This window comes from Coregonus lavaretus, assembly GCF_964263955.1.
Source record: "Coregonus lavaretus genome assembly, chromosome: 17".
In the NCBI taxonomy this organism is placed as follows: domain Eukaryota; kingdom Metazoa; phylum Chordata; class Actinopteri; order Salmoniformes; family Salmonidae; genus Coregonus; species Coregonus lavaretus.
The window spans coordinates 15,984,301-16,038,459 of NC_140004.1; the positions used below are offsets into that span (position 1 = coordinate 15,984,301).

At 43.6% G+C, this 54,159-nt stretch overlaps 1 protein-coding gene across 1 annotated transcript; it reads left to right on the plus strand.

The window, feature by feature from the left end:
• Positions 1 to 2,353: 2,353 nt before the first annotated feature.
• LOC311144722 (olfactomedin-like protein 2A) lies at positions 2,354 to 33,025 on the plus strand. The gene is made up of 8 exons (XM_084180817.1): positions 2,354 to 2,617; positions 20,221 to 20,484; positions 21,232 to 21,339; positions 21,819 to 21,995; positions 22,171 to 22,426; positions 28,147 to 28,452; positions 28,703 to 28,888; positions 31,368 to 33,025. Exons 1-8 carry the CDS (start codon positions 2,549 to 2,551, stop codon positions 31,970 to 31,972), a joined length of 1,971 nt encoding a protein of 656 aa, XP_084036943.1. The 5' UTR covers positions 2,354 to 2,548; the 3' UTR covers positions 31,973 to 33,025.
• Positions 33,026 to 54,159: the final 21,134 nt, after the last annotated feature.

Below are 54,159 nucleotides of genomic sequence, written 5' to 3' on the forward strand. Positions count from 1 at the left end.
TACAATTGGCCTCATGGTGAAATCAATGAGCAGTTTCCTTCCTCTCCAGCAACTGAGTTAGGAAGGACACCTGTATCTTTGCAGTGACTGGGTGTATTGATACACCATCCAAAGCCTAATCAATCATTTTTATCTATCTAACAATCGGTGCCAGTATTTGCAAGGCATTGGAAAACCTCCTTGGTCTTTGTGCTTGAATATGTGCTTGAAGTTCACTACCTGACTGAGGGACCTTACAGATAACTGTACTGTATGTGTGGGGTACAGAGATGGGGCAGTCATTAAAAAATCATGTTAACCACAAGTATTGCACATAGAGTGAGTCCATGCAACGTATTATGTGATTTGTTAAGCAAATGTGTATTCCTGAACTTATTTAGGCTTGCCATAACAAAGGGGTTGAATACTTATTGACTCACAACTTTTCAGCTTTTCATTTTTAATTAATTTGTAAAAATGTCTAAAAACAAAATTACACTTTGACATTATGGGATATTGTGTGTAGATTAGTGACACAAAATCTAAATGTAATTTTAAATTCATTCTGTATCACAACAAAATGTTGAATACTTTCTGAAGGCACTGTAGATATGTATAAGCTACCTAGGGAGTAGATATGTATAAGCTACCTAGGGAGTAGAGGTCTTCTCCAACTTTTTGGACACGGATCGGAACGGACCTGAAGACGATCAGACCCAGACCCGATTGGACCCGGAGTTGTTTTTTTCATTTTTTTGTATTTTTTTCTTCCCAATTTCAATCTTGTCTCATTGCTGCAACTCCCCAACAGGCTCGGGAGGCGAAGGTCGAGTCATCCGAAACATGACCCGCAAAACCAGGCTTCTTAACACCCGCCCGCTTAACCCAGAAGCCAGCCGCACCAATGTGTCGGAGGAAACACTGTTCAACTGATGACCGAGGTCAGCCTGCAGGCGCCCGGCCCGCCACAAGAAGTTGCTAGTGCGTAAAGCCCCCCCCGTCCAAACCATCCCCTAACCTGGACGACGCTGGGCCAATTGTGCGCCGCCCTATGGGACTCCCGATCACCGCCGGTTGTGATACAGCCAGGGATCTAACCCGGGTCTGTAGTGACGCCTCTAGCACTGCAAATGCAGTGCCTTAGATCGCTGCGCCACTCGGGAGTCCCCCCAGAGTTTTTTTTATGGGGACCCGCACCCGAACAGACCTGAGAACAATCGGACCCAATCCCGACTGGAACCGAGGACAGTCGGACCTAGACCCGACCCGAACCTGAATGGACCCGAGAACAACTGGACCTAGACCCGACCCGTAACCTAACAGGTCCGATTGGACCAGACTGACAAAAAAAATATGTTTATCAGTCAAGTTGCTCTTCTGGTTAAGAATAGGTATTTATATGTTGGCTAGGCCTTCTATACGTCAATAAATTTACCTTAATTAGCGTAAAATGAATATTCTATAGGCTATGCAGAGCCATGGTCGGGTCCATTCGGGTCCACTCAGGTCTATCAGCTGTAGTTAGATAGACCCGAGACATTGACATTCAAACAGAACCCGACCTGGACCCGAGGCACAAGTTAGAATTTTGGACCCGGACCCTCTCTGGTCCCAATGTCGGCTCTCAGGTATTCGGGTTCGGGTGGACCCGTGAAGACCTCTACTAGGGAGTCTATGTAGGACTAGTAGGTTTATAGTAACCTTTTTTACCCCAAACCATGCTGTGATTTTATTTGATCACAGAGACAAGATCTAACCTTCTACTGCGTAATTTATGCAATGGGGGTTTTATTGAGTCGAACCCTCTTGTACAAGAAGACCTCAAAGAATACAGTGACTGTATGTTTTACAGATAGCCAGGAGATGGTGCTGCTACTCTTTTACATTCCACTGCATCTGTGTCCTGTCTCACCTGATCTTGTTGCGAGCTAGCCCTACTGCCGCCAGATGGCGCTATAGTGCCGTCTGGCAGCAGTAGGGCGAGTTGCTAGCAGCAGTGTGACAAGTCTGAAACTTGAGCATACATTTGATATGTGCCACTAATTTATGAAATTGAATGCTAAAATGGTATAGAAAAAGTGCAGCTTTTACGTGTAATTCATATCCCTGTGCGCCATACGTAAATGCTAATTGTCAGATTTGTCGCAATAAAGGTTGAAAAAAGTGTTATTGAATATTAGAAAACTATTAAACTATCATGAAATACGTTTGAAATGACTCTAAAGATAAGATTCGACAATAAATATAATGTTCAAGTTCATGTCAAGTGTGTGTGCAAATTGCCCCTCCCATGTGTGGAGAAGATAAGATTGGTGGATGATGATTTACCGCTGATGTGCAGAGTTGAGGACTAGTGTGTGGACAGCGCCTTATCAGCTTTGAAAACGGATTGTTGCGCATATTACAGCAACAACATATTCGACGTGGGTCTGTGGCAATGGAGCCCTAATATCTCGTGCGGATGTCCTACTTTATGGATTTAGTAATACTGTAACCGATCTTCTTGTCATTCGACATCAACAGTTGTGCTGAGGGATTATTTATCTGTTATCAAGCACCTAGGAGAAAAATGTGGAGATTTACGAATTTATTAGCTTGCCTACTGGTGGTGTGTAAAGATGTCACTGCGCAGAGTAAGGTAAGTTATGGGCATGAGTTTGGTATGACTTGGTTATAGACTAATAACACCTGTATAATGCTGCAATGGCACAAGTAAGTAAGGAACTCCCCCATGTTTAATGGATCTGATTCCTTATGATAAAACGTTAATACGAATGTTTCATCCCTGTCCTGCAGCTCTTCTACAGTACATGTATTATTGTTATCTTAATATCTGAACATCAATGTTTTATGCACTCTTAAAAAAACATATTATCCCACTTTAAAGTCAACGTATTTCAACAAAATGATTGCACAATTTGCGCAAAATAGCCTAGTTAATTCGTTCACGTGCGCGAAGACGCGATCGATGCTCTTGTGACACGAGGTTGTTGAAAGTGGGGAGCAGTTTGCATAACAAACAGTACATATTATGCTATTCCAATAGTCCATTTGATTTCCAAATTAGAATGCCCAGTCCGAATAGATGTCCTTACTGAACATGACATCAGCCTTCTTGGTTTATAAGTATAGGCTTTGAATCACCTTATTACACATCAGACTAAGTAACCATTACATTAGGTTTCCCCATTAAGTATCCAACTCCCCAAGGTTGTCTCGGAGACTGGGGTAACAGACAGGGATCAGCCATTATTGAGGCAACCCTGGAGCAATTAAGGTTAAGTTTCTTGCTCAAGGGCAGAGCGACATATTTTTCACCTAGTTGGCTCAGGGATTCAAACTAGCAACCTTTCGGTTACTGGCCCAATGCTCTAACCCCCTCAAATTCGACTCTGGACCTAGAAGCCAGTTCCACTGCATTTTTTCATTGTTCCCTTCTAAACAGGGACTGATTTAGACCTGGAACACCAGGTGAGTGCAGTGAATTATCAGATAGAACAGAAAACCAGCAGGCTCCTGACCTCGTAGGGAAAGAGTTGAATACCCCTGCGAGTCTGACCACTAGGCTACCTGGCGACCTCTATGGGGGTGCCACAGGGTTCAATTCTCGGGCCGACTTTATTCTCTGTGTATATCAATGATGTCGCTCTTGCTGCTGGTGACGCTCGGATCCAGCTCTATGCGGACGACACCGTTTTGTATACATCTGGCCCTTCATTGGACACTGTTAACAAACCTCCAAACGAGCTTCAACGCCATACAACACTCCTTCCGTAGCCTCCAACTGCTCTTAAACACTACTAAAACTAAATGCATGCTCTTCAACCGAACGCTGCTTGCACCCGCCCACCAGACTAGAATCACTACTCTCGGCGGGTCTGACCTAGAGTATGTGGACAACTACAAATACCTAGGTGTCTGGTTAAACTGTAAACTCTCCTTCCAGATTCACATTAAGCTTCTCCAATCAAAAGTTAGATCTAGAATCGGCTTCCTATTTCGCAACAAAGCCTCCTTCACTCATGCTGCCAAACATGCTCTCATAAAACTGGCTCCAGGTCATCTATAAATCACTGCTAGGCAAATCCCAGTCTTATCTTAACTCACTGGTCACCATAGCAACACCCACCCGTAGTATGCGTTCCAGCAGGTATATCTCACTGGTCATCCCCAAAGCCAACACCTCCTTTGGCCACCATTCCTTCCAGTTCTCTGCTGCCAATGACTGGAACGAACTGCAAAAATCTCTGAAGCTGGAGACTCTTATCTCCCTCACTAACTTTAAGCGTCAGTTGTCAGAGCAGCTTACCGATCACTGCACCTGTACACAGCCATTCTGAAATTAGCCCACCCAACTACCTCATCCCCATATTGTTATTTATTTTGCTAATTTGCACCCCAGTATCTCTATTTGCAATCATCTTTTGCACATCTATCATTCCAGTGTTAATACGAAATTTTAACTATTTTGCACTATGGCCTATTTATTGCCTTACCTCCATAACTTACTACATTCGCACACACTGTATATATATTTTCTGTTGTATTTTTGACTTTATGTTTTGTTTACCCCATATGTAACTCTGTGTTGTTGTTTTTATCGCACTGCTGTGCTTTATAATAATAATAATAATAATATGCCATTTAGTAGACGCTTTTATCCAAAGCGACTTACAGTCATGCGTGCATACATTTTTGTTTATCTTGGCCAGGTCGCAGTTGTAAATGAGAACTTGTTCTCAACTGGCTTACCTGGTTAAATAAAGGTTAAATAAATAAAACCATTTTTTTTTTAAAGTACGGCCTGATGCCAGATTAAATGTGGGAAGAGATGGCAGCCAGTGGGGTAACAGTTATGTCTGCCCTGCCTTGTTTGCACAGATGCTGACTTCAGTAACCCCTCTCTCATAGAACTGCATTCCCCTGAGGAGAGTCTAATCCCTGCTCCCCACATGGTTCTGAGTGAATGACTACTTCCCCCTGCTGTAGAAAAAAACATGGGCACAAGACAAGACGCACACAACCACATGAAGGTTGTCTAGCAGATTTTATTCTTTGTGCATGAGAGGACGTGTGCTACATTTAGAACAATGAGCACAGGTGTCATGCGTTCGCATCATGGTATTTGTGTCCTCTCAAGAACAGTGGAGTGTAAAATTGCTCATAACAATGATAATCCCTTATTATTACAATGATCATCAAATGTATTGAGGGCAACAACTTAGACAACTTATAACTCAGGATTCAAGTGGGCTGTACAATAGCCAAGGCCTTCTGTCAAAGGATAAAAAAAAATGGATGAGAGCTGCCCACCACTAATATGCATGTCAATCTCTCATGGCTCAAAGTGGAGAGATTGACTTCATCACTACTTGTTTTTGTAAGAAGTGTTGGCATGCTGAATGCACAGAGGAGTCTGTTTAAACTACTAGCACACAGCATACCCCACAAGACATGCCACCAAAGGTTTCTTCACGTTCCCCAAGTCAAGAACAGACTATGGGAGGCGCACAGTACTACATAGAGCCATGGCTACATGGAACTCTATTCCACATCAGGTAACTGATGCAAGCAGTAGAATCTGATATTTTTTTAAATATAAAAATACACCTTATGGAACAGCGGGGACTGTGAAAAGACACACACACAGGCACAGACACACATACACATGGATTTTGTATTGTAGATATGTGGTAGTAGAGTAGTGGCCTGAGGGCACACACTTAATGTGTTGTGAAAAGTGTTATGAAATGTAATGTCATGTAATATTTTTAATTGTATATAACTGCCTTAATGTTGCTGGACCCCAGGAAGAGTATCTGCTGCCTTGGCAGCAGCCAATGGGGTTCCTTAATAAATACAAATATATACAAATACAAAAGCACAGTATAGGATCACTAACAAACTTGTGATTGATTTTAGCATGGCTATGGTTCTCTCTGTTCTCTGTGAGACATCTCATGTGCCTGTCTTATGTGCTGCCTGGATGCCCTCTGTCCCCTGCCCGTCCCATTGGACATGTCCTGCCAAGCCTACAGTGTCATGGCCCACTGGAGGCACTGAGATGATTGTGAGACAAAGCCATCTCAGAGGAGGACACAGAGGGCGTGATGGTGTGGGAACAGGCGTGTGCACCTGCCCCTTGTTTTGGTTGTAAACAAACCCAGGAATATCGCCGAGAGGTCCTTGAGAGGGCGGAGAGAGAGACGGACACAGAGACGTAGGGAGGAGAACCACAGAACGCCCCTCTGTCAGAGTAATTAACTAACGAGACCTGGTGTGTCACTGGGACTTAATGAGTTCATGAAACTCGATGTGTCAGTCTGTCTGTCTGTCTGGGGGACTCAGTGGCCCCAGGCCTCAGTGCAGCTGGGAGAGGGCTCTCATTCTGAACAGCAGGAAATGAAGGAGAAAGTGACACAGACCACAACAGCAAACAAAAAGCAATCTCCCTTTCCCTCTGAGCGATGTAATGTAGGAGAAAACTAACACAAAGAGAGCTGAAATTGTAATTACAAGCCCTATTTGTCTGAACCCTTCATCTAAGGATGCTCCATACAGAACATGGCTGCCAGAGGACCACATGGCCAAAGGGAAGTATGTTTCACCCATTCTCTGCACCATCTGCCTTCCACCTGTTTTCACAGTCTGCATTAACTGTATGTCTCCTTGGCTGTGTTTACACAGGCAGCCCAATTCTGATCTTTTGACCAATCAGATCAGCTCTGAAAAAGATCTGATGTGAATAGATCTGATGTGATTGGTCAAAATACCAATTAGTGGGGGGGGGGGGGGGGGGGGGTGGGGGGGGGGGGGGGGGGGGAGGCTGCCTGTGTAAACGCAGCCTATGTGCCTGACTGCTATGATGTGAGTTTGTGCCTAATGAGGAGCAAGCTGGGTCTTCCTGTTAGTTCCACACAGGAGAGAAAGGATATCCCCACTGGGCACACACTTGTTGAATCAATGTTGTTTCCATGTCATTTCAAGGAATAGACATTGAATTGACGCCTGTGCCCAGTGGGTCTCCTTCAGCTGGCATTTTCTCACAAGCAGCATCTATCACGTCCATGGTCCTTCACTGTGTTTTATGGTGGAAAAAAAAGTCAAGGTAAAGGTTTGATACAATTGTACAATCATGTGGAATACTAGACACTGATCTATGTTTTTCCCTAAGAGCAATCTATCCGTTCCATCAATCTATCCAGTGGGCCCTTTCAAACATCTGGCTCCCAAAACAACAGCATCTGGGGAGGAAAGCAATGGCAACCAGCTAATTCCATTCATGACTGAGGTTCCAGACATGCGCTGATAATTAAGAGATAACTGTTTACAGATAAATCATCTTAACTGTTACACAGATTAGCTGATTCTCTCTCTCTTACATCGCCTTTTTTATCCACCACTCTTTCTCTCTACCTCACTCTTCTCTCATTAGGATCAATCAGTAGTAGCCACTGAGGTTAACCAAAAGGTTCTGAGTGTGCTCGGTCGGACACATTATGGCTACGTTTACACAGCCAATTATTGGCAAAAGATCTGATCTGATTGGTCAAAAGACCAATTAGTGGCAAAAGATCAGAAATGGGCTGCCTGTGTACACGCAGCAAGCCCTAGATGGAATGTGGATGTGTACCCCCAAAAGCAGCAAGTGCTCAGTAAGCTTGTGTCCAGCTAATTAACGTCCCAGTGCTAATGCCCGTTTCTGTTCAGGTTAGGGACTGCAATCTCATGGTTCATCTCCAGGCTGAAAGCTTAAGTTTCCTTTTGCAGTCCAGGTTCAGATTTACAGTGGCAGTAAGACTGTTTATCATAAGCAATACTAATTAGATTAGGAATCAGGTGGACTTTCTGGACAAGAATTTGGACTCCAGATTTGTCTGTAATGTTTAGACTGGAGAGCAAGGTGAGACATCAGGGAATTTAAATGAATAGTTCAGATATCTTCATAGGTCAAAAGTTATCTTAAAGTCAAGCTGAGTCAATATTCCAGTATCTGTTGTGTAAACCCAGATTTATGGATTAGGGCCATCGAATTCCAATTTATTAGATGATGATTCTGAAATGAGCTTTCTCTTTAACATTTTTCTACCCTGAAATATTATTGCTTTGATTTATTCATCAGAAAAACCCTTTCCAAGCGTGAATACTGTGTGGATTCATTCCCATCACTGTAATAGTCATACTAAGTAGTTTTTATCTACCAGTTTACCTCAGAAACAGCTTACTGAGTTGATTGTCTTTGAAGTGGACAACACCTGGAACAGGGTCTGTTCTTGATCTATTTATATTAATAAACGTTTCTGGAAAGTATCCTACATTAATTATCTCGTTTGTGAAAGCTACAGTGCCATTGTTAAGTCCACATGCCATAGGCCTATTAACAGCATGCAGATGGCCTGAACAATTATACAAAACCTACGGTCTGAAACGGACATCCTTGTTTATATGGACCAAGGTTAGTGTTTCAGTAACACTTAAGGCCATCATAGAATAACATTGGTTTTCTGTGTTTAAAAATAATCCTAACAAGCACCTGGAATATGCCAGCCATTGTGTGCAATGAATCTTGTTTTTAGCAGTTGTGGACACAATTGATATTTCACTTAGTCACTGTAAGAGTGGGTGCTGCCTTCAGTGAGTGAGTGATCTAATCATGTACTGTGGTCTGTGGAGTGTGTGAATGTGAAACTGTGCAGTTGGGTCCCTTCCACCTATTGTGCAGACCAAAGTTTGTGTTTGGGTCCTATTCTTTTGACCTGAAACCTGACCGCTCTCAGAGGTCAAAGCCTACGGCTCCAAACTCAAAGCATGCGTTAAGCTCTTAACAGTCTTAATTACGAACGCTCTGAGGTCTGTTGTCTGCTCTCATACTGGAAGTTCACTTGGCATGGGATGCTAAATGAACAGAGCGAGGACAATAACGGTTCTCATAGCCAATATCATTTAGCTTTCTTTATAATTAGGACAGCTGACGTCCAACTTGCTCCAGTCTGTGTACAGTAAAGAGGGTTGATAGGGACGAGGCTGCAAATGAATGGTGTGTTCTAACTCTTCCCTGTTTATCAATACACAAATGCACACTATCACAAATACAGGTGACGAGGAGGCAACCAAACCCGATCAAGCTGGCAAGAATTCCACTAGGTTTGCCATACTTAGTTGGTACTAAAAGCATCTTAAGCTGATGTTGCTAAGGAGCAGGCTGGGTTCGCCTGGTTCTGTGGTGGAACAATAAGGCGCAGCAGGGCTGTGGGCACAACCCCTCCAAGGGAACTTTAATCTGCTAATCCACTCTGTTTTCATGTGGTTGTAGCATTTGTCAACCCACTGCCTTTTTCACTTGACATGGGTCAGGAATGGCCGGCCACTATGCACACAGGGGTCCTGCCCCATAATCAAAGACCCCTCTTAGTGTAAGTCTACAGTAATAGAGGGTACTGCCACCCACTCCTGTCACTCAGGCTGCATTCCTCAACTAATGAGCCCACCCACCCCCTCCCTCCTCTCCCTCCCCTCACCAGCCTGCAGGGTCTGGCCTCCATAAACATCTTCACCTCCAGAGACCACTCAGTCACTGGATATTTGTGCACAGTTGTGTTGATGCTCTAAACTTGGGTTTACTCTTTACTGACATTGGCAAGAAGACTTTCTCTCCATATATATTTGCCCAGATCTACAGTTTACGTGCCCAGTGTGGATTTGGTGAAGGACAGGACTGACGATTCTCCCAGAAATACCTTGATTAAGTGCACAGTTGAGATGTTTATCCTGTCTTGATACAATGTGGCAGAGTAAGGGCTCAGATAGATGGACAGACAGAGACACATTTCATTTCAAAGAGATAGGACAGAGACAGACAGAGATAATTATTTAATGAAGAATCTCATGCTGCATTCTTGTGCTGCTGTAAGGGAGATTGGGGTAAGTTGAGCCAAATGGGTACGATGAGTCACCCTTTTTTCTAGGAAACCATACACTAAATTAATAATTTGACCAAATATTTAGGAAGAGGTCATCATTTCATGGAGTCTGTGAAGGAAGAAAGCACATGGAAAAAGTGGTAAGCAAGTTAGGTCCAAAATACAGATTTTCACCAAGTCAAATGAATTTATTGTGTTAGATGTTTCATGATGCTTGTATCTTAACCAAAGTGGATACTTTTAAGATTGTTCTATACATCATTTGGGTTTCTCTATAAGCTTCAATATGAGGTCCTAAACCTAGCATGAAAGTGCATCCTTGTAGCTGTGTGGGCTAATATAATAAAAATGTTTTCCTTGGGGTAAATTGAGCCAATGGTTGCGCCAATGGGAAGTTGAGCAAATTGAAGTGTTTTCTTCTCAGGCTTAATGCAAGGCATTATCCCTGGGATATGAGGCAACAACATGACCTTGCCTATGTTAAAAGTGTTTAAAAAAAAGTACAAAGTGTGTTTAGTTGTTAAAATATGCTTAAAATTATTAAAATACAAAAAAGTGTTTACGCTTGTGTTGAATTGTGTTTGGGAAATAAAGATAGACATGGTTTTAAAAAGCTATTGGTAATACTTCATTCAGTACAGAAATTTGTAGGCGGCTTATTTGATCCTGTACAGTGGCTCAATTTACCCCATACCCGGGGTAAGTTGTGCCAAGAGACCACTTTATTTGGACAAGCTATGTTTTCAAAACTGTCATGTTTTCATGAATTCAGATTATTGTTAGGGATACACACCATGCTGAAATATATTTGAAGTTTTGGAATGGCCTAGTCGAAGTCCAGACCTAATCCCAATTGAGATGTTGTGGCAGGACTTGAAACGAGCAGTTCATGCTTGAAAACCCACAAATGTTGCTGAGTTAAAGCAGTTCTGCATGCAAGTGTGGGCCAAGTGAGAGATTGATTAACAACTACAGGAAGCATTTAGTTGCAGTCATTGCAGCTAAAGGTGGCACAACCAGTTATTGAGTGCAAGGGGGCAATTACTTTTTCACACAGGGGAATTGAGTGTTGCATAACTTTGTTAATTAAATAAGTATAAATTGTTTTGTTATTTGTAAACGCAGGTTCCCTTTATCTAATATTAGGTTTTGGTTGAAGATCTGATAACATGAGTTGTAAAAAAATATGCAAAAGTAGAGAAAATCAGAAAGGGGGCAAATACTTTTTTCACGGCACTGTATGTAGATATCTTTGTCAGAAATAATGCTATATTTCCCTTGACGGAGTGATGTTGAATGTAAAAAATGGTTGAACTTACCCCACTCTCCCCTAAGTGGTACCACATGTGGGCCTGCCTCAGGGTTTATAGAGATCCCTAAATCTCATTGGAGGAAGATGACAGGTTAACCCTGGACAGAGGGTCTGAGAGGGAGCTGGGCCCCAGAAGGTACTGGAAGACGAGCTTAGCATCAGTAGAGTTTAGCGACCCCCTGGCCCTCTACATCAAATCAAATCAAAGTTTATTTGTCACAGTGAAATGCTTACTTATAGGCCCTTCACAACAATGCAGAGAGAAAAAAAAGTTAAATAATAGAAAAATAATAACTTGAGAAATAAATACACAATGAGAAATGATAACTTGGCTGTCCAAAACACCTGCTCTTTCCATGACATAGAATGAGCAGGTGAATCCAGGTGAAAGCTATGATCCCTTATTGATGTCACCTGTTATGTCCACTGCAATCAGTGTAGATGAAGGGGAGGAGACAGATTAAAGAAGGATTTGAGACAATTGAGACATGGATTGTGTATGTGTGCCATTCAGAGGGTGAATGGGCAAAACAAAATATTTAAGTGTCTTTGAACGGGGTATGGTAGTAGGTGCCAGGTGCACCGGTTTGAGTGTGTCAAGAACTGAAACTCTGCTCGGTTTTTCATGCTCAACAGTTTCCTGTGTGTGTCAAGAATGGTCCACCACCCAAAGACATCCAGCCAACTTGACACAACTATGGGAAGCATTGGAGACAATATGGGCCAGGATCCCTGTGGAACGCTTTTGACACATTGTAGAGTCCATGCCCCGTCTAATTGAGGTGTTGATGGCAAACACGACTGTGTTGGTGTGTGTGGACCATGATAATTCCTTAGTGATGTGGACAACGAGGAACTTGAAGCTCTCTATCTGCTCCACTACAGCCCCATTACTGTGGAAGGGGGCGCTCTCGACCTTCCATTTCCTGTAGTCCACGATCAGCTCCTTTGTCTTGCTGACGTTGAGGGAGAGGTTGTTGTCCTGGCACCACACTGCCAGGTCCCTGACCTCCTCCCTGTAGACGTCTCATCGTCGTCAGTGATCAGGCCTACCACCATCGTGTCGTCGGCAAGCTTAATGATGGTGTTGGAGTTCTGCGCGGCCATTCAGTCGTGGGTGAACAGGGACTACAGGAGGGGACTAAGCACGCACCCCTGAGGGGCCCCCGTGTTGTGGGTCAGCGTGGCGGATGTGTTGTTGCCTACCCTCACCACCTGGAAGCTGCCTATCAGGAAGTCCAGGATCCAGTTGCAGAGAGAAGTGTTTACTCCCAATGTCTTTAGCTTAGTGATGAGCTTGGCAGGCACTATGGTGTTGAATGCTGAGCTGTAGTCAATGCACACTATTCTCATGTAGGTGTTGCTTTTGTCCAGGTGGGAAAGGGCAGTGTGGAGTGCAATAGAGATTGCGTCATCTGTGGATTCTTTGGGGCGGTATGCGAATTGGAGTGGGTCCAGGGTGTCTGGGATAATGGTGTTGATGTGAGCCATGACCAGCCTTTCAAAGCTTTTCATGGCTACAGATGTGAGTGCTGCAGGGGGCTAATCATTTACACAGGTTATCTTGGCATTCTTGGGCACAGCGACTATGGTGGTCTGCTTGAATAATGTAGGTATTACAGACTGGGTCAGGGAGAGGTTGAAAATGTCAGTGAAGACACTTGCCAGCTGGTCAGCGCATGCTCTGAGTACGCGTCCTGGTTATCCGTCTGGCCCTGCGGCCTTGTGAATGTTAACCTGTTTAAGGTCTTACTCACATCGGCTATGGAGATCGTGAACAGCTGGTGCACTCATGCATGATTCAGTGTTGCTAGCCTCGAGGCGAGCATAGAAGGTATTTAGCTTGTCTGGTAGGCTTGCATCACTGGACAGCTCGCGGCTGGGTTTCCCTTTGTAATCCCTAATAGTTTGCAAGCCCTGCCACATCCGACAAGCGTCAGAGCCAGTGTAGTAGGATTCAGTCTTGGTCCTGTATTGACGCTTTGCCTGTTTGAAGGTTTCTTCGGAGGACATAGCGTGATTTCTTATAAGCGTCCGGATTAGTGTCCCGCTCCTTGAAAGTCGGCAGCTCTAGCCTTTAGCTAAATGCGGATGTTTTCTGTAATCCATGGCTTCTGGCTGGGGTATGTACGTACGGTCACTGTGGGGACGACGTTATCGATGCACTTATTAATGACGATGGTGACTGATGTGGTAAACTCCTCAATGCCATCGGATGAATCCTGGAACATATTCCAGTCTGTGCTAGCGAAACAGTCCTGTAACTCTTCATCGGACCACTTCCGTATTGAGCGCATCACTGGTACTTCCTGTTTAAGTTTTTGCTTGTAAGCAGGAATCAGGAGGATAGAGTTATGGTCAGATTTGCCAAATGGAGGTCGAGGGAGAGCTTTGTATGCGTCTATGTGTGTGAAGTAAAGTTGATCTAGAGTTTTCTCGCCTCTAGTTGCACAGGTGACATGCTGGTAGAAATGAGGTAAGGCCGATTTCAGTTTTCCTGCATTAAAGTCACCGGCCACCACGACCGGGAGACCGATGAGGCGGTGCACAATTGGCCCAGCGTCATCCGGTGACACATTGGTGCGGTTGGCTTCCGGGTTAAGCGAGCAGTGTGTCAAGAAGCAGTGTGGCTTGGCAGGGTCGTGTTTCGGAGGACGCATGGTTCTCGACCTTCGCCTCTCCCGAGTCCGTACGGGAGATGCAGCGATGGGACCAGACTGTAACTACTAATTGGATATCACGAAATTGGGGAGAAAAAGGGTAAAAAGTACAAACAATTAAAATAAATAAATACCGGCCACTAGGAGCGCCGCCTCTGGGTGAGCATTTTCTTGTTTACTTATGACACTATACAGCTCATTGAGTGTGGTCTTAGTGCTAGTGGTAAATAGACAGCTACGAAAAATATAGACGAAAACTCTCTTGGTAAATAGTATGGTCTACAGCTTATCATGAGGTATTCTAACTCAGGCGAGCAGAACCTTGAGACTTCCTTAATATTAGAGATTGCGCACCAGCTGTTTTTATCAAAGAGACACACACCCCCTCCCCTGAGCCTCCCTGACACCACCATTCTGTCCTGCTGATGTATAGAAAAACCAGCTAGATTTATATTTACCATGTCCTTGTTCAACCACGACTCTGAGAAACATAGGATATTACAGTTCTTTAGATCACGTTGATAGGATTGTCTCGAACGGAGCTCATGCAGTTTATTCTCTAGTGATTGCACGTTCGCCAATAGAACGGAGGGTACAGGCGGTTTATCCACTCTCCGATGTAGACTCATCAGGTGTCCCGCATGCCGGCCTCTATAACGCAATCTCCTCCTTCTTCAAGTGTCAGGGATTTGGGCCTTGTCCGGGATAATCAATATGTCTTTCGCCTCGTCCAAATCGAGGTTAGTGATAGCTGTTCTGATGTCCAGAAGCTCTTTTCGACCATAGGAAACGATGGCGGAAACATTATGTAAAAAAATAAATTACGATCATCACAAGAAAATACACAAAATAGCACAATTGGTCAGGAGCCCGCAAAACGGCCGCTATTCCCTCCAGTGGCATTCATGAGGCGCTAGGGGAGATAACCAGACATGGGGAGATGACCAGACATGGGTAGATGACCAGACATGGGGAGATGACCAGACATGGGGAGATGACCAGACATGGGGAGATGACCAGACATGGGGAGATGACCAGGCATGGGGAGATGACCAGGCATGGGGAGATAACCAGACAACAGGCAGAGAGACAGACAACAGGCAGAGAGACAGACACTTGAGAACTACTGTGACACCTTAAGCTCTCTGTGGAATGAAGGTTTGGCACTCATTGACCTCTTACCAACAACAACAGAACGTTAAATAAGATATGCAATAAATCTATGGTATATCAAATGTCTGACTGGGCCTAGTATGAAACCTATAAACACATCACTTTGATGATTGTCTATAATAACAAATGTATTGTTTATGCAATGTTTGGCTTTTGTTATGTACTGTATCTGGAGTGATTATGAGAATAATGTCAGTGAGTGGGGACTGCTAGTGTCCAACACAGCTGGTGATAAGAGTATTAATTGCATTACATTGGTCTCAATTGCTTTCATGTGCTTCAAAGGAGAGGAAGCATGTGGTAAATGTCCCAGGATCACTTTCATTTCCCTGCTTTTGTTTCTCTCCTAAGAAAATTGATTTATTATTCATAGTATGTCCACCAGGGAGGGAGTCATTCAGAACATTGGAACAACTCTCCTTAGACTGCTGTGAGAAGAAAAACCAAGCTCAGCATATATACAGTGCCATGCAAAATTATTCATCCCACTTGGCGTTTTTCCTATTTTGTTGCATTACAACCTGTAATTTTTATTTGGATTTCATGTAATGGACATACACAAAATAGTCCAAATTGGTGAAGTGAAATGAAAAAAATAACTTGTTTAAAAAGATTATACAAAATAAATAACGGAAAAGTGGTGCGTGCATACAGTGGGGAGAACAAGTATTTGATACACTGCCGATTTTGCAGGTTTTCCTACTTACAAAGCATGTAGAGGTCTGTAATTTTTATCATAGGTACACTTCAACTGTGAGAGACTGAATCTAAAACAAAAATCCAGAAAATCACATTGTATGATTTTTAAGTAATTAATTTGCATTTTATTGCATGACATAAGTATTTGATCACCTACCAACCAGTAAGAATTCCGGCTCTCACAGACCTGTTAGTTTTTCTTTAAGAAGCCCTCCTGTTCTCCACTCATTACCTGTATTAACTGCACCTGTTTGAACTCGTTACCTGTATAAAAGACACCTGTCCACACACTCAATCAAACAGACTCCAACCTCTCCACAATGGCCAAGACCAGAGAGCTGTGTAAGGACATCAGGGATAAAATTGTAGACCTGCACAAGGCTGGGATGGGCTACAGGACAATAGGCAAGCAGCTTGGTGAGAAGGCAACAACTGTTGGCGCAGTTATTAGAAAATGGAAGAAGATCAAGATGACGGTCAATCACCCTCGGTCTGGGGCTCCATGCAAGATCTCACCTTGTGGGGCATCAATGATCATGAGGAAGGTGAGGGATCAGCCCAGAACTACACGGCAGGACCTGGTCAATGACCTGAAGAGAGCTGGGACCACAGTCTCAAAGAAAACCATTAGTAACACACTACGCCGTCATGGATTAAAATCCTGCAGCGCACGCAAGGGCCCCCTTCTCAAGCCAGCGCATGTCCAGGCCCGTCTGAAGTTTGCCAATGACCATCTGGATGATTCAGAGGAGGAATGGGAGAAGGTCATGTGGTCTGATGAGACAAAAATAGAGCTTTTTGGTCTAAACTCCACTCGCCGTGTTTGGAGGAAGAAGAAGAATGAGTACAACCCCAAGAACACCATCCCAACCGTGAAGCATGGTGGTGGAAACATCATTCTTTGGGGATGCTTTTCTGCAAAGGGGACAGGACGACTGCACCGTATTGAGGGGAGGATGGATGGGGCTATGTATCGCGAGATCTTGGCCAACAACCTTCCCTCAGTAAGAGCATTGAAGATGGGTCATGGCTGGGTCTTCCAGCATGACAACGACCCGAAACACACAGCCAGGCTAACTAAGGAGTGGCTCCGTAAGAAGCATCTCAAGGTCCTGGAGTGGCCTAGCCAGTCTCCAGACCTGAACCCAATAGAACATCTTTGGAGGGAGCTGAAAGTCCGTATTGCCCAGCGACAGCCCCGAAACCTGAAGGATCTGGAGAAGGTCTGTATGGAGGAGTGGGCCAAAATCCCTGCTGCAGTGTGTGCAAACCTGGTCAAGACCTACAGGAAACGTATGATCTCTGTAATTGCAAATGAAGGTTTCTGTACCAAATATTAAGTTCTGCTTTTCTGATGTATCAAATACTTATGTCATGCAATAAAATGCAAATTAATTACTTAAAAATCATACAATGTGATTTTCTGGATTTTTCTTTTAGATTCCATCTCTCACAGTTGAAGTGTACCTATGATAAAAATTACAGACCTCTGCATGCTTTGTAAGTAGGAAAACCTGCAAAATCGGCAGTGTATCAAATACTTGTTCTCCCAACTGTATGTATTCACCCCCTTTGCTATGAAGCCCCTAAATAAGATCTGGTGCAACCAATTACCTTCAGAAGTCACATAATTAGTTAAATAAAGTCCACCTGTGTGCAATCTAAGTGTCACATGATCTGTCACATGATCTAATTATTTATTTCAGCTTTTATTTCTTTCATCACATTCACAGTGGGTCAGAAGTTTACATACACTCAATTAGTATTTGGTAGCATTGCCTTTAAATTGTTTAACTTGGGTCAAACGTTTTGGGTAGCCTTCCACAAGCTTCCCACAATAAGTTGGGTGAATTTTGGCCCATTCCTCCTGACAGAGCTGGTGTAACTGAGTCAGGTTTGTAGGCCTCCAGTTCTGCCCACAAACTTTCTATAGGATTGAGGTCAGGGCTTTGTGAAGGCCACTCCAATATCTTGACTTTGTTGTCCTTAAGCCATTTTGCCACAACTTTGGAAGTATGCTTGACCCATTTGCGACCAAGCTTTAACTTCCTGACTGATGTCTTGAGATGTTGCTTCAATATATCCACATAATTTTCCTTCCTCATGATGCCATCTATTTTGTGAAGTGCACCAGTCCCTCCTGCAGCAAAGCACCCCCACAGCATGATGCTGCCACCCCCGTGCTTCACGGTTGGGATGGTGTTCTTCGGCTTGCAAGTACCCCCTTTTTCCTCCAAACATAACGATGGTCATTATGGCCAAACAGTTCTATTTTGGTTTCATCAGACCAGAGGACATTTCTCCAAAAAGTACGATCTTTGTCCCCATGTGCAGTTGCAAACAGTAGTCTGACTTTTTTATGGCGGTTTTGGAGCAGTGACTTCTTCCTTGCTGAGCGGCCTTTCAGGTTATGTCGATATAGGACTCATTTTACTGTGGATATAGATACTTTTGTACATGTTTCCTCCAGTATCTTCACAAGGTCCTTTGCTGTTGTTCTGGGATTGATTTGCACTTTTTGCACCAAAGTACGTTCATCTCTAGGAGACAGAACGCGTATCCTTACATCCACAGGTACTGTACACCTCCAATTGACTCAAATGATGTCAATTAGCCTATCAGAAGCTTCTAAAGTCATGACATCATTTTCTGGAATTTTCCAAGCTGTTTAAAGGCACAGTTAACTTAGTGTATGTAAACTTCTGACCCACTGGAATTGTGAGACAGTGAATTATAAGTGAAATAATCTGTCTGTAAACAATTGTTGGAAAAATTGTGTCATGCACAAAGTAGATGTCCTAACCGACTTGCCAAAACTATAGTTTGTTAACAAGACATTTGTGCAGTGGTTGAAAAATGAGTTTTAATGACTCCAACCTAAATGTATGTAAACTTCTGACTTCAACTGTACACCTGTTCTGAAAGGCCCCAGAGTCTGCAACACCACTCAGCAAGGGGCACCACCAAGCAAGTGGCACCATGAAGACCAAGGTACAGATCAGGGTTGGGTTATAAAAAATTATCAGAAACTTTTAACATCCCACGGAGCACCATTAAATCCATTATAAAAAAAATGGAAAGAATATGTCACCACAACAAACCTACCAAGAGAGGGCCGCCCACCAAAACTCACGGACCAGGCAAGGAGGGCATTAATCAGAGAGGCAACAACGAGACCAAAGATATCCCTGAAGGAGCTGCAAAGCTCCACAGCGGAGATTGGAGTATCTGTCCATAGGACCACTTTAAGCCGTACACAGAGCTGGGCTTTACGGAAGAGTGGCCAGAAAAAATCCATTGCATAAAGAAAAAAATAAGCAAACACGTTTGGTGTTCGCCAAAAGCCATGTGGGAGACTCCCCAAACATATGGAAGAAGGTACTCTGGTCAGATGAGACTAAAATTGAGCTTTTTGGCACTATGTCTGGCGCAAACCCAACACCTCTCATCACCCCGAGAACACCATCCCCACAGTGAAGCATGGTGGTGGCAGCATCATGCTGTGGGGATGTTTTTCATCGGCAGGGACTGGGAAACTGGTCAGAATTGAAGGTTTGATGGATGGCGCTAAATACAGGGAAATTCTTGAGGGAAACCTGTTTCAGTCTTCCAGAGATTTGAGACTGGGACGGAGGTTCACCTTCCAGCCGGACAATGACCCTAAGCATACTGCTAAAGCAACACTCAAGTGGTTTAAGGGGAAACATTGAAATGTCTTGGAATGGCCTAGTCAAAGCCCAGACCTCAATCCAATTGAGAATCTGTGGTATGACTTAAAGATTGCTGTACACCAGGGGAACCCATCCAACTTGAAGGAGCTGGAGCAGTTTTGCCTTGAAGAATGGGTAAAAACCCCAGAGGCTAGATGTGCCAAGCTTATAGAGACATACCCCAAGAGACTTGTAGCTGAAATTGCTGCAAAAGGTGGCTCTATAAAGTATTGACATTGGGGGGGGGGGTGGGGGTGAATAGTTATGCACGCTTCTGCATGTTCTGTTTTTTTGTCTTATTTCTTTTTTGTTTCACACAGAAAAATTTACATGTTGTGTAAATCAAATGATACAAACCCTCCAAAAATCAATTTTAATTCCAGGTTGTAAGGCAACAAAATAGGAAAAATGCCAAGGGGGGAGAATACTTTCGCAAGCCACTGTATTTATGAATCATAATGTTCATGGATATAAAGTTAAATCCTGACCATATACTGTATCACTATGGGTCAGATAGAGTTGCTTTCTCAGAATGTCTCTGTTTGAATGTGAAAGCTGCTCAGCCTCCTGACTGGCCCTCTCACATTCAACCCCACGTTTGGACATCATTCCAGACTGTGATTGCCTCCTGTAGCTGAGGGACAGGAACCATGTCCAGTTCATGCATGTCAGGAATACTTTAGTCAACCACTCCTACACCTCTCCATTTAAAACCAGTGTAATCAGTTCATTTCACCCCTTCTCTTCAACTCTATCTCTCTTGTCAGATCTTTGGGGAGACGGAGCCGGTGCGGATGACGTCGGAGGGCTCAGACTGTCGATGTAAGTGCATCATGAGGCCACTGAGCAAGGATGCGTGCCAGCATCTGAGGAGCGGCAGAGCACGCGTGGAGGACTTCTACACGGTGGAGACTGTCAGCTCTGGATCGGACTGCAAGTGTTCCTGCACAGCCCCTCCCTCCTCCCTCAACCCGTGCGAGAACGAGTGGAAGATGGAGAAGCTGAAGAAACAGGCCCCAGAGCTGCTCAAGGTGAATGGAGGTGCAGCAGTAACAGACACTAACTGTAACTTGGTGGCACAATAACCTTTTAACTGTAAATGTTGGTAGTAAGATCTGGTAATTGACTGTGTAAAGACAGTGACAGAGACCCTGATTACATGTGTATGGTTTGGTCCTAACCATGGGAGAAGCAGAAACAGGATATCCCTATAATTGTTCAAATGAAAGCTTCAAAGTATCCCAGGTTGTTACACAGACAGTTCACTATGACCTCACTGGATTGTCTATCTGATATCCATCTGTTAATAACATCTCAGCACCTCTGAGGATGTACATATCTGAAGCACACATTCATTTTTCACTGGCAGTGAGAGGAGAGGAGGCACGCTATGCACCATATGAACAGAACAACGAGAACCAGATGTATGATCTGACTGGGTTTAACCTTAAATTATAAAGTATGCATTTTTTTAAGGTCCTTACTGCTGAATAGTGTCTGTTCCAGGTGCATCGGAGTCAAAATAAGAATACTGGAAGAGATGGAGACCCGCACACTGTCTAAAAAAAAAGATACATCCAAAACTGAGGCTTGAATGCAAAATAAAGATGTTTATTAGAACATCATTGTGCCCAACAAATTATAAAGGAAAGGTGAAAACAAAACACAAATGTTTCGGCCCCAGGCCATCCTCAGTGGATTTAGACTTAGCCATAGATTAAGCCTGGTTGTTGTTTCGTGTTAATACTCTCCTCTGTCCTGTGTGTGTGGGTGTACAGCTCCATTCCATGGTGGACCTACTGGAGGGCACGCTGTACAGTCTGGACCTCATGAAGGTCCACTCCTACATCAATAAGGTGGTCTCCCAGATGAACACACTAGAGGAGGTAAGCACAGAAAACCAACGTTCTAGTATAGTGGAACAAGTGCCACAATAACAAGGACATAAAACAAAAACCAGGGTACGCTAGGTTTGCATGCCTTCCTATATACTGTATTTGAGTGTATTTGGGATCTTTCCAAGGGTTCTAAGCTGTTAAAGCTGTCTACGGTCCTTTATGGAGACAGAGAGCTGATTAAATGGTTTGTGATTGGATACTAGTAATCCCCACCCCCCCCCCCCAAACTGCATGGTTACAGTATCCACAGAGGTTTCTTTAACCCCACAGTTATTCACTTCTCTAACAGGGAAATATGTACTAGAATGGGGAGAGAGATTTGTGTGACTGGTTCCGCCAGAGTACCAGTCACACAAAGTAACGTTTTTATAATCTATTTACGAAAGGGTTCCTTTTTGGTTAGAGTTACTTGCACATGGGTCGTACAATGGACTGGTCTGATTCTTAGAACACATCTGATTCTCCAGACAATCAAGACCAACCTGACTCGGGACAATGAGTTTGTAAGGGACAGCATGATCACTCTGACAAACCAGTTTAAGAGGTATGAGAACTACTCCAACATCATGATGAGCATCAAGAAGGAGATCTCCAGCCTGGGGCTGCAGCTACTGCAGAAAGACCAAACAGAGACCAAAGCTCAGGTAAGTGTGTCTCAAACACACACACACACACATACCTACACACGTGCACACGCACACACGCATAGGTCTACACAAAAGCTTGCTCACAAATTACACATCAAACACACACACAAATCAACGTTCACATGCCCACAGACGCATCGTAAATCACAGGCTTGAATGTCAATGTTTACAGGACAACAATGATGAGAAAACCAAGGAGGCCGTAAAAAAAACGAACAAAAAGCCCCCTGCATCCAAGCCCCCTCCCAAGCCGCCCAAGGAAAAGGTTGTAAAACCCAAGAAAGAGAGCACCAAACCTGGGAAGCCCATCAAGCCTGACCCCACAGCCAAGGCCAAGGTGGTAGGGCACCAGCCGGGGGTAGTAAGGGGCATCACATACTACAAAGCAGCCAAGGTGGATGGGGACGAGCATAGCGCAGGCAGTAAAGGTGAGAGAAAAGGGGCCGATACAGGGGGAGAGTTTGACCACTCTCTCTCCCAGCCCAGTGTGTGCATGTGTATGGAGCCCCCTCACCCCTAAAGACAACATTGGGATGTGACTTCAGCTGAGTTAGCAGCACTCAGCTAGCCTGCATGAGATCATCTATATGCTGTTCTAATTTGCTCAGACCCTATTGTGATTGTTATAAACTAAACCAATTAAAATATAAGTTATACTCTTGGATTTGATCTTCATTACATAATGCGTTGCACTGTTATTTCAGAATCCCAACAGAGACAGATATTGTACATCTCTATTGTATATTATTTTTCTGTATAGAGCAAGCCATTTAGATTTGAATGAAAGATGATGTTCTAACACAAAATTGGTTCTGTGAAAGTTCCCAGGACGTTGGTTAGGTTGTGGCTAGCCTCTGCCGAGTCCCCAACGACCGGATGTTCTGGTTTTCAGGGGAAATGGAAAGAGAGCCTGTGACACGACTTCCGCTTTTGGACGTTAACAAGGCGACACGCCATCTTAAAACCTTTTACTGCAGTGGGTTAAATCAGGGTCACACAGAGTGTTTCTTGATAGTCTTAAACAAATCTACTTTGAAACAAAAGTATACACCTCACACACATGGTTATGGGCTTAAAAAAAGAAGGCGCCTGTACCATGTCAGATATACAGTTGAAATGTATTCAATTTTGAGTTTGCATCCCAATATTACACATTCTATACATCACGGAAGACTGAAATATAACAAAACCGTTTGACATAGAAACACCGGATTTTGGCAGGTTTTTTTAAATAATGTTTATTAATGATAAAATGATTAAATACAGTTGAAGTCAGAAGTTTACATACACCTTAGCCAAATACATTTAAACTCAGTTTTTCACAATACCTGACATTTAATCCTAGTAAAAATTAACTTGGGTCAAATGTTTCGGGGAGCCTTCCACAAGCTTCCCACAATAAGTTGGATGAATTTTGGCCCATTCCTCCTGACAGAGCTGGTGTAACTGAGTCAGGTTTGTAGGCCTCCTTGCTCGCCCACACATTTTCTATAGGATTGAGGTCAGGGCTTTGTGAAGGCCACTCCAATACCTTGACTTTGTTGTCCTTAAGCCATTTTGCCACAACTTTGGAAGTATGCTTGGGATCATTGTCCATTTGGAAGACCCATTTGTGACCAAGCTTTAACTTCCTGACTGATGTCTTGAGATGTTGCTTCAATATATCCATATAATTTTCCTTCCTCATGATGCCATCTATTTTGTGAAGTGCACCAGTCCCTCCTGCAGCAATGCACCCCCACAGCATGATGCTGCCACCCCCGTGCTTCACGGTTGGGATGGTGTTCTTCGGCTTGCAAGCCCCCCCTTTTTCCTCCAAACATAACGATGGTCATTATGGCCAAACAGTTCTATCCAAAAAGTACGATCTTTGTCCCCATGTGCAGTTGTAAACCGTAGTCTGGCTTTTTTATGGCGGTTTTGGAGCAGTGGCTTCTTCCTTGCTGAGCAGCCTTTCAGGTTATGTCGATATAGGACTCGTTTTACTGTGGATATAGATACTTTTGTACCTGTTTCCTCCAGCATCTTCACAAGGTCCTTTGCTGTTATTCTGGGATTGATTTGCACTTTTCGCAACAAGGTACGTTCATCTCTAGGAGACAGAACGCATCTCCTTCCTGAGCGGTATGATGGCTGCGTGGTCCCATGGTGTTTATACTTGCGTACTATTGTTTGTACATATGAATGTGGTACTTTCAGGTGTTTGGAAATTGCTCCCAAGGATGAACCAGACTTGTGGAGGTCTACAATTTTTTCCTGAGGTCTTGGCTGATTTCTTTTGATTTTCCCATGATGTCAAGCAAAGAGGCACTGAGTTTGAAGGTAGGCCTTGAAATACATCCACAGGTACACCTCCAATTGACTCAAATTATGTCAATTAGCCTATCGGAAGCTTCTAAAGCCATGACATCATTTTCTGGAATTTTCCAAGATGTTTAAAGGCACAGTCAACTTAGTGTATGTAAACTTCTGACCCACTGGAATTGTGATACAGTGAATTATAAGTGAAATAATCTGTCTGTAAACAATTGTTGGAAAAATTACTTGTGTCATGCACAAAGTAGATTTCCTAACCGACTTGCCAAAACTATAGTTTGTTAACAAGAAATGTGTGGAGTGGTTGAAAAACTAGTTTTAATGACTCCAACCTAAGTGTATGTAAACTTCCGACTTCAACTGTATATTAAAAACATTCCACCTATGAGGCCACTAGGTCATTTGACTGCAGGAAAGGGCTACCTCCACCTCCACATTTACTGGATTGGTTGAACAGTGCAGAAGAGAATCTCCGCCGACAGTTGTTTTCTTCTTGTCAAGACCAATATGTAGGGGATCTAGTTTCAGATGTTTATTTTATGCCTGCTACGTTAGGTTAGATTGCGGCAAATGTTCTCATAACACAAAAACTGTCCAGTCATGCTGATGATTATACAATGTTTGTATAAAACATTCACCTAATGTTGCAAGAAAGTTCAGAGAACACATTTTGTCTGTTCTTTAAAGGTTCCCAGAATGTTTCATTATAGGTTGTGGGAACAATCTGGTGGGAACATTGTGTAGACATCACAAAATATATGTTCCCAAAACACAAAAACTGTCCAGTTGTGCAGATGATTCTATAATGTTTATTTTAGGGTGAAAAAAACATTCACCAGATGTCGCAAGAACGTTCCTAGAACACATTGATTCTGTTCTTTAAAGGTTCCAATAATGTTTCATTAGGTTGTGGGAACATTGTGGAGATATGACAAGAGATAGGTTCCCAAAACACTAAAACTATCCAGTTGTGTTGACATTCAGATAATGTTTGTATCAGGGTGACCAAAACATTCCTTTGATGTTGCAAGAATGGGGATCAGAACAGCCTTTCTGAGTTCTTTAAAGGTTCCCATAACATTTAATTAGGGTGTGGAAACAGTGTGGATACATTACAAGAGATAGGTTGCCAAAACACAAAATATGCTCAGTTGTGATGACATTCATACAATGTTTAAGTTAGGTTGCACAGGACATTCCCTTAATGTTGCAAGCATATTCTTGTGATATTCACGAAGGTTGCATAGAACATTCCCACAATGTTGCACAATGTTCCACAATTTCCAAATAAGTTTGTTTTTATGACATTCATAGCATATTTGTTTTAAGTTTAACATAACATTCCATTGATGTTCACACAATATACTGCCTTTAAAAAGCAACAAATCCCTTTGAAAATAGCCTATGTGGCATCGATTAAAGTCTGAAACAGTTATTCTAGTTTCAAAATTGACCACCAAGTGTAAAAAGGATCATTTTGGTCATAAAGTCTGATGTGTAACATCTGTGTGTCACAACGGGGTAAATTAATGTTGGGTTTTGATTTGACAATGTCAATTTGCCCACTAACATAGGGTGAACAGCTGCGGTGATTGCTCTCTATACAATAGCAGAGACAGTGAGATAGACCTGCCCAGCAGCTCCGACTTTGTTTACATAAGACAACACGTCTTATGTAAACACTGTTCAACCAATCCAGTAAACCTCCAAGACAAGGTCAAATGTATATTGCGTGAACATCAATGGAATATTATGTTAAACCTAAAACAAATATGCTATGAACGTCATAAAAACAGACTTATTTGGAAATTGTGGAACACTGTACAACATTGTGGGAATGTTCTGTGCAACCTATGTGAATATCACAAGATTATTCTTGCAACAACCCAAACAACTGCCATAACTTAATAAAATGTTCTGGGAATCTTTGAAGAACTTAGACCAGGTGTTCTGTCAACATTCTTACAACATTATAGGAATGTCTTGTGCAACCTAACGTAAACATTGAATGAATTTCATCACAATTTTGTGTTTTGGGAACCTATCTCTTGTAATGTACCCACACTATTCCCACAACCTAATTAAATGTTCTGGGAACCTATAAAGAACTCAGAAAGGCTGTTCTGTTAACATTCTTGCAACATCAAAGGAATGTTTTGTGCAATGTCCTGATACAAACATTATCTGAATGTCAGCATAACTGGACCGTTTTAGTGTTTTTTGGAACCTATCTCTTGTTATATGCCCACAATGTTCTTACAACCTAAAGAAACATTGGACAGTTTTTGTGTTATGAGAACATTTGCTGCGACCTAACGAATGTTCTGGGAACTTTCACAGAACCAATTGTGGTTTGCTGGGTAACTCTAGTTGAATGGATAGGTATGCTAGGTTTGCTCAGGGCTCAGACGCACATATGCTGTTAGATCATGTGTTCTGCCGTGCCTAGCCGTTTAGCCATACTTTGGTGAGTACAGCCACACTTGTCAACCCAGTGAAGCGAATCAGCTTACTTTCCATAATCTCTCACAAAGAACAGAAGGGCCTTTTTTTCAAAGGTAAATTGCATCTATTAGATAAAGGACAATGTGGCTTTTGAAGTAACAAGTTACGCTGCTTTTCTTTCACCACATACAGTACTTGTGATTTTTGACTCTAGAGACCCACAGCACATTCACCTATCTATGCCTACCTCCTAACTCCTAACGTTTTCCCTGACTCCCTATCTTGTTGTTAAGCCTTTAACAGATACATGTGGTCAGGTAGTGTGCACGGCTGGCACCCTGAGGCTCAGAGTGCAAGTGTCATGCAGATGCGCTGCGTATGTAGCAGGGAGAGGCGTTTTATATCACACATGTCTAGCAGCACAGGAAGTGAGAGTAGGCTAGGCTAGGATAGGATTAACTTTAATGTCCCAAGGGGAAAATTGTCTTAGACACAACAGTACTGCTGTATACAAAATAGACACTGTACATTACACACTCAACATAACACATTGCCCTTATCATCATATACTTCTTATATAGCCACATACATAATACTTTGCATATTCCCTTATTCTGTCAGTGGCATACTAACACAGCTCAGCTTTACTTATTGCTGTTTAGGTATTTGATGGACATGGGAATGAAGGAGTGCTTATATCTGCTCAGCTTACACATGAGGACTCTATAGCGTCTGCCTGAGGGGAAGAGCTGATATTCAGAGTATACTACATGGGAGGGATCTGAAATAATTTTCTGCGCTTGTCTGATAACGGTTTGTTCAAAAATAGTCTGCAGGGAGGGATGTTGTCTCACACCCATGACCTTCATGGCAGTTTGTATCAGGCGGGCAATTTGGGATTTCAGTTGGACTGATAAATTGCCAGTAATATGAGTAACAGAGGGGAGCAGCCTCAGCCAGGCCCACTTCTCCTGGCACTGTCCTCTGTTCTGCTATTCTCTCTCTATGGCCAAGGATAAGAAAATGTCATGTGAGGGCTGTGGAATTCTGAATCCAAACAGACAGAGGCAGAGACAGCGGGACAGACTTGGTTACAGAGGAGGGGACAGAGAAAGTGAGAGGAAGCTGGCATGCTCTGTGTGCTGCATAACTAATGCATTCCCCTTTGATGTGGCCCCGGGAAATCTGTGGTACTGTACAGTGTTTGTCTCTCTGACAGAGGTCTCAAAAGCAGCTCATACAGGGCCTGTGGCTCTGAGGCTCTATTTGACTAATTTAGCCAGCTAATTCTAATGAAAGCTAGTGAAGACAAGGCCCCTCCAGAGTTTGAGTTTGAGTAACTAAATTCTATGGCCTGCTTTCCAACACTTCATCCCTTTATCCTCAGACAACGCTGCCAAGACTCACACCGTCCAACATGTCAAAGAGACACACTCGGAGGACGGAGGCGCTGAAATCGTCCTGGAAACCATAGAGGGAACCACAGCTGAGTCGACAACTACCACAGAAACTGCTGTCACTACCACGACAACAATGGCAGCAACAACAACAGCCAGTACCACAATGCCATCTACTACCACTACCACCACCACCAGTGCAGCAGGAGTAGAGAGGCTAGACAGACCAGCTCCCACCATCATGCTCTTCCTGGACAACTCAGACAACAACAGCCGGCCAATCTTACACAGAGCAGGTAGCCTGACCTACACGAAAGCCTACTGTACACTACACTACACCCTATATCAACTGAATGTGCTCATTTACAGCAATACTGACAGTCAGTGCTATGACTCTGTCCAGTTCAGTAACGGATAAGCATGTAACGTTTAGCTGCCAGAATATGTGTGACTGTGAAATTGGATGATTGGAGACTCATGCAGGCCATTCTTTATCCAGTTTTTCTGGTAGTTTTTGTGTTGATTGTTTTGTGCTGTACTTGGCAGGGAAGATCCTGGACTGTGAGGGGACCTTGGCCTCTATCGAGCTCCCAGAGAAGCAGCACAGCTACGGGCGGAATGAGGGAGCCTGGATGAAGGATCCTCTGGCAAAGGACTCCAAGATCTACGTCACTAACTATTACTATGGCAACAACCTGGTGGAGTTCCGAAACCTGGACAACTTCAAGCAAGGTGGGCGTGGCATAGAGAGATACATATATTATAGACCAGGGTTCCCCAACTGGCGGCCTGCGTATTTATTTGAATTGTTGGACCAAGAATATATAATATTTGACTAAAACATAATATTTTCAAACCTTGCTTACATTTGTATATGATCACATACATCTCTCTATTTTGCGTGGGAATACTTTGGAACAGATATCAAAAATTAAAATCACTTGGAGCGATTTGCTGGTGTTTGGAAATCTGTTCCAAAGTATTCCCATGCAAAAATCACATTTACATTACATTTTAGTCATTTAGCAGACGCTCTTATCCAGAGCGACTTACATGAGCAATTAGGGTTAAGTGCCTTGCTCAAGGGCACATCGACAGATTTTTCACCTAGTCAGCGCGGGGATTAGTTACTGGCACAACGCTCTTAACCCCTTAGCTACCTGCCGACCAAACAGTTCTGTAAAAAACCCAATGATAAAGCCTTGCGGACCTATTTTTTTATTTGTTTTGCACTGTTGACGGTAGGTGTGCTTGATTCAGCAGCCCTAGCGCCGGGAAGGCAAAGTGTTCTCATTTTTAACCATTTCATGTGTCTGAAGGTAGAACTATGCCTACCCGGCAGGCCCAGAGAGCAAATCAAGTGCACCTATAGGCCTACCGCTGGCCAATCAGATAGCTCAGATCACCGTGTCTGCACAGTTTCCTCGCACCATAGACTGTAAAAAGAAACCTCGAATGCACAGCAAAGTTGATAATGTGAGATTTAAAAACTTTTAAAACCATGACTAGAGAGAGACTCAACGAATACAGCAAAGAGCTGCTGTTTTTATGAGTAAGTTCATGTTTAAGTTGTTATTCAGCACTGTCAAAACCTTGTTGAACATTTTATAAGCCATAAAAAGCGCGTTTCGATAAGCTTGAGTTGTTATTATTTGCGGCGTGTGTCTTTTTTAATATTGATGAAAATTTAACTTTCTCTGGTCATAGGAGTAACAACATGAATTGGTGCATGAGGCAGAAGTAATGCAGTGCGACTTAAAGGCGCTGCATGGTCAATCCGATATCTGCATTGGCCGTGCAGCATTTATGGTGATACGGCCTCTACAGAAGTCAGGACATTCATACTTCCTGCGCTTTGGGAGGCGCACAGCGATGCGGTACGGAGCTCAATTTGGCCTCTGCATGCCTCCGAAGGCTCCGCAATTGCGTTACACCCTCCATACGGAGCCTCCGCCCACATTTCAGATCAAGCATAAATTGGCTTTTAAGTTTCGCCATCAGCTGGAAGACTGTGTCCCCTTTTCTCAGCGGAGGGAGGGAGAGAGGAGGGACGGTGAGTCGGGTGAGAGGCAGCCTCACCGCTGCTCCCTCCCTCCCCTCAGACTGACCATCAGATGCAGGCCATCAGTCCAGTAAAACAATAAGCAAATGATTATGCTCAGCCAGCTGTGCCTCACAAGTAATACAACAAATTATATATTACCAGTGTGATCATATACCTAACATTTTGAAATATAATTTCAAAATGGTCTGAGAAGAACAACATTGGCAGGGCAATTCAAGCGTAGCCAATATGCAGTGATAATGTATTGGGTCTATAGCCTACTGCACAAACTTAATTGCTACAGAACTGTTTTTTATTGGTTAATGTTGCATAGGCTTATGTTTTTTAAGTCAAGAAAAGATTGGTGACCACTGATCTACAGTGACCCATGAAATATAGTGAGTATACACTATAGTAGCTTGAGACTCAAACAGGCAGGTTTTTCACACATAAAGTTCCTAAAACAGCTGGGTGGAAAGAATCCACCCCTTCTTGCACTAGTACTTGGAGAGAGAAATAGGATTACTCCTCTTAAATGACTGTGTAAAATTATCTTTCTCACAGGACTAGCCTGGTTGATTTAGAAGTGTTTGGACAATGTTTCTTTAAACTCACTTACATCTTGCAAAGTGTATAGAGATTTTGCTCTGATATCCGGTAGGGTGGTGAGTTCACAGCAGTGTGCGGATGACTAGGTATCTCTGTGAGTGGCTGTGATCCCTGCCTAGGCTGACATGTGCTCTGGCCTCCCCTTTGAACTGGCCATAGCTGAGAGGGATTAGAGGCATGGGCTGGCCTCGGGGGGGAAAAGTGCTGTGCTACGGGGTTGTTTTTGTCCTTCGCTGCAGCTTCATTCATTATCTAAATCACACTTCCTGAGGTAGAAATATAAGAGCGCAGATGTGATCAGATATGAGTGTAACCCTAATAACAATACATATGTTTGGACAGCAGGGAGTGGGACAGTAAGATAAAGGAACCAGTCTCTCATGTGACACAATTGTATAAACTTTTATGGAACTATTAAAACGTTTGCGTGTGTAACACCTGTGAAACCCAGAATGACTTGATTTATACTTAATTTTACATGATGTTAGCATAATGTCTGGGGGGCAACATGGTATGCAGTTAGCGCTCACTAAACATTTCTATATTTGGTCCTGTTAGGTCGTTGGAGCAACCTCTTCAAACTGCCTTACAACTGGATCGGCACGGGTCATGTGGTGTACAATGGAGCGTTTTACTACAACAGAGCTTTCACCAAAAACATCATTAAGTACGACCTAAGGATGCGTTACGTGGCCGCCTGGACCCTCCTGCATGACGTGGTTTACGAGGACACCACCCCCTGGAAGTGGAGAGGCCACTCGGACATTGACTTTGCCGTGGATGAGAGTGGGCTGTGGGTGATCTACCCTGCCACGGACTATGACTACTCTCAGCAGGAGGTGATTGTCATCAGTAAGCTGGACCCTGGGGATCTGTCCATGAAGAAGGAGACCACCTGGAGGACGGGCCTGAAGAGGAAGACTTACGGGAACTGCTTCATCATCTGTGGGGTGCTGTACGCTGTGGACGTCTATAACCAGAAGGAAGGGGAGGTGAACTATGCCTACGACACCCACACCAACTCAGAGGCTATCCCTCATCTGCCCTTTACCAACGAATATGCCTACACCACCCAGATCGACTACAATCCCAAGGAGAAGGTCCTGTACGCCTGGGACAATGGACACCAGGTCACATATAACATACATTTTGTTGACCAATGAGCACAGGTGTTTTGCGCTCAGGTAAAGTATAGGCCATCAGGATCATGACAAGGTCACCATCCCCTTAGAGATAAGAGAGATGCTCAGTAATAGATGCGGTAAAGAGGTCAAATGAACGTAGACCATGGGGGATAAAAGAAGGACGCCGGATTGGCGCACATTCAACAAATCTGATCTAACGAAGTGGATATTCGTCAAATCCATTATGATTGATGTATTGTAACAGGCCCACAATGTGGTTACTAATGTCCGATTTGTATATTTTGGGCTGTTTTTGCTGCATAACATTTAGAAATAGTCCCTGTTCAGGTTTAGAAGAAGTGACTGCTAAATGCTAACTCCCTTTCATATAAGCTGGTAGCATAGCTAGCATAGAGAAATCGTTGGTGGTAGTCAATGTCATTTTTAACTGTAATGCAGTTGATTGGTCATGATAACATGAACATGTATTGGGCTTGACATCCATACAAGCATTATACTCAGATTTTTACCTCAACATAGTGTGAAATACACATATAAACAATAACCTAAATGTAGGGTAATTTTGCTGGGGGGCAGTGAGGAGATTCGGGATCTTTCCCCCATGCGTTTCCATGGCATTTTGTTTTGGTCGAGTTCCATTGACCTCTTTACCGGATCTATGGACAGTCCAGTAGCGCCCATATTGGATTCAACAGCCAGCATTCCTCTTTCAATGCATACTAACCAATACACTTGACAGCATACCATGCGTCCCATACACAACAAGGTTCCAGGTCAATGTGGACTCTATATTGGGATGCTATTGTAAATCACGAACTGCTCATTTATTCCACCTATTAGATTTTTAGGGCCCATCAAACTCCATCCTATCACCTAGCACTATGATCATCTGTAATTGTCATTTCAGGCCTATTGATGATGTTCGTTTTTTTACTTGTATAAATGTTGCTGGGTACTGTAGTGTTAACTGTTGAAATGGTTTATTTTAGTGAGGATGAGGGATGCTTTGACTATACACTACCGTTCAAAAGTTTGGGGTCACTTAGAAATGTCCTTGTTTTTGAAAGAAAAGCAATTTTTTTGTCCATTAAAATAACATCAAATTGATCAGAAATATAATGTAGACATTGTTAATGTTGTAAATGGCTATTGTAGCTGGAAACAGCTGATTTTTAATGGAATATCTACATAGGCGTACAGAGGCCCATTATCAGCAACCATCAGTCCTGTGTTCCAATGGCACGTTGTGTTTGCTAATCCAAGATTATCATTTTAAAGGCTAATTGATCATTAGAAAACCCTTTTGCAATTATGTTAGCACAGCTGAAAACTGTTGTGCTGATTAAAGAAGCAATAAAACTGGCCTTCTTGAGACTACATTTTACATTTACATTTTAGTTATTTAGCAGACGCTCTTATCCAGAGCGACTTACAGATAGTGAGTGCATATATATGTATATATTTTTTTAACTAGTCATACAGACTAGTTGAGTATCTAGAGCATCAGCAATTGTGGGTTCGATTACAGGCTCAAAATGTCCAGAAACAAATAACTTTCTTCTGAAACTCCTCAGTCTTTTCTTGTTCTGAGAAATGAAGGCTATTCCATGCGAGAAATTGCCAAGAACCTGAGGATCTCGTACAACGTTGTGTACTACTCCCTTCACAGAACAGCGCAAACAGGCTCTAACCAGAATAGAAAGAGGAGTGGGAGGCCCTGGTGCACAACTGAGCAAGAGGACAAATACATTAGAGTGTCTAGTTTGAGAAACAGACTTCTGACAGGTCCTCAACTGGCAGCTTCATTAAATAGTACCCGCAAAACACCAGTCTCAACGTCAACAGTGAAGAGGCGACTCCGGGATGCTGACCTTCTAGGCAGAGTTGCAAAGAAAAAGCCATATCTCAGACTGGCCAATAAAAAGAAAAGATTAAGATGGGTAGTCTGAGATATGGCTTTTTCTTTGCAACTCTGCCTAGAAGGTCAGCATCCCGGAGTCACCTCTTCACTGTTGACGTTGAGACTGGTGTTTTGCAGGTACTATTTAATGAAGCTGCCAGTTGAGGACCTGCGAGGCGTCTGTTTCTCAAGCTGTTTCTCTGTGAAGGGAGTAGTACACAGCGTTGTACGAGATCTTCAGTTTCTTGGCAATTTCTCGCATGGAATAGCCTTCATTTCTCAGAACAATAATAGACTGAGGAGTTTCAGAAGAAAGTTATTTGTTTCTGGCCATTTTGAGCCTGTAATCGAACCCACAATTGCTGATGCTCCAGAAACTCAACCAGTCTCAAGAAGGCCAGTTTTATTGCTTCTTTAATCAGCACAACCGTTTTCAGCTGTGCTAACATAATTGCAAAAGGGTTTTCTAATGATCAATTGGCTTTTTTAAATGATAAACTTGGATTAGCAAACACAACGTGCCATTGGAACACAGGACTGATGGTTGCTGATAATGGGCCTCTGTACACATATGTAGATATTCCATTAAAAATCAGCCGTTTCCAGCTACAATAGCCATTTACAGCATTAACCATGTCTACACTGTATTTCTGATCAATTTTATGTTATTTTAATGGACAAAAAAATTGCTTTTCTTGAAAAAAAATGACATTTCTAAGTGATCCTAAACTTTTGAACGGTAGTGTATATGAACTCACAAAAACAATATACACGAGTTTCTAAACTTAAGATTTTGTATTCACTTGTAATTTTCCAGAAATGTATACTTCATATCTACATTGTTGTTGCTTTGCATACATTTTGTATAAAGTTATATGTTCATTTTTTGTTTGAATGAAAAATATACAGTTGTTGCTGCTAGTAACATTTACACAGTCACTACATCTGTCATAATAATTTTGGCGTATTTGTAAACCATTACTTCATAGGAAATTAACTGTCATGGAGGTCAATTATGTAAATGCATACAGATGTACAGTACCGTCTTCTAAAGAAAGTATAATCCATGAACCTCTATGACAGTTTCTGATCTATGATGTGTCATAAATTATTAGACCTGCATGTAGTGCATGTACTGCCATTATGGAGAGTTATGAAGACCACTAATTCAAATAAAGTTTTGCCTAAATACCTTTTGAGTATCATATTTGGTTTATTTTGAAACAACCACTTTAATGACTAATTTTGTATTTGTAATCTATTTTGATGGTTTGGTTAAGTTTACACTGAAATGTGCATGGCTAATTACAGCACTGCTATTTATTTGTTTGTAATGTCATGGTGTTTGATACACCATTTTTGACAGAAAGGATTTTAAGTGGAAATGTTATATTACTACACACAACCCGATGTGCTTGTCTCTGTGCTATGGATGACGTAAAAAAATCCAGTTTTAAATATTGCTGTGAGAAGTCAAAATGTGCACAGGCCTACCCAGTGGAAGCCATGGGGAGCAGGACTTTTCCTGCCCAGTGTTATGTGTTGACAGGATGCAGTTGAATGACTCGATGATTCCTCTTGAGTTTTTTGTGTGTACTTAACTCTCTCCCTAAATAGCACCACAAACTCACTCTCATGAGTTGTGTTTTGTTCCAGGACAAAGGTCACTCGGCTCTGCTTGATTGGGAGTACAAGTGCACTAAAGGAGCTGGCCTGCCCTGAGGTCATGGTAACAAGGGTTGGGCAGGATGATTGGCTGGCTCGGGATGTGAAACTCTTCAACTTTAGCTCTGAGCTCCGAGCTCCGAGCCAGGCAATGCTGGAGGGAGGAGTGGAAATGGAGCATGAGATGAATGTATAAGGGGTGTGGTCCTCTCATGTGGTCCTCATTTGGGAGCACGAACCACCCCCTCAACAATGCTATTTAAAGTACAGCTTTGCACACAATGTTGGAGTTTTCATCGCCTAATACAGCCAATAATTCCATCGCAAGATCAAGAGGCACACATTTCTGTGTAATTAACTCTGTTTTATGGTTTTGTTAATGGCTGATTGCTAGCTAGCTCCACCTGTACAGTGAGATGCTAACATGTTGTTGTCATGCAACATGGGACAATGATGATCAGTCAAAGTTTTGCAATGAGGAACGAAAATTCACATGACTCAGGGTGCTGAGGTCCCCTTGTCTAACACAAAGGCTCTCCTGTTACTCAAAGTGATCCTCTAAACATCAACAGGGCCTCTGGTGATGACCCTGTTCACGATCTCACTCCAATTCAACCGTGTTAAATTAGGCTCAAATATGCAGCTCACTGTATCCTTCCTGACACTAGAGCTTTAGTGTCACAGGACCGGAGATCACCTGAGTCTGCTGTTGATAAAAGCAGCGGATGTATAGGTTAATTTACATGGACAGGAATTGATTGGGTTAATGTTGAGCAAGCTTGTCCTCCAAGACCCTCTACAAGGCCTTTTCCAATGATGATGTCATACACACCCGCTGTAGAGACCTTTGCATGTTCTACACACATCTCCAGCTCCACACCCTGCTCTAAACGAGTGCACTGAGACCTCTCTGTATATTAGTCTCATTATGGACATAAAGGGAAAGCACATCTCCAGCCATGAAAACCCCAGGATCACTGAGCTCTGAAACATGAGAAGAGAAATGACATGATGATTGACGGGCCAGATATTTTGTGATCTGTTGCAAATCATATGTCCGGAGATGTTCCTGGCACATAAACTTTAAGTGAGGTTGACAAGAACAATTCATATGCCGTTCAAAAACATCAGGTGGGAGAGCAAAGCAACGATTGACAATTGAATTTGAGGATGAGCTCATCCAATAACTATTATATACATTAGATCTCTATGAGCGACATTGAACAGAACACTGCATGCAAAACACATTGCAGTTTTATAAGCTCAGCAACAATGGATCCATTCCACGTAAATGATTAAGTTCTGTGTAAATATTTTAATTCCTATTGAAAACATATTGCTAACACATTCCACCAGTGCCAACTAAATTAAATGTGATGAGGAAACAGAGCTCATGAAAGCTTATGCTAGTCCAGAACAATATGTGCAGCCTCAACATGACTTTAGTTAAGATCCCACAGGCTATTTCCTGCAGCCAGTCAGTCACTTGAAAAGCAAATGATTAAGTAGGATGTAGGGAGCAGGACTGGGACAGTGAACTATGAGCGCAGGGCCAAGCCTTTTATAATCAGGAAGGTGAATGGCACTCATGATTAGCTGTCTTGTCGTCAAACCTGTAGGCTTTATTAGCTCTAATGTGCAAGACATGGCCCAGGGGTCTCATACTCAATAACTATCCAATTAAAGGTATTAAGTGCTTTCCCCTTGGGTTGTCTGTGGGACTTGGCACACACTCAATTATGTCCCATGCTCGTTTTAGAGGGGTTTTTCCTGCAGTCTAGCCTAGTGGTCTGAAGAGAGCACTAAGGGAAGCCATTGTATCAGACACAATGGACTCTTTGGAGATTATCAAGGAGGAGTGGTTGTGTCGGGACCTTGGCAACACATATTGTAGCAGAGCATCAGACTCAGGCACAGAGACTCCTACTCAGGCTCAGGCTGGTATGTGCTTGCTGCTATGCACTGCAGGGCATGTACAGTCAGCACACTAGAAACATCAGTTGTGGAAAGAAATCTTCCAAATAAATCGCAATGTTTAGCTGTTGGATCAGGGGTTCATAGATGACGTGTTTGCGTTGGAGAATTGCAAAGAAAATGCCTGGCTGAAAAATGTGAGGTTTCGAGTAGGTGTTTGTGGCGCTATGGTCAACATATCCTTAAAAGGGTATGTGTGTAATGATTGATTTATTCACAGTGCATTCCAAACATTAGCCAGTGCTGGTTATTAATAGGAACTCATGGATGATTAAGCATAGCCTATGCATTTTGTTCTCTGTGCGTTCTTTCCCCTATTGATTATACATTATAGCATTGTAGTCAAATCTGAATACAATAGAGCCATTTAGAAGAATAAATAGCATGTTTGGGCAACAAATAAACCATGAAAAAAGGTCACACCAAATTAAATACAATGTGCCTGTCACGCCCTGACTCAAGGGACTCGTATATGTTGAATCAGGGTGTGTATGTTCTATGTTGTATATTTCTATGTTGATGTTCTAGTATGTCTATTTCTATGTTGGCCGGTGTGGTTCCCAATCAGAGCCAGATGTCGCTCGTTGTCTCTGATTGGGGACCATACTTAGGCAGCCTTTTGGCACTAGTTAGTTGTGGGATCTTGTTCCGTGTAAGGTATGTTGTGTTGTGCTGCCTTGGACTTCACGTTTCGTTTCGTTTGTTATTTTGTCGTTGTGGTTAATATTTAATAAACATGTACGCATATCACGCTGCGCCTTGGTCCGTCCCGTCTATAAGTGAACGTGACAGAAGATCCCACCAAACAAGGACCAAGCAGCGTGTCCAGGAGCAGACAGCCTGGACCTGGGAGGAGATCCTGGACGGTAAGGGATCCTGGACTTGGGAGGAGATTCAGGCCAGGATGGATCGCTGTCCTTGGGAGGAGACAGTGGAGGCGCGGTATAGAGAGGAGCAGCGGCAACGCAGAAGGTGCCAGCCGAGGAAGAAGCCCGAGAGACAGCCCCAATAAAAAAAATGTGGGGGGGCTAAAAGGGTGGTTGGCGGAGCCTAGTGTTAGAGCAGAGCCAACTCCCCGTACTCACGCGAGGAAGCGTGTGACTGGGCAGGCTCCGTGTTATGCGGAGCTACTGTGTCGCCAGTGTTCCGGCACAGTCCTGTACGTCCTGTGCTAGCACCACACACGTGTCGTGCGAAGATGGGCATTCAGCCAGGACGGGGTGTGCCGGCTCAACGCTCCTGGTCTCCAGTACGCCTCCTCGGTCCCGCATATCCTGCGCCTGTTCTACGAGCTGTATCACCAGTGCGCGTGCACAGTCCAGTGCGTCCTGTGCCAGCGCCCCGCATGTGTAGTGCGAAAGTGGCCAGCCAGCCAGGACGGGTTGTGCCAGCTCTCCGCTCCAGACCTCCAGTCCGCCTTCGCAGTCCGGTCCGGCCCGTTCCTGTTCCTCGCACCAGACCAGTGGTGCGTGTTCCAGCCCGGCCCGGCCTGTTCCTGCTCCTCGCACCAAGCCAGTGGTGTGCGTCGCCAGCCCGGCCCGGCCTGTTCCTGCCCCTTGCACCAAGCCAGTGGTGTGCGTCGCCAGCCCGGTCCGGCCTGTTCCTGTCCCTCGCACCAAGCCAGTGGTGCGCGTCACCAGCCCGGTCTGGCCTGTTCCTGTCCCTCGCACCAAGCCAGTGGTGCGCGTCGCCAGCCTGGCCCAGCCTGTTCCTGCCCCTCGCACCAAGCCAGTGGTGCGCGTCGCCAGCCCGGTCCAGCCTGTTCCTGTCCCTCGCACCAAGCCAGTGGTGCGTGTCGCCAGCCCGGCCCGGCCTGTTCCTGTCCCTCGCACCAAGCCATTGGTGCGCGTCGCCAGCCCGGTCCGGCCTGTTCCTGCTCCTCGCACCAAGCCAGTGGTGCGTGTGTCCAGTCCGGCACGGCCCGTGCCTGTCCCACCGGTGCCTGGTCCGGCACCCGTCAGCTGCTCCACTCCGGAGCCAGAGCAGTCCGCTCCACCGGTGCCTGATCCAGCTCCGGTTAGCTGCTCCACTCCGGCGCCAGAGCAATCCGCTCCACTGGGGTCCAGTCCAGCTCCGGTCAGTGGATCCACTCCGGAGCCAGAGCAGTCCGCTCCACCGGGGTCCAGTCCAGCTCCGGTCAGCTGCTCCACTCCGGAGCCAGAGCAGTCCGCTCCACCGGTGCCTGATCCAGCTCCGGTCAGCGGTTCCACTCCGGAGCCAGAGCAGTTAGATCCACCGTCGTCGGGTCCAGCTCCAGTCAGCGGTTCCAGTCCAGACCCAGACGTCAGCCCCTCTCCAGGTTCGGGGTCTCCCACACCAGGGTCCAGACAGGTCTTGGTACTTCGTGGGAGGAAGGAGAGGGGAAGCAGCGCACCGAGGTCCAGACCAGACCAGGGGCGCAACAGGGAGGTGGAGAGGAAGTGGTGGTCACGCCCGGAGCCGGCCCCTACCCTGTTATGTTTATGTGGCGCAGTCGGAGTCCGCACCTTTGGGGGGGGGTACTGTCACGCCCTGACTCAAGGGACTTGTATATGTTGAGTCAGGGTGTGTATGTTCTATGTTGTATATTTCTATGTTGATGTTCTAGTATGTCTATTTCTATGTTGGCCGGTGTGGTTCCCAATCAGAGGCAGCTGTCGCTCGTTGTCTCTGATTGGGGACCATACTTAGGCAGCCTTTTGGCACTAGTTAGTTGTGGGATCTTGTTCCGTGTAAGGTATGTTGTGTTGTGCTGCCTTGGACTTCACGTTTCGTTTTGTTTGTTATTTTGTCGTTGTGGTTAATATTTAATAAACATGTACGCATATCACGCTGCGCCTTGGTCCGTCCCGTCTATAAGCGAACGTGACAGTGCCTGAGGCCCTTATTCCAAAACACTAAACAGATTTCTAATATTTCAGCACTTGGCAAGGATCTGGTCACTATGGTGACAGAGGATACATCTGTCAACAAACAGGCACAAAAGGTATGCAGTGGTGTGATCACTGATATGCCTCTCTAGACTGGGACCGTCCTGTAGTTATCTTCTAAAACTACTGTCTCTTTATTGCCACATTACCTGATTATTCAATTGTTCTTTTTTAATGTATGTGTAGTGGACTAACATTTATTTGGATGCTGTCAGTCACTCTAAGATTTGTCATTTCAGATGCTGCAGTTTTCTACATTCTACTGCACTACAACATACTGTAATATACACACATATTACTTTGCATTGACTGTAACAAGTTCAAACTGCATCAGTGTAATGACATCATCTGTCTCCTACAGTATTTCTCTGTCCCTCCGTACTGCTGACTGACTCCACTGAAGTCATGCTGATCATCATGTTCCAACAGGAACCTCCAGAGAAACACAAACAATGAGTGGGAGAGAAGGAGAGAAATCCCCAAGAAAGAAAATAACTAATTCAACAAATGACTTCCAGACTGCATTTACACTGGCAACACCCTCCTCTCTTATTTTTGAGAAACAAAATGACAAATTAAACAAATATCCTAATATTTATCTGGGCCCAGTTTAAGATGGGAGAGGGAAGGGAAAAGCAGTGCACGTGAAGGGAAGGGTAAAAGCAGTGCACGTGAAGGGAAGGGAAAAGCAATGCACGTGAAGGGAAGGGAAAAGCAATGCACGTGAAGGAAAGGGAAAAAGCAATGCACGTGAAGGGAAGGGAAAAGCAGTGCACGTGAAGGGAAGGGAAAAGCAGTGCACGTGAAGGGAAGGGAAAAGGAGTGCTCTACTGGGTGTTGGGGAGCAGAGCAGAGACTGACCCAATGGGCTGGGGCTGGGCCAAGAACAATGTACTGCAAAGCTTAGAGTCACACATCTAATGCAATCAGCCCAAGGCCCAGCATGACATCCCAACAGCTGACCTGGCACACTGGAATACCACCAAGAGGGCTAGGCTACCTCACCCTCACTCAGCTATGCCATCAGTCAGACTGCTCTCTGCCTTAACATGTGGTGCCAGGCTCTTCAACTACAGTAGGGAAAGATATCCACAGTACAGAGCAGCTGTCGGACTGGAGGCAGGCATGGAACATCGATGGGTTTGTTTAAAATGCCATGGCAATTCCTCATATCATTGATGTATATCTATTGACATTTAATTTACTGATGGATATTTTTTTGTAAAGCAAAATCAATATTGGATTTATAATGTGAGTGGGCAGGTCATTCTTTAAAAGCCTTTTGAGTTATGCAGCGCATTGTAAATACACATTTCAGGATGGAATGCAATCAAGTCTACACTCCATAAAATGTGCACTGCAGAAAAATAATATTGTTCCTTCATAGAATAAAAATGCATGTTTTCATCGAAATCAAAATAGGTTTCTTAATGGTTTGAACAGTATAACTAATTGCATTAATAATCAGAAGGTGCACATGGCCCATATTAGTTCTACACATACCCAGAGCCTGTATTTATGTCATAAGAAAGCATTCCTCTCGAAGTATTGAGAACGGTTGGGAGCAGGCAATGTTGAAAAGTAATCTTTAGACATGTTGTACTTTTCTAAAACAAGCAGACAACAAGAAAATTGCTTTTGAAAAAGGTCAAGTTTTTGCTGTGAGCAAATGGGGTAACCAAGGTAACCATGGGATGTTTTCCCCACAGGTGGCTGGGGCCGCAACATTCTATTTAATACCGACTGGGACTATTGCAGAGATTGAATTCCAGCCTCCGTCTTATTCCCTCCAGTTGTGATCAAAAGGAGTTTCTGATGGGTCCACACAAATCCCAGAGGTCTCTGACATTCAGCACTAAGCCAATGGCTCCGCTAGCCTTTTGGCTGGAATGCTGGCTTGGCGACAGCAAGCAGAATCTAAGCTAATGAAGAATGTGACCATTGTACCATCCTTCAGATCCCCCCCTCTTCCACTTACTACTTACCACCACACATATCACAGACAGCTGTTGTTCACAGCTAATCTGAAGCTAAATGCTATGACACATCTTTCAACTGCTAGAGCCTGTCTATGGAATCCACTCACTCACACAGACCTTATTCATAACATAAGACAATACAACAAGGGACTCTGGAAATGGTCTGGTCGGCAGTGAAAACATCGTCGGGAGAGCCAAGGTTTGTGGGATGATGAATTATGTTTTCTTTGAAGGTGCCTCAGCACTGGGGCTGCAGATGGTAGGTGTTCTGTCTAAACATATGTCCGTGTCTCTGTGTTGCTTCCACTGGTCATGATCCCTGTCACCCCTTCACTAATCATCCACTTCCTCCTCCAGTTCTACCTGCTGTCTTATATCATCATGACAGCACCACTAGGGATGAGCAGCTGTTTAATCAAAATATTAGCATTCTGATCTAGCTCATTTTGTGGATGCTGTCAGTCAGACACACTGTTTAATGGAGCACTTTCAGTCGGTAAACTAAGCCCCTCCTCCCCAGCCTGGCTCCCATTAGGGAGAGACCATTATGGGGAGAGTCATCCCACTGGGCAAAAACTGGTTGAATCAACATTGTTTTCACGTCATTTCAACAAAAAAATGCAATGTGATGACGTTGAATCAACGTGAAAAACTGATTGGATTTACCCAACTTTTAACCTAAATCCAATGACATGGTGAAATGTTTTGCGGATTTCATGTTGAATTCACGTTAGTTGTAGGGTGTCCAATCAAATACGCATCTTTTGACCAATGGGTAAAATAATATGATAATATATTATAATATAATTGTGTGGATATTCCTTTAAGAAAACCAATGGTCCAAACCACGTCTCTATCATAATCTGTTCAAAAGTGATTGGAGTTTTTACCATTGTAGGATAGCCAAAATTATTGTGACTAAATCAATGGAGGCCTGAGAAAAAAAAGTGGTCAAAGATCAGGAAAATTGCATCACGTCAACTAGACTGGATTCTGTGCAAGAATTAAAGCTACTGGCTACCTGACAGGCTCGCTTTCCTGTTAAACTCGTCATCTTTCTTCTCAAATCCGCAGGACATAGAACAATATAGAGGTAAAATTGATATCGATTTTGAGACACGGCATGTAGTATTTTCATATTTAGTATACACTTTCATAATAATAGAAAATGTCTCACAAAAACAAGCATATCTCTGTGAAATGTCAATGGAGCACTGAGCGTATACCAAGCTTTTTATTTTCAAAGCCTTTTACATTTAATTCAGCTCGTGTTATGCTAATTTAGCTTTCTGCGACCTACTGAAACAACTTTCAAGACAATGACCAAAAATGTAAAATCCTCAAAAGTTGTTACGAGAAACCTGCACCACTAAGTCAACAGAGCTCGGTGCTTATTATCGGATGCATTAGGTTACAAAATCCGACTTTTAGGATATAATGTTAATGATATGTTAGAGAAAGACACTACTGAACAATCTGAATAATCATATTTGTCTTGGTAAAAGTTATTTTATAACATAAGGAAGTTACATTTCTTCACCAAAGCATGTTTTGGGGACGTGTCTGCTCCACCTCAGAACTAATCCCTATAGGAACAATAATTCACATTCCCCTGAGCATGAGCATGACCTGAGGAGATAACCAAGTACAGAGCTCTGAGCTTCAGTAAAGGTAGCGCTAAAATACTGCAGCCATGGTTGATAAGGGATCCCTTTGCATGTAAAGACACTAGACTTACATAATAAATACTGTACAGTCAAGGGGCAATTAACAAATGTTTACTTCTTACTCCTCTCTACTGTACACTGAGTGTACAAGACATTAAGAACACCTGCTCCCTCCATGACATAGATTGACCAGGTGAATGCACGTGAAAACTATGATCACTTGATGGATTTTTAAGCCTTGAGACAATTGAGACATTGTGTACACTGAGTATACCAAACATTAGGAACACCTTCCTAATATTGAGTTGCACCCACCTATTTTTTCCCACAGAACAGCCTCAATTCGTCGGGGCATGGACTCTACAAGGTGTCTAAAGCATTCCACAAGGATGATGGCCCATGTTGACTCCAATGCTTCCCACAGTTGTGTCAAGTTGGCTGGATGTCCTTTGGGTGGTGGACCATTCTTGATACACATGGGAAACTGTTGAGCGTGAAAAACCCAGCAGCGTTGCAGTTCTTCACACAAACAGGTGCGCCTGGCACCTACTACCATACCCCATTCAAAGGCACTTAAATATTTTGTCTTGCCCATTCACCCTCTGAATGGCAAACATACACAATCCACGTCTCAATTTTCTCAAGGCTTAAAATTCCTTCTTTAACCTGTCTCCTCCCCTTCATCTGCACTAATTGAAGTGCAAAAGGGGGGTGCAACTCAATATTAGGAAGGTGTTGTTAATGTTTTGTACACTCAGTGTATATAGAACTCCAATTACTTTGTTTGACATTGTAACTCAATACAATCCAGTTCCTCCATAGCAGACAGAGAGGCCAGTAAGCCTGCTCTCACCACACATGATTCATAGGGCCCAACTGCTGCTTAAATCAATTTCACATGGGTGAAGAAGTAGAAACCCCACATGTAATCTTCTCTGGCTTGCACACACTGTGACACTCTGCCCGTAGAGTTTCAGTTTCATGGGTGGATATGTTGAAACTGGATGTTTCCTAATGCTACTATTTTTTTGTGTTCCATGGAGGCATAAAGAATACTCACAATATAATACTGTGTGATATGAAGTCTCTCACAGATGTCAAATTACCACTCCACAGAATGCAAAGCTGAGAACATGCAGGACACCGGACAGGTGACCAATGATGTTGTGAAACAAGATATCATGTTTAGACTGAATGTTGAATTTGCCTTTGAAATGTATTAGTATAACTTGTGTAACAGTGTTTTTGTCTTGTTTTTAGAATTATCATATCTATTTCGAAAAGTAAATGCTCTTTACACACCAATGATCTGCCGCCAGTTTGATCATCGAGGTAACCTATATGGCACATATGTTGCCCATTCTTACAGGAACCCCATTTGTAAAAGTTTGATATAAAAATACTCCTGGGGTCTCTCTCCCACCTCGAGGGGGCTTACATGATGATGATCTAAGAGAACAGCCACCCAGAATGACCAGGCTAATAGGTCAGACATGTTGTGAGGTCTCATATCCTCTAAAGAGATCATTGACACTACACATTCCTTTAACTATCTCACATTTACCCACAATGCTGAGCACAGTTCAAATGACTCCTTTCATAATGCAGGAGATAAAAGTGAGCAGCAATTCTTCCAGTAAAGGAAAAGTGGGATGGGAACAGTGAAGCTGCAGACTTCCGGTGTAATGGTGATTTCACTCTTAAGGGTGGCCATGCCAAGGATATCAACCCAAAGAATCCAATATCTGTATCCTGTTGTCCTGAGAGACGGGGCGCATGTGGCGCAGGCCAGCACTCTAAATAATAAAACGTCAAATATAAAAGTGGATTTACTGGATTCTTGCTCTGGCCAGATGTTGGCAGACCTTCTCTTCATTTCACTTGTAAAACAGAGAGGGAAGCAAGTGAGCATGAAAAGCATGAATAATTCCAGGGCATTCTTTCTGAGGAATTGTCTGAGCTGTCTTATGAAAGAAATGGCAGTATCTGTGAATACAGAGAGCGCTTTGCAGAAGATGGAATCCAATTAATAAAGCTATAGATGGACTATCAAATCTCTGAGGACTTCCTCCACCCAGTTCTGGAGCTCTCTGAAGATAAATTCAGTGCGGTGCATGGACGTAATTATCAAGGAATAAATCATTAGACAAATAGTTACTTTACATCCTAATCATTTGTATATATCTTTCAAAATGATTTAAAAGAAATTGGGGGCAGGACAAGTTGGATAAACACATTTTATAGCTTTACATCCCCATATACAAACAGTGAGACCTAATATATTTTATTTGGTACTTTTGGGCAAGCCAGTGTATCCAGTGGGGATGTTGATAGTGATACCCATAGTATACATGTTCCAGGACAAGGGACTGTCCTATGAGAGTGGGCAATATGCTAGGGGCTGAGAGAGAGAGAAAGAAAGAAAGAAAGAAAGAGAGAGAGAGAGAGAGAGAGCTCTCACTTGGACAGAGTGTGTGGGGGGTTTGAGGGGATAGACTAAAGGACACTGACTGAGGGAAAAGTCCCAGTGAGCCAGAGAGTCTGGACAGCTGGGAGAACAGAACAGAACAGCGTCCAGCACACCATCACCACATGACACCAGATACTTTTCACTGATCAGCAAGGGTACTTTTTCTCATGAAAATGAAAGCTTCTAGGGAAAACGTAAAACATGTTCTTTCTGAAGACGAGCTTTGGGGATCCAGCCGAAGTCACTGCTCTGTTTAACACTGGAGGTTCACTGGCTGAGAGAGACCAGACACTTTTCACTGTTCAACACGGGAGACTCATTTAACGGAGACATCTGGATTCTCTCTCAATGACACCCGGCGTAATTAGGACCAAATAACCACCTGGTCCAGACCTCCTTCCCTCCATCCTAAGGTTGTGTTAACGAGGAGACAGCTCCCTGCACCATCTCCCTCCACCAGTACAGCCAGTCACTAACACTAACTGTCCTCCTGTACACCCTGTTCAGCCACGACTGCGTGGCCGCGCACGACTCCAACACCATCATTAAGTTTACCGACGACATGACAGTGGTAGGCCTGATCACCGGCGACGATTGGAGGTCAGAGACCTGGCAGTGTTGTGCCAGGACAACAACCTCTCCCTCAACGTCAGCAAGACAAAGGAGCTGATCTTGGACTACTGGAAACGGAGGGCCGAGCACGCCCCCATCCATATCGACAGGGCTGTAGTAGAGCAGGTTGAGTGCTTTAAGTTCCTCGGTGTCCACATCACTAGGGAATTATCAAGGTCCACACACAGCTACACAGTCGTGAAGAGGGCACGAAAACGCCTCTTCCCCCTCAGGAGGCTGAAAAAATCTGGCATGGGCCCTCAGATCCTCAAAAGCTTTTAAAGCTGCACCATTGAGAGCATCTTGACTGGCTGCATCACCGCTTGGTATGACAACAGCTTGGAATCCGACCGCAAGGCACTACAGAGGGTAGTGCGTATGGCCCAGTACATCACAGATATTGGAGCTCCCTGCCACCTAGGACCTCTATACCAGGCAGTGTCAGAGGAAGGCCCTAAAAATTGTCAAAGACTCCAGCCACCCAAATCATAGACTGTTCTCTCTGCTACCACATGGCAAGCGTACCGATGCACCAAGACTGGAACCAACAGCATACTGAACAGCTTCTACCATCAAGCCATAAGACTGCTAAATAGTTATTTAAATATGCTGAACAAAAATATAAACACAACATGTAAAGTGTTGGTCCCATGTTTCATGAGCTGAAATAAAAGATCCCAGAAGTTTTCCATACGCACAAAAAGCTTATTTCTCTCAGATTTTGTGCACAAATTTGTTTACATCCCTGTTAGTGAGCATTTCTCCTTTCCAAAGATAATCCATCCACTTGACTGGTGTGGCATATCAAGAAGTTGATTAAACAGCATGATCATTACACAGGTGCACCTTGTGCTGGGGACAATAAAAGGCCACTCTAAAATGTGAAGTTTTGTCACACAACACAATGCCACAGATGTCTCAAGTTTTGAGGGAGTGTGCAATTGGCATTCTGACTGCAGGAATGTCCACCTCAGCTGTTGCCAAATAATTTAATATACATTTCTCTACCATAAGCCACCTCCAACATCATTGTAGAGAATTTGGCAGTACGTCCAACCGGCGTCACAACCTCAGCCCTCCATATCCAGCTTATTCACCTGTGGGAATGTCTGAGACCAGCCACCCGGACAGCTGATGAAACTGTGGGTTTGCACAACCGAAGAATTTCTGCACAAACTGTCAGAAACCGTCTCAGGGAAGCTCATCTGCATGCTCGTCGTCCTCACCAGGGTCTTGATCTGACTGCAGTTCGGCGTCGTAACCGACTTCAGTGGGCAAATGCTCACCTTCGATGGCCACTGGTACGCTGGAGAAGTGTGCTCTTCACAGATGAATCACGGTTTCAACTGTACCGGGCAGATAGCATCGTGTGGGCAAGCGGTTTTCTGATGGCCCTCTGTAGCTCAGTTGGTAGAGCATGGCGTTTGCAACGCCAGGGTTGTGGGTTCGATCCCCACATGGGGGCATTATGAAAAAAGTATGAAAATGTATGCACTCACTAACTGTAAGTCGCTCTGGATAAGAGCGTCTGCTAAATGACTAAAATGTAAAATGTAAATGTCAACGTTGTGAACAGAGTGCCCCATGGTGGCAGTGGGGTTATGTTATGGGCAGGCATATGCTACGGACAACGAACACAATTGAAGGCAATTTGAATGGATAGAGATACCGTGACAAGATCCTGAAGCCCATTGTCGCGCCATTCATCTGCCGCCATCACCTCATTTTTTCAGCATGATAATGCACAGCCCCATGTCGCAAGGATCTGTACACAATTCCTAGAAGCTGAAAATGTACCAGTTCTTCCATGGCATGCATACTCACCAGACATTGAGCATGTTTGGGGTCCCCATTGAGCATGTTTGGGATGCTCTGGATCGACATGTACAACAGCATGTTCCATTTCCCTCCAATATCCAGCAACTTCGCAAAGCCACTGAAGAGGAGTGGGACAACATTCCCCAGGCCACAATCAACAGCCTGATCAACTCTACGCGAAGGAGATGTGTTGCGCCGCATGAAGCAAATGGTGGTCACACCAGATATTGACTGGTTTTCTGATCCATGCCCCTACTTTTTTTTAAAGGTATCTGTGACCAACAGATGCATATCTGCATTCCCAGTCATGTGAAATCCATAGATTAGGGCCTAATGAATTTATTTCAATTGAATGATTTCCTTATATGAACTATAACTCAGTAAAATCTTTGAAATTGTTGCATGTTGCGTTGATATTTTTGTTCAGTGTAGTTAACCAATAGCTACCCGGACTATCGGCATTGACCCTTTTTGTACTAACTCTTTTGACTCATCACATCAAATCAAATCAAATTTTATTTGTCACATGCGCCGAATACAACAGGTGTAGACCTTACAGTGAAATGCTTACTTACAAGCCCTTAACCAACAATGCAGTTTTAAGAAAGAATCACAAAATACAACATAAAATAATACGAAATAAAAGTAACAAATAATTAAAGAGCAGCAGGAAAAATAACAATAGCGAGGCTATATACAGGGTGTACTGGTACCGAGTCAATGTGCAGGGGCAAAAATGGCTATTATAGCTGGAAAAGGCTGATTTTTAATGGAATATCTACATAGGCGTACAGAGGCCCATTATCAGCAACCATCAGTCCTGTGTTCCAATGGCACGTTGTGTTTGCTCATCCAAGTTTATCATTTAAAAACGCTAATTGATCATTAGAAAACCCTTTTGCAATTATGTTATCACAGCTGAAAACTGTTCTGCTGATTAAAGAAGCAATAAAACTGTCTGTCTTCACCAATTTGGACTATTTTATGTATGTCCATTACATGAAATCCAAATAAAAATCAATTTAAATTACAGGTTGTAATGCAACAAAATAGGAAAAATGCCAAGGGGGATGAATACTTTTGCAAGACACCGTAGATATTCCCTTAGAAATCAGCAATTTCCAGCTACAATAGCCATTTACAACATTAACAATGTCTACACTGTATTTCTGATCAATTTAATGTTATTTCTTTCGAAAACAAGGAAATGTATAAGTGACCCCAAACTTTTGAACGGTAGTGTAAGTAGAGTTATTAAAGTGGCTATGCATAGATAATAAACAGAGAGTAGCAGCAGCGTAAAAGAGGGGTGGGGGGCAATGCAAATAGTCTGGGTAGCCATTTGATTAGATGTTCAGGAGCCTTATGGCTTGGGGGTAGAAGCTGTTTAGAAGCCTCTTGGACCTAGACTTGGCTCTCGCGAACCGCTTGCCGTGCGGTAGCAGAGAGAACAGTCTATGACTAGGGTGGCTGGAGTCTTTGACAATTTTTAGGGCCTTCCTCTGACACCGCCTTGTATAGAGGTCCTGGATGCCATACAACACTCCTTCCGTAGCCTCCAACTGCTCTTAAACACTAGTAAAACTACATTTTTACATTTACATTTATAGTCATTTAGCAGACGCTCTTATCCAGAGCGACTTACAGTTATACATACTGGCCCCCCGTGGGAATCGAACCCACAACCCTGGCATTGCAAACGCCATGCTCTACCAACTGAGCTACATCCCTGCCGGCCAGTCCCTCCCCTACCCTGGACGACGCTGGGCTAATTGTGCGCCACCCCATAGGTCTCCCGGTCACGACCGGCTACGACATGCTCTTCAATCGAACGCTGCTGGCACCTGCCCACCCGACTAGAATCACTACTCTCGACGGGTCTGACCTAGAGTATGTGGACAACTACAAATATCTAGGTGTCTGGTTAGACTGTAAACTCTAATTCCAGACTCACATTAAGCATCTCCAATCCAAAGTTAAATCTAGAATCGGCTTTCTATTTCGCAACAAAGCCTCCTTCACTCATGCTGCCAAACATGCCCTCGTAAAACTGACTATCCTACCGATCCTTGACTTCGGCGATGTCATTTACAAAATAGCCTCCAACACTCTACTCAGCAAATTGGATGTAGTCTATCACAGTGCCATCCGTTTAGTCACCAAAGCCCCATATACTACCCACCACTGTGACCTGTACACTCTTGTTGGCTGGTCCTCACTACATATTCGTCGCCAAACCCACTGGCTCCAGGCCATCTATAAATCACTGCTTGGCAAATCCCCGCCTTATCTTAGCTCATTGGTCACCATAGCAACACCCACCCGTAGTATGCGCTCCAGCAGGTATATCTCACTGGTCATCCCCAAAGCCAACACCTCCTTTGGCCGCCATTCCTTCCAGTTCTCTGCTGCCAATGACTGGAACGAACTGCAAAAATCTCTGAAGCTGGAGACTCTTATCTCCCTCACTAACTTTAAGCATCAGTTGTCAGAACACCTTACCGATCACTGCACCTGTACACAGCCCATCTGAAATTAGCCCACCCAACTACCTCATCCCCATATTGTTATTTATTTTGCTAATTTGCACCCCAGTATCTCTATTTGCACATCATCTTTTGCACATCTATCATTCCAGTGTTAATACGAAATTGTAACTATTTTGCACTATGGCCTATTTATTGCCTTACCTCCATAACTTACTACATTCCCACACACTGTATATATATTTTCTGTTTGTATTTTTGACTTTATGTTTTGTTTACCCCATATGTAACTCTGTGTTGTTGTTATCGCACTGCTTTGCTTTATCTTGGCCAGGTCGCAGTTGTAAATGAGAACTTGTTCTCCACTGGCTTACCTGGTTAAATAAAGGTTAAATAAAAAAAGTAAATACAGCAAGCGATTCGTTTTAACGTTCAGAAGCAGCATCTGAGCTCTTAAAGCTGCAATATGTAACTTTTTGGGCTACCCGACCAAATTTGTTCTCAACTGGCTTACCTGGCAGGAAGCTTGGCCCCAGTGATGTACTGGGCCGTATGCACTACCCTCTGTAGTGCCTTGCGGTCGGAGGCCGAGCAGTTGCCATACCAGGCAGTGATGCAACCAGTCAGGATGCTCTTGGTGGTGCAGCTGTAGAACCTTTTGAGGATCTGAGGATCCATGCCAAATCTTTTCAGTCTCCTTAGGGGGAATAGGTTTTGTCGTGCCCTCTTCACGACTGTCTTGGTGTGCTTGGACCATGTTAGTTTGTTGGTGTTGCTGTTGCTGTTACTGTTTATTATCTATCCCATTGCCTAGTCACTTTATTCCTACCTACAGTGCCTTGCAAAAGTATTTATCCCCCTTGGTGTTTTTCCTATTTTGTTGCATTACAACCTGTTATTTAAATGAGTTTTTATTTGGATTTCATGTAATGGACATACATAAAATAGTCCAAATTGGTGAAGTGAAATGAAAAAAATTACTTGTTTCAAAAAATTCTAAAAAATAAATAATGGAAAAGTGTTGGGTGCATATGTATCCACCCCTTTTGCTATGAAGCCCCTAAATAAGATCTGGTGCAACCAATTTCCTTCAGAAGTCACATAATTAGTTAAATAAAGTCCATATGTGTGCAATATAAGTGTCACATGATCTGTCACATGATCTCAGTATATATACAGCTGTTCTGAAAGGCCCCAGAGTCTGCAACCCCACTAAGCAAGGGGCACCACCAAGCAAGCGGCACCATGAAGACCAAGGAGCTCTCCAAACAGGTCAGGGGCAACGTTGTGGAGCATGTGACAAATTCACATTTTATTTGATTTTAACTCTAACACAAACCTGCTGCTAACTGCTCTCTCTATGCCATGTGGATTCAGATTCAGTGTAAATCCCTTTCTCTCTCTTTGTTTTCTTTTCTCTCTATCTCTCTCTCTCTTTCTGTCCCTATGTCTCTCTCTGTCTCTCTCTCTATCTCCAGTCACCTGTCATGATTGGAATAAATACTGTACAGACCTGGGGACCTGCAGACAAGGCGAGGGGGAGAGATCCAATGTTTATGTGTAATGTAAATTATCATGCATAAAACCTTTCCTTGATGTGGAAAATGATCAGTGTCAGGAGACTATGAGTAGATTATCCCAGACTTTCAAGTGCAATGAATAATTGATTACTGTTGTGGCCACATGTTAGAATATGTGTGGATGTTTGAAATGTACTCCAGTAATAACGCAAACTCTCTTGTTAATTAGCCAACCAATGAGTCAACAAATAGGTGAAAAGGGACCAGATGGCCTCCATAAAGGTTTAAATGGGGCCTATTTCACAGTCAACATCCCCAACTCTCTGACACCCTCTGTGGCCCTCCAACTAAACACAACACTGACACAGCAGTCATCTGTGACATTTTGGGGTGAGTATTTTGATAGACTTGTTCCTTTAGAGAGGACGGGAGGGTAGAGGGGAGGATGAGTATTGCCTGTCACCTCTCCCCCTTTTCCTCTTCAAAAGCAGAATTGTATATGAGAGAGCAATCATACATGTGCTGCGTATATATATATATATATATATTGCATAGTTTTGACTTGTGGCACACATTTAACTGTGTTTTTTTTTTTTTGCTTACTGCTTAAGCGAATGGATAAGTGTATGGAAAAGGTCTGTGTGGTTGCAGGAGTGGGGGGGGAAAAAACAGGACTCATGTCCGAAATGAGATGCCTGTGGATAGAAGCTGTTGGGCAAGGCTGCCAAGGTATAATCTGGGTGGGTTCACTGTAGGCTGTTGACTACCAGGGTGGTCTACTACAGGATGCCCTGTTATGGCTGTGCTTGTACCGCACAACTGATGTTCTAGGACTCTCTGTCAGTCCCCTAATTCCCCAATCCCCTGCTCTATATTTACGGTAGGAGAGGAAGATGATTCATTCGATGGGAACAATATTGTTATGATTTGCTATTCAAACACAGATGTAACTCTGAACACGTTTTCTAGGAATCAGCCAGGGAAACAATGAGAGCTCTGCTGTAATTATGCCCAGAATTGTAACACATTTGGTGGATGGCACCCTGGGAGGTAGACCAGACTCGTGGCCAGCGTGGGTGTGAAAGACGGAAAACGACAACTGTGTTTGTGTATGTGGGCGTGCGTGTGTTATTGCATTTAATCTAGACTGGAAACTGTCACATTTATTCACATAGTGATATAAAAAAATTGTTTTTTATCCATTT

Coding starts and splice junctions, on each gene's coding strand:
- LOC311144722 (XM_084180817.1), top strand. CDS start 2,549: ATGTGGAGATTTACGAATTTATTAGCTTGCCTACTGGTGGTGTGTAAA. Junction 21,996..22,170: donor AAACAGAGACCAAAGCTCAG/GTAAGTGTGTCT, acceptor CAATGTTTACAG/GACAACAATGATGAGAAAAC. Junction 28,453..28,702: donor GCCAATCTTACACAGAGCAG/GTAGCCTGACCT, acceptor TGTACTTGGCAG/GGAAGATCCTGGACTGTGAG.